Consider the following 72089-nt stretch of genomic DNA (forward strand, 5'->3'; position numbering starts at 1 on the left):
GCTGAGGTATATATCAGAAATAAACAGTTAAGTAAAAAGGTTGATGGATTCGCAGGTAAGCTTGCACCTCCACGCAAAGGTCCGTATTATGTACACAGTTTTTACTCTAACAGTTTAGTAAATGTTTGCGATAAAAATAATATATTAATCGGTACATTTACTATTAATGATCTTAAAATTCCACGTCGATCAAACCGAAATAAACCAGGGTCGGATAATGAGTCGTTAGTTCGACAAAATAATAAAATTAAATAAATTATTGTAAAGAGCAATTAAAATAGCTCTAACACTAGTACGTTGCATAGGTTAATCAGTCATATTTTTCTAGTATGAATTCGTTGGGGAGCCTGATCCAGACTTCATCAGTCTCACAACCAGAAGAAGAACAGAACCGAGAGCTGCTACGAAATCAAAGGTTTCACGGAAGGATCGGCGATAGATATTCATATTGGCTGAATCCAGCATTTGCCACGGCAGCCGGATATTTAAATTTTGATATCCCCGTATCTATGGATGTTACGTTACTGTCCGGATTTAATCGACGTAACAGCAACGTGTTAGTTTACGAAGAGAAGAACTCTGTACTGGTTATCCCAGAAAAACCAGTAGATGAACCAGTAAAATTACCAGAGATGCCAATTCCATCTATTGCTATACCATGTCAAATTGGTGTTGGTCAAGCATCTCAACTGCTTGAGATCAATTTGAGGCGAATTATTTCAAAACCAGAGTGGCAGGCAGCTGTAAATAAACTTGCCAAAGACGTAGTGCCAAAGTCAACGAGAACGGTAGCAACACAAACCATCGAGACCAGACTTACACCGGTTCTAGAACCAGGTTGTTTAAAGTGCAAGGAAAAAGGGCATTCATTTGACAAATGTCCAAATGAATTACGAGGGGAGTGCTACTGCACTAACTGCCGAAGATTGGGACACACGAACAACACGTGCCCATACCATCACTGGAACACCGAAGGGTATAGAGCAATGAAACGGTACTGCCATCGCTGTTCAACGCAGTATCCGTTTGCCAACGATTCATACCAATCCTGCCGGATACGGGTAGGAATGACCAAGGCATCACGGGGTGCGTACTTAACGTTATCTCCGTAATGAAACCAGACCACGACCAGAGTTTATGTGAATTCAAGAGAGTTCAAACAAGTGCTCAACAGAAAAAAGTGTGATATTAACAATAGTATATTTTACATACCGGTTTTTTGTTTAATTATTATTGTTATTTTTATTTTTGGTTTATATACAGTTATTATTTGGAACTTTCATTCACATAAATTTAATATCACCGATTTTGACAAACGTGAGTTAGTTTTGTTGACAACGTATTTAATTTACCGGATAGTGACATATCAGTATCTGTAAAGTTTTTATTTTTTTGTTTATTCGAATATATTTTTATTTTGTATTTTTGAGTCTACTAATCAGAGAAAAGGTACCTGAATGTAGAATAAGGGACATTGATGAGTCCGTACTGAACTGATACCAGAATTAATTGTGTATTGTTATAAATAATATTTATAATACTTATACGGATAATCATTATATGTAATAGTTATATTGATACTCATGAAAGAGTTTATAAAATAATTTTTCATTTTTGTGAGATACCTGCTAATAATTTGTAAAGCAGTATCTCAGTATTTTGGCCACAGAGTGAATGTGACATTATTGTAATGAATGAATGGATATGCTGTTGTCAGCGCTGAAACATCGGTTTAACTTCAACCCTGTTATCATCAAAGTCATTGATACTACCTGGGTTAAAGTTAAGGAGGGTGGTGTTACGAAGTTGCCTCGTGCGCCTCCGCCATCATGTAACCTCAGGTAATATCACGTAGGACAGTGCGTCGGCACGTCTATATAACGGAGCGCAATCAATCAAAATCAGGTTTTTGGTACCGGCTTTAGTTTAGAATCCTTGTAATATTCTAAGCAGTCGTTGCAATCAATCCAGTAGTGCTGCATTACAGTTAGTTAATCAGCAGTGAATTAACAGTTAGTTTAATTAAACTCAGATTGAGCTCAAATTACACTTAGTTAAATTGAGAAACGCTCCCGTTATTAATTGGGGTTATTAATTAATAATACCGATCAGTTTGTGGGAAGTGGCATTGATTAAGCATTTTCTCTTAATAAAATCTTAATTAATAATTGATACCAGTGTTCGAGTGAATTCACCTGTTATCCTGCCCACCTTTATCGTTAAGGTGTTCTAATCGCATACTCATCAGGTCCAGCCAGTCCAAGGTCATCAGGGACATCACCATCTCACCGAACTTCAGCCTGGAATAAGTACTAGTGTTAGTTTAGATTTGTAAGGCCAGTTCGGGTATTATCATGACAAGAATAATAGAATAAGAGTCTCATGGGTCTGAGTTACTAGGGTAACCCACGAAAAGGCTGTTAAAACATCTTGTACAGTTTTAAACGGCAACCCACCGTTTCAATACAAAAACAGAGACAGGAATCTCTAGTCTACTAAGTCTTCTTACGGTCAACACGGTATATTGATAAATGTCATCGTGTAAGCTCTACAAACATAACTGTATATCTATGCGATATTCGCATATCATTAATTAGTAACTAATATTTGATTACTTGAGCCAATTGAAATGGAATCACTCATATATAAATACAGAGCGAAAATCTCTAGTCTGCTATGTCTTCGCACGGTCCACGCGGTTGATTTATAAATGTCATCGTGTAAGCTCAGCAAACATTATTGTATATCCATGCGATGTCCGCATATTATTAATTATCAACTAATTTATGATTACTCGAGCCAATTGAAATGGAATCATTCATATATGAATACAGAGCGAAAACCTCTAGTCTACTAAGTCTTCGCAAGGTCCACACGGTTTAATTACGAATGTCATCGTGTAAGCTCTGCAAACATTACTGTATATCCATGCGATATCAGCATATCATTAATTAGTAACTAATTTTGAATTACTTGAGCCAATTAAAATGAAATCATTCATACAAAATACAAAACGGAGAATTCTATTATTAGAACTTTGAACGGTTCACGTGGTTTACTTATCAATGTCTGCAAACATTACTGTAGATCCATACGATATAAGCATATCATTAATTAGTAACTAATTTTAAATAGATTGAGCCAATTAAAATGAAATCATCCACATATATAAAAACGGAGACGGAAACCTCTAGTCTACTAATTCTTTGCACGGTCCACACGGTTTATTTATAAATGTCATCGTGTAAGCTCTGCAAACATTACTGTATATCCATGCGATATCAGCATATCATTAATAAGTAACAAATTTTTAATTACTTGAGCCAATTAAAATGAAATCATTCATATATAAATACAGAACGGGGAATTCTATCACTAGAACGTCACACGGTTCACACGGTTTACTTATCAATGTCTGCAAACATTACTGTATATCAATGCGATCTCCGCATATCAATCATAAGTAAATAATTTCACCGGCACACAAAAAAAAAATAAGTTCTCTGTACTTTTGACGGGACCGATTTATTCCCCTGTATTTTGACCCGCTGAATCCGAATCCGAGGTCCGTTTAACCCGTACACCCTTAGATTTTTTGAAAACTTTAAAAAACCTCAAAAATACACAAAAATCGACCGTTTTTTAAATTTATAAATTTTTTTAACCCTAACTAAGCATGATTTTTATGTATTTTGGTCCTCCACATACTAACCTGAAGTTTATTTAAAACATTAGCCATTGAAAGTCTGAGTAAATTCCAAAAACCCCCAAAAAATTGCAAAAAAGCAGAAAAATTCTTAGTATTGTGATGAAAAAAATTTTATAGGGCTATATAAATAATTATTTTCATGTATTTCTATCTGTCACATATAATTATCGAACACCCATGGCTTAGATATCTCTAAAATTTTAAATAAATGGCAAAAATTCCCAAAAAATCGAAAAAAATAAAATTTGGTATAACAAAAATCAATTTTTAAATCGAAATAAATAAAAGAAATCATATTGTTCGATCTGTGATATATATATAAAAAATATTTTGGCCTAAAACATAAAAAAATTTTGATATGCTTCAAAAAATTTTTTTCATCACAATACTAAGAATCTTTTTGCTTTTTTGCAATTTTTTGGGATTTTTTGGAATTTACTCAGACTTTAAATGGCTGATGTTTTAAACAAACTTCAGGTTAGTAGGTGAAGGACCGAAATACATAAAAATCATGCTTAGTTAGGGTTAAAAAAATTTATAAATTTAAAAAACGGTCGATTTTGTGTATTTTTGAGGTTTTTTAAAGTTTTCTAAAAATCTGAGGGTGTACGGGTTAAACGGACCTCGGATTCAGATTCAGCGGGTCAAAATACATGGGAATAAATCGGTCCCGTCAAAAGTACAGAGAACTTATTTTTTTTTGTGTGCCGGTGTTTTTAATTACTTGAGCCGATTAAAATAAAATCATTCGTATATGAATACATGGCGGAGAATTCTTCTACGAAAACATCACACGGTTCACACGGTATACTAATCAATATCTGCAAACGGTACTGTATATCCATGCAATATCCTAATATCATTAATAAGAAACTAATTTTTGAATACTCGAGCCAGTTGAAATAAAATCATTTATATATAAATACAGAGTGGAAGCCTCAAGTCTACTGAGTCTTCTTACAGTCGACACGGTTTATCGATAAATGTCATCGTGTAAGCTCTGCAAATATTACTGTATATCCATACGATATCTGCATATTATTAATTAGTTACTAATTTTTAATTACTTGAGCCAATTGAAATAAAATTATTCCTATATCAGTACAGAGCAGAAATCTCTAGTCAACTATGTCTTCGCCCGGTCCACACGGTTTATTGATAAATGTCATCGTGTAAACTCTGCAAACATTACTGTTTATCCATACGATATCCGCATATCATTAATGAGTTACTAATTTCAATTTAGTTGAGCCGATTAAAATGAAATCATTCATATATAAATACATGACGGGGAATTCTATTACTAGAACGTTACACGGTTCACACGCTTTACTTATTGATGTCTGCAAACATTACTGTATATCCATACGATATCCGCATAACATAAATTAGTAACTGATATTTGATTACTTGAGTCAATTAAAATGAAATCATTCATATATAAATAAATGACGGGGAATTCTATTACTAGAACGTTAAACGGTTCACTCGGTTCACTAATCATTGTCTGCAAATATTACTGTATATCCATGCGATATCCGCATATCATTAATTAGTAACTAATTTTAAATTACTTAAGCTAATCAAAATGAAGTCATTCACAAATATAAAAACAGAGACGGAAACCTCTAGTCTACTAAGTCTTCTTACGGTCCACACGGCTTATTGATAAATGTCATCGTGTAAACTCTGCAAACATTACTGTTTATCCATACGATATCCGCATATCATTAATGAGTTACTAATTTCAATTTACTTGAGCCGATTAAAATGAAATCATTCATATATAAATACATGACGGGGAATTCTATTACTAGAACGTTAAACGGTTCACTCGGTTCACTAATCATTGTCTGCAAATATTACTGTATATCCATGCAATATCCGCATATCATTAATTAGTAACTAATTTTAAATTACTTGAGCTAATCAAAATGAAGTCATTCACAAATATAAAAACAGAAACGGAAACCTCTAGTCTACTAAGTCTTCTTACGGTCCACACGGCTTATTGATAAATGTCATCGTGTAAGCTCTGCAAACATTACTGTATATCCATACGATATCCGCATATCATTAATGAGTAACTAATTTCAGATTACTTAAGCCAATTAAAATAAAAACATTCATGTATTAATACATGACGGAGAAATTCTATTATAAGAACTTCGAACGGTTCACATGGTTTACTTATCAATGTCTGCAAACAATACTGTATATCCACGCGATATAAGCATATCATTGATAAGTAACTAATTTTAAATTACTTGAGCCAATTAAAATGAAATCATTTATATATAAATACATAAAGGGAAATTCTATTATTATAACTTCACACGGTTTACACGGATTACTTATCGATGTCTGCAAACATTACTGTATATCCATGCGATATTCGCTTCTCAATAATAAGGAACGAATTTTCAAATACTTGAGCCAATTAAAATGAAATCATTCATATAAATAAAAACAGAGACGGAAATCTCTAGTCTACTGAGTCTTCTTACGGTCCACACGGCTTATTGATAAATGTCATCGTGTAAGCTCTGCAAACATTACTGTATATCCACGCAATATAAGCATATGATTTATAAGTAACTAATTTTCAATTACTTGAGCCAATTAAAATGGAATCATTCACATATATAAAAACAGAGACGGAAACCTCTAGTCTACTAAGTCTTCGCACGGTCCACACGGTTTATTCATAAATGTCATCGTGTAAGCTCTGCGAATATTACTGTATATCCATACGATATCTGCATATCATTAATTAGTAACTAATTTTTCATTACTTGAGCCAATTGAAATAAAATCATTCATATATAAATACAGAGCGGAAATCTCTAGTCTAATATGCCTTCGCACGGTTCACACGGTTTATTTACAAATGTCATCGTGTAGGCTCTGCAAACATTACTGTATATTCATGCAAAATCAGCATATCATTAATGAGTAACTAATTTTAAATTACTTGAGCCAATTAAAATAAAATCATTCATATATGAATACATGACGGGGAATTCTATTACTAGAACTTCACACGGTTTACACGGATTACTTATCAATGTCTGCAAACATTACTGTATATCCATGCGATATTCGCGTCTCATTAATAAGGAACTAATTTTTAAATACTTGAGCCAATTAAAATGAAATCATTCATATAAATAAAAACAGAGACGGAAATCTCTAGTCTACTGAGTCTTCTTACGGTCCACACGAATTATTGATAAATGTAATCGTGTAAGCTCTGCAAACATTACTGTATATCCATGCGATATCTGCATATCATAGATTAGTAACTAATATTTGATTACTTGTGCCAATTAAAATGAAATCATTCATATATGAATACAGAGCGGAAACCTCTAGTCTACTGACTCTTCTTACGGTCCACACGGTTTAGTGATGAATGTCATCGTGTAAGCTCTGCAATCATTACTGTATATCCATACGATATCCGCATATCATTAATGAGAAACTAATTTCAAATTACTTGAGCCAATTAAAATGAAATCATTCATATATAAATACATGACGAGGAATTCTGTTAATAGAACGTCAAACGGTTCACTCGGTTCACTAATCAATGTCTGCAAACATTACTGTATATCCATGCGATATCCGCATATTATCAATAAGTATCTAATTTCAAATTACTTAAGCCAATTGAAATCAAATTATTCACATATATAAAAACAGAGAGGGAAACCTCTAGTCTACTAAATCTTCGCACGGTTCACACGGTCTATTTATAAATGTCATCGTGTAAGCTCTGCGAACATTACTGTATATCCATGCGACATCAGCATATTATTAATGAGTAACTAATTTTGAATTACTTGAGCCAATTGAAATAAAATCATTTATATATAAATACAGAACAGGGATTTCTATTATTAGAACTTCGAACGGTTCACATGGTTTACTTATCAATGTCTGCAAACATTACGGTATTTCCACGTGATATAGGCATATCATTAATTAGTTACTAATTTTTAATTACTTGAGCCAATTAAAATGAAATCATTCACAAATAAAAAAACAGAGACGGAAACCTCTAGTCTACTGAGTCTTCTTACGGTCCACACGGTTTATTGATAAATCTCATCGTGAAAGCTCTGCAAACATTACTGTATATCCGCTATCCGCATATCATTAATGGGTAACTAATTTCAAATTACTTGAGCCAATTTAAATGGAATCATTCATTTATAAATACATGAAGGGGAATTCTATGACTAGAACTTCACACGGTTTACACGGATTACTTATCGATGTCTGCAAACATTACTGTATCTCCATGCGATATTTGCGTCTCATTAATAAGGAACTAATTTTTAAATACTTGGACCAATTAAAATGAAATCAATCATATATAAATACAGAGCGGAAAATTCTAATCTACTGAGTCTTCTTACGGTCCACACAGTTTATTTATGAATGTCATCGTGTAAGCTCTGCAAACATAACTGTATATCCATACGATATCCGCATATTATTGATGAGTTACTCATTTCATATTACTTGAGCCAATTGAAATGAAATCATTTATATATAAATACATGACGGGGAATTCTATTACAAGAACTTCACACGGTTCACACGGTTTACTTATCAATGTCTGCAAACATTACTGTATATGTATGCGATATCCACATATCATAAATTAGTAACTGATATTTGATAATGAGTATCTAATTCGAAATTACTAGTGCCAATCAAAATGAAATTATTCACATATACAAAAACAGAGACGGAAACCTCTAGTCTACTAAGTCTTCGCACGGTCCACACGGTCTATTTATAAATGTCATCGTGTCAGCTCTGCAAATATTACTGTATTTCCATGCGATATTCGCCTATCATGAATTAGTAACTAATATTTGATTACTTGTGCCAATTAACGTGAAATGATTCATATATGAATAGAGAGCGGAAACCTTCAGTCTACTAAGTCTTCTTACGGTCTACACGGTTTATTGATAAATGTCATCGTGTAAGCTCTGCAAACATTACTGTATATTCATACGATATTCGCATATCATTAATAAGTATCTAATTTGAAATCACTTGAGCCAATTAAAATGAAATTATTCACATATATAAAAACAGAGCGGAAACCTATTGTCTACTGAGTTTTCTTACGGTCCCCACTGTTTATTGATAAATGTCATCATGTAAGCTCTGCAAACATTACTGTATATCCTTGCGATATCCGCATATCATTAATGAGTAACTAATTCCAAATTACTGGAGCCAATTAACATAAAATCATCCATATTTAAATACATGACGGGGAATTCTATTACTAGAACGTCAAACGGTTCACTTGGTTCACTAATCAATGTCTGCAAACATTACTGTATATCCTTGCGATATCCGCATATCATTAATGAGTATCTAATTTCAAATTACTTGAGCCAAATAAAATCAAATTATTCACATATATGAAAAAAGAGCGGAAACCTCTAGTCTACTGGGTCTTTTTACGGTCCACACGGTTTAGTGATAAATGTCATCATGTAAGCTCTGAAAATATTACTGTTTATCCATACGATATCCGCATATCATTAATGAGTAACTAATGTCAAATTACTTGAGCCAATTAACATGAAATCATTCATATATAAATACATGACGGGGAATTTCATTACTAGAACGTCAAAGGTTCACTCGGTTCACTAATCAATGTCTGCAAACATTACTGTATATCCATGCGATATCCGCATATCATTAATGAGTATCTAATTTCAAATTACTTGAGCTAATTCAAATCAAATTATTCACGTATTCAAAAACAGAGAAGGAAACCTCTAGTCTACTAAATCTTCGCACGGTTCACACGGTCTATTTATAAATGTCATCGTGTAAGCTCTGCAAATATTACTGTATATCCATATGATATCCGCATATCAATTATGAGTAACTAATTTTTGAATACTTGAGCCAATTGGAATAAAATCATTCATATATAAATACAGAACGGGGAATTCTATCATTAGAACTTCGAACGGTTCACATGTCTTACTTTTTAATGTCTGCTAACTTACTGTATATCCACGCTATATAAGCATATCATTAATTAGTAACTCATTTTCAATCACTTGAGCCAATTAAAATGAAATCATTCATATCTAAATGCAGAGCGGAAATCTCTAGTCTACTATGCCTTCGTCCAGCCCACACGGTTTATTTATGACTGTCATCGTGTAAGCTCTGCAACCATTACTGTATATCTATGCGATCTCCGCATATTATGAATTAGTAACTCATTTGTGATTACTCCAAACAATTAAAATGAAATCATTCATATATAAATACAGAACGGGGAATTCTATTATTAGAACTTCGAACGGTTCACATGGTTTACTTATCAATGTCTGCAAACATTACTGTATTTTCACGATATATAAGCATATCATTAATTAGTAACTTATTTTTAATTACTTGAGCCAATTAAAATGAAATCATTCACAAATATATAAATAGGGACGGAAACCTCTAGTCTACTAAGTCTTCTGACGGTCCACACGGTTTATCGATAAATGTCATTGTGTAAGCTCTGCAAACATTACTGTATATTCGTACGATATCCGCATATCATTAATGAGTAACTTATTTCATATTACTTTAGCCACTTAAATTGAAAACATTCATATATCAATACATGCCGGGGAATTCTATTATTAGAACATCGAACGGTTCACATGGTTCACTTATCGATGTCTGCAAACATTACTGTATTTCCACGCGATATAAGCATATCATTCATTAGTAACTAATTTTCAATTACTTGAGCCAATTAAAAATGAATTCATTCACATATATAAAAACAGAGTCGGAAACCTCTAGTCTACTAAGTCTTCGCACGGTCCACACTGTTTATTTATGAATTTCATCGTGTAAGCCTTGCAAATATTACTGTCTATCCATTCGATATCTGCATATTATTAATTAGTAACTAATTTTTAATTACTTGAGCCAATTGAAATAAAATCATTCATATAGAAATACAGAGCGGAAATCTCTTGTCTGCTATGCCTTTGCACGGTCCACACGGTTTATTTATAAATGTCATCGTGTAAGCTCTGCAAACAATACTGTATATCCATGCGATATCCGCATATTATGAATTAGTAACTCATTTCTGATTACTCGAGCAAATTAAAATGAAATCATTCACAAATATAAAAACAGAGACGGAAACCTCTAGTCTACTAAGTCTTCTTACGATCCACACGGTTTATTTATAAATGTCATCTTGTAAGCTCTGCAAATATGACTGTATATCCATGCGATATCTGCATATCATTAATTAGTAACTAATTTTGAATTACTTGAGCCAATTGAAATAAAATCATTCATATATAAATACAGAACAGGGAATTCTATCATTAGAACTTCAAACAGTTCACACGGTTTACTTATCAATGTCTGCAAACATTACTGTATGTCCATGTGATATCAGCATATGATTATCTAGTAATAAATTTATAATGTGCTAGCAACTGGCTCGTGCCTTGGCACGGTTGAGACGCTAGCAAGCATAAAAACTATTTAGCAGTCTTTAGGATGTATAATTTCCCAGCATGGTTGACACTGTTACGTTCCCGTAATATTTTATTGATTAAATTAAATTAATTATTTTTCATAAATTAATTTAATTCGATGTAACGGAAATCAGTTACGATAAGAGAGTCGTCGTGGCTCGCGGGCAGTCAAAACAGATGACGATGCATGAGATCCGGGCCACGACAATTTTCTCACAGAGAACCTGAGATGCAGCGTCAACATTTTGTCAACTCTGTTGGCTTTATTATATTTTTATAATGACTAAATAGTCAGTCTTACGAACGAGCTCTTGGAGCTCGAACCTCTGCTTCATAAGTAATTAATAAACTACAATTAATCCTAAATTAATTCAACCTTATTTTGGGGTGCCAATTGGCACCCCAATATTTTCACCTACACTATGACCTATCCATTCACTATCCAAAATAAATAATTACAATAAAATAATCGACGACCAAGGCCCACCGGGGGTCTGTCGATACTCCAATGAGGCCAAACCTGAATTAAATTTAATAATTAAAAATTATTTTTATTTTTAATTAGTTTGGGGTAATTCTCAAAACGTAACAGTGGTGCTGTGACTAGGATCAGTGACCATTGTTTATAGACGATACAAATAATTATTAAATAATTAAAAATTAATATTGGGAATTATTTAAAACGTAACAGTGGTGCTGTGACCAGGATGGTCTTAGATTACTTGTAATTATTAAAAAGAAACTTTGTGACCAGGATGGTCTTAGATTACTTGTAATTATTAAAAAGAAACTTTGTGACCAGGATGGTCTTAGATTACTTGTAATCATTAAAAAGAAACTTTGTAACCAGCGATGATCGGTGGTGATAAGTGAAAATTAATTTTTCAATTACAATTTTCGCGAAGGTACAATAATAATTATTTGTGAATTTAATAATTTTAAATTGTGCTGAAGTGAGTTGAAACTGCTATTTAAATTCATTTATAATTAAATTATCTGTAAAGTGACTTTTATTAGCCAAAGTAAAGTAAAATTAAAGTTAATAAAAATAAATTCATCAATCAAAAATTGATAAATGCGTGGTAAATGTGAATCAAAAATGCCATTAGACGTCAGGTGTACTTTTGACTTTAAACTTATTAGTTTATTAATAAACCTCAACTAGGTATTTGATATTACGAGTGTATTAAAATTTTTAAGTAAATGCGAAGTAAAATAAGTGAGACAATTGCTAAATATTAATACTATTATTAAATATTTACTGGTGAATTTGAATTATTAGTTTATTCAAATCGAATATTATGCCATGCAGTGATGATTTGAATACTATACAGTGCAGTGATGATTTTAAAAATTCTTTTGGATCAAACAAACCATTGGAATCTCACCAAAAGTAAGATTATTCTTATTAACAATACGTGTTAATTCACACATTATCGACTGATTGCCGTCGGAAGATGTAAGTGCACGCAGAAGCCAATAATGTTATCCAATATGCTTAACGCTTCAATTTTGGAATACATTACTCAAGTAATTGCAAGTGAAAATATTTTAAAAGTGTTGTATTAAATTTTAAATTTTCTATGTGGAAAAAATTTGTTATTATTCTAGAATCAACTATTTAACCGCTGGACAAATCACTATATAAATATTATAATTGAAAATAATTCAAAATAATGATTTGAAAATTAAAAATGTTGCTACGGACTTTAAACAATTTTTCGCGAGTATTGTGCGGAAACATTTGTTTATTTTATTGAACTCATTAACTATTTTGTGACTGTTGGACGAATTACAAAGAACATTATAGTTTTAAATAATAATTCTAATTTTAGAATTTTATCATTTTGTTTAAATTAATATTAAAAAAATTCATTATTTTTATATTTGAAAATTAAAAGAGTTGCTACGGATATTTTTAATTTATATCGTGAATGCATTTTGTATTTATACGCGATACTATGGCATATAATACTTATTATTATAAAATATTTTTGTATTGTAAAATTGTTGCTACGGAAAATTGCAAAAGTGTTTCGTGATGAGTCATTTGAATATATTTATTTGATACGATAAAAATAATTAAAAAAATAAATACTGCGTGAATATTGTGGGTAAATATTTTAATTATGGTTTCTTTATCAATCATTTTACTTCTTTTGGGATCAGTCGAGATTCTCGTCGCTGATTTAACGAAGAGTATGTCCGGGTATACTGCAAAACCAAGACGTAGTCGTTATATCACGATCAGGTCTCAAAGCTGATTCCAAGTAATTGCTTAAACATAATTGAAATATTTGCTGACCACTGGTTATCAATGAAAAAAAAATTTCTCAGTAATGACTTATGATAACACTTTGTTATGATATTTATCGAATTTTAAAATTAAAAATTCTCGAGTCTTTTCTTAGGCTTACGTAAAACAAATATGTTTGAATCATTGCATTTTAAATATAATGAGTGCATAAATAATTATGCTCATAATAATGGACATTGGAATATATTGTAAATATTCGCAATGTATAATCAATTGAAAGTTCCGATATCGGAGACGGAACTCCTGATGAAAAGACAAAATCGTTTACGGGATCGATTACTTGCGTTTCGGGAGCAAGAATCGAACAGTTGTAGAAATTTACCGGTAGTAGAATCGGAATCTACAAAATTAAAAGCCCGTCTCTTAAACGAGACTGTGATGGGCGAAAAACAAAATTATTTACGGGCTCGATTGCTTGCATTTCAAAAGCAAGAATCAAGCGGATGCCAGATTCTACCTTTAGTAGAATCTGAATCCATAAAGATGAAGGCTCATCTTTTGAATGAAGCCGCAATACGTGAGTTCCGAAAAAAATCGGAAATCAATCTCGTCAATTTCAATAGATCAAAAGGATCTAATAGAGTCAAAACTGTCCATCAGAAGGCAGTATTAGATTCAAATAAATTTGTGCCTGAAAACGTACCACTTACAAATATGTTATATGGAAATTCTTATAATTTGAAGCCAATGATTGGTTTTAATTGTTTAAATAGTAATAATTCGAGTCACGCGCATGTCGGAAAAGAGCTGCCTGTACTTGTTATGTCAGGAGCTCGTACGGTTCGGTCTGCTCAAGGATTATTGAGAGCCGAAAATTTAAATAGCCGGGTTGACGAGCTTGTTGTTGCCGCAACCACGGAAAATAAAATTATGCCGATCCAAGCCAGTAGAGTCTTTGAGATCGGGCATACGTGTGAAAATGACCACGTTGACTTATTGAATTTAAAAACAATTAAAAATAAAGAACTACTTTACTGCTCAGAAGAGAGTAAAGTAGAAAATAATTACAGTCAATCATTGGGCTCAAAAATAGATTCGCCATCGTGGGTCGTTTCAAAAGGAAACAATCCACAAAATGATAGGCAACGAACGTTTTATAAACATTATTGTAATAATGTGAGCGATAAATTTAGTGGTTCTACGTTTTCAGGCTCAGACTTTATGAGAAATATATTTTACATTATGTTGTGTATAAATGGTATACTTGACCTATTAATTTCGATTGAAAACGGTTTACGGTTTTGTCTTATCATTAATATATATAAAAAGAATATCTGTAAGTTAAGAATGAAAAAACCTCCAGATAAATGTAAATTATCGGAGATCACATTTGACGATAAAAATATCGAATATTTGAAACTAGGCGCTAATCGGAACCGAAAAGGACTAGATATTACAGATTTATTTTATATTTTCTTAAATATTAAAAAGTCAAAAGATCATTTGAGATTTGGATTTTGTTTAATTTTTATTATTATTAGAATATTGTTAAAAATTAAATTAAAGTTTTACGATACTGGCTTGATCTGCTGGGTTGTCCGGATTGACTCAATGAAGTCTTCAGGAACGACGAAAGGTCATCGACTGGATCTGACTGCGATCAGTAAGAGTTTGGCAACTACATACGATGTCGGGTCAAATAACCTTTTCACGCGTATAGTCAGCAAGATTATACACGTTGAGGGGTTCATTTATACAAAAATTCAGGACGTCCACTGTTTGTCAAAAACAGTAGGAAGGTCAATTCTAACTGCTAACTCCAAGATATCGACGTCTGGACATCAATGGACCGATCAGAATAATTATTATTGTAGTAACCCAGATTCAGCCAGTGAAATGAACCATTCATTGTACGTAAAAGTTTAATTCAACTCTTCATATGTTGAAATAGAATTAGTAACCGACTTATGTCGGGAGGTATAGAGATTGTAACTTTAAAATTTCATAGATGACTTATGCTATGAATATTAGTACTATGTTAAATTACTTAAACATTATATAATTATGTACGAAATAGCTCATCTCAGGTTTAGGTTAAAATTCCAAAGACAAGAACTTGTTTTTACAGTATTCAAAATTGATTTTAAACTTTCGTTTATATAGAGTCGTTTCATCATCCAATTTTAGTTTATATAGACTCATTCATATATTCAATTTTAGTTTGTATAGAGTCAATCATACATTTCATATGGATTATATCGAGTCATTAAATTTTATTTTCAGTCGTAGCGTTATTCATTTAAAACGCTGCGACTTGCTTATGTCGGGAGGTGTTACGTTCCCGTAATATTTTATTGATTAAATTAAATTAATTATTTTTCATAAATTAATTTAATTCGATGTAACGGAAATCAGTTACGATAAGAGAGTCGTCGTGGCTCGCGGGCAGTCAAAACAGATGACGATGCATGAGATCCGGGCCACGACAATTTTCTCACAGAGAACCTGAGATGCAGCGTCAACATTTTGTCAACTCTGTTGGCTTTATTATATTTTTATAATGACTAAATAGTCAGTCTTACGAACGAGCTCTTGGAGCTCGAACCTCTGCTTCATAAGTAATTAATAAACTACAATTAATCCTAAATTAATTCAACCTTATTTTGGGGTGCCAATTGGCACCCCAATATTTTCACCTACACTATGACCTATCCATTCACTATCCAAAATAAATAATTACAATAAAATAATCGACGACCAAGGCCCACCGGGGGTCTGTCGATACTCCAATGAGGCCAAACCTGAATTAAATTTAATAATTAAAAATTATTTTTATTTTTAATTAGTTTGGGGTAATTCTCAAAACGTAACAGTGGTGCTGTGACTAGGATCAGTGACCATTGTTTATAGACGATACAAATAATTATTAAATAATTAAAAATTAATATTGGGAATTATTCAAAACGTAACAACACTTTCATTATTATGTTAATTTATTGTATAATATTAGTGTAATTTATTTTTATCGCTTTCAGAATTGTTGGTTGTATCAAATTTCAAAAAAATAGTGGGTGTTTTCTTTTCTATGTTGATGATCAATATTTTTCTTCCATTTTGTAAATATTTTCTTTTTATTGTTTTCAAAGTTTTAAAGTTTTTTTCGGAATTCAATTTTTCCATTATTAAAAATCTTTCTAGTTTCGTTACTTCTATATCTTTCTCTATTGTTTTGGTGTTATCAATATTTTCTATTTGATTTTTTAAAATCTTCTTTTCTGCTTCAATCAATTCTTGTATTTTTTGAAAACCATTGATTCTCTCGATCATCTGCTTGCCATCTAGTATGTTTTCTTCCTCAGCTTTTTCAACGGAATTCCAAAATTCTTGAATTCCAGTTTCATTTACTTTAGTCTTTTTTTTTGGTGGCATAGGTCTATAATTATTATTTATGATACTGGTTCGAGTTGATCACGCTTTAACAAATCTTTCTTTCAGGACAGCTAAAATTCAATTCAACATATGATTGAATTTATTACAGAAAAGAAAATTTTCTATGTCCCGAAAGAAATGGTTTAGATCTAAGTACTCTTCCCAAAAGTTTTAATAGAATCTACTTAAATGGACCAAAAACCTCATAGCATTCAATATATGTCTACTGGATTCTTTGCCGTTTTTTTCTCATTTGAGTGGATTCCAACGGAACTTTTCGATAGAGTCGATCTTATTAATTTTAAATTTCGATCTTTTTCGAAGATCTACGGAGATTTCCTGAAGTTTATGGAGATATCCGGAAATTCATGAAAATTTGTGTAGATCAATTTGTATCTACCCAAGATTCTAAATTGCAACAAATTATTTCTACGTTAATCTAAATCATTCCTTCTCATGTATATCCTGGAAGAAATGAACAAGGGCTGCCTCGTTTGCTGTTTACTGCAAGCATTAATTCTAGCACCACTCTTTATGCGCTAGCCAGTGCCTTGATTCGTACTTTCTAGGGTATTCTTAAAATAACTGTTATCTCCATGGATCTTTATGTTACATCTTACTTATAAATGCATTCGGAGTCGAATGTTTTTGTAATCGACCATTAAGATTAGTGTGAAAGGATTCCAGATGGTTATTCGTCCTATCACTTCGCATGCCGTACACGGAAAATCCAGCAGGTGTTATTTGCCTCAGCCAAAAACTTTCAGAGTAATCAAAAAATGTATTGAACATATCGCCGAAATCATTTATTGCTTCTTCCTTAATTGCTGAATAAGCTCGTTCAATTAGATTAGGTGGAAACAATGGTAGCCTATTTATTTGGTGAAGAACTATAAAAATGTCAGGGTCAGTATGCGAGTTCTTGCTTTAATTTATTAATTTAAGCTGCTGTGCCTTTCGAAAGATCGCCTGAAACAAACATTAATGTCATTTATTAAATATATTAAATTAGTACAAGTGATTATTGTTTGCTTAAATTTCAACATTTATTTTTGCAGAGCTGTGAGAAAATATTGTGCAAATGTTAACACGGTTCGCACAGATTTTAGTGTTGTCACGCTAATGGATTACAATTATTAATTATTGAGAAAGAGTTACTTCTATGGTTAGGATAAAATAGATTGTTTTATCAAAATTCAGTGTCAATAATTGTAAATAGAGCGATCATAAAGCACCCTCAGCGCTTTCGCGCTTGAGGTGTGCAATATAAGTGTATGAAAGTTCTATATTAAATAAGTTAATAACGGTTTGCACGGATTTTTATTCTGTGAAGCGAATTAATTATAGTAATTAACCATTCACAGTCGGTAATTGCAAAGACAATCATTCGATTATTTATTTTTAAATTCAGCACTTATTATTAAAAAAATAATTAAATTTACATTCGATAGTTTACAGGAGAGTTAACAGTGCGTACAGTAGTTATAAGGAGTTTGGCAAGGCAGGCACGATTGCTAATTCTGCTATTTTTTCTGATATTTTGGTCATGAATGTAGAGAATTATGAGTTAATTTATAGTTAATTATTCAAGCAATTTCTGATACTTACTTGCGAATAATGAAAGTAACAATGCCTTGCAATGATTTTCGGAAAAATTCGTTTCAGGGCATTGTGCAATCCAATTTCATAATCGCTCATGTATGAAGAAGGATCGAAAGTTGGAAATTTATGTTTAATAAATTCAAAAATCTTGACATAACAAACTTCCGCCTTGTTTGTCATTAAAACTGTCATGCATGGAATTGGCTGCAAATATGAAATATTACACCAGCGTTAATGATAAAAATATAATACAAGTTTATAAGATTACTTAATAGATAAAAGTATTAGGCAATTGCTATATGCACGGTTGAGACGCTAGCAAGAATAAAATCATTAACTATAATTAATTTATCAACTATGATACATTCAGAAAGCCTCAATGTACTAGCAACTGGCTCATGCATTGGCACGGTTGAGACGCTAGCAAGCATAAAAATCAAATTGCGACACATATCAACAATTCGAACTGTTGGTTTTATAATTAACTAAACATACGTTCGAATACCTTCTCTTCTTCAGACGATGGATTAGACACCTTTACTATTATTGTCAACAATTGGTGAATTGCGGTATCTTCAAATTGAGGACAAGCATCGAAAGTAGCATCAATATATAAATGTTGATGTTCTTTACATATAGACTCTATCAAATTCTCATCATAAATATATATATTCGACGCTATTACTTCGCCTTTAGATACATGAGCTTTGAACTCTTCGATTTCAATAGATAGCTTAGATTCGTTGTGGACTCCAGAAGTTAAATTTCCAGATTGTAGAGCTTGACGAAGAGATTTAACAAAGGATTTCATCGTGCTATTTTTCACACCCAGTCTCACTTTTTCCGGCTGCATCTCGAGAATGTAATTATTTATCGAAGACCTATACTTGCTATAGGGGTAGTTTGCTGCATCGACATGACACCTGTAGTCAAAAAGGATATAACTGACATAAATAATTTATGAATAAATGATTTATAATTTATTAATATTCATCAACTAAGTGGTATAAATGACTATAAGTTAAATAAAAAAAATAATTTATATGATGTATTTTAATTTGTAAATCAATAAAACTTCTGAACTCACTCTGCAAGCGCGCTCTTCCAAATATTTATTGGATCAGTGTGCCTGACAGCACAAAATTTTTTTAGTGTCTCGCGAAATTCGATTTTTTTCATAAAATCAGGATCGGGCTCATGGTCATGGTCGTTCTTTAGATGAAATATCCCGTCTATAACGTGGCCATACCCTTTACATCCGTTGCTGTCTTTGATACAAGCCACATATCTAAATCATAATAGAGAATAATATTAATATTTATAAAACAGTACACTACGGAAATTATAACTATAACTTAAACAAATTAGTAATCATTCTAAAGTTTTTTTATCCACTTTGAATAATATCCAAACTAAATATTATAAATTAATGTTAAGTAGAGAATTACATAATTTCCACACTCTGCTTGGTTTCATGTCGGTTCTTTACGTGGTAAGAGAACACATCAAAATAAAATTCAGTAGTATGGTAATGAATATTTTTTTTTTTGTTTCCATAATATAATAAATTAAAAACCGTAAAATTAATTAAAATATTTAAAACAAATAGCTCGATACAACATCAGAACGCGCGTAAAGTTCTTCTGCGACTGTCTATTGTTTTTCGAATGGTGACCATTTTGATTAATAGTAAATTAAATTTTGTCCAGCAAGGGGAAATTTTTAAATTCTAAAAAATAACTAATTCCAATCGAAGCAGTTAAATAAAAAAATCAGTAAAATTATATAACGCAAACTAGCATATTATTTAACATACAAAGATAAAAATTGCATACTAACTGTAAAAATTGAATATTTTATGATTAAAACAGAAAATATGCCAAGGCACGAGCCAGTTGCTTGGAGATTGAAGCCTTCTGCATTTATTATACTGAAATAATTAAATGTAATTATTTAATCCTTGCTCGAGTCTCAACCGTGCCAAGGCACGAGCTAGTTGCTTGGAGATTGAGGCCCATCAAATGGTTACTGAGTTATTCAAACCGTTTGAACCGTGTGAAGTCTAGTGCATCAAAAGTTTCTGTTCTGCACATATAAATTAATAATAGCTCCCTATTTGAAACTCATAAATTTATAATTTTATTCTTATTGGCATAAATAATTATAAATTATTTAAAACTAGATGATATGCTGCCATGCTATTGCCATCCAATCATAATTGCAGACTTCAGACGGCAATATTTATAAGTAAACCGTATGAACCGTATGAAGTCTAGTGCACCAGAGGTCCCTATTTGAAACTCATAAATTAATAATTTCATTCTTATTGGCATAAATAATTGAAAATTAATTAAATCTAGATGATATACTGCTATGCTATTGCCATCCTATAATAATTATTGCAGCGTAATTATTAATTTTAATGAATAAAAGTTAATCTCGTTTGACCTTATTGTAATTGATTTTTTATTTTCTTATTAGAAAAACAAAATAACTCAAGCTCGAAATTATTTGAGTTTTATTCTTTATGAAATATTTATGATGGTAATATTGGTACATTGTTTAATTACTATATATTTTTCAGTTACGTTAAATAACTAATTTTATACATGGAAAAAAAATAGGTCTGCAACAGGACAAAATCCTGCTGTAGCAGAAGGATTTTCCTGTTACAGCAACAGGACACATCCTGTTGTAGCAAAAGGATTTTCGTGTTATAGCAACAGGACGTATTCTGTCGCTGCAACAGGATTTCGTCCTATTTTTCTTTCCGTGTACTGATTAATATTAATTACATCACAAGAACATTTATCAATCTTTTAATTGTGACTGAATTATTAGTTACAAAAACTGGTATGCGTTGTCATTAAAAATATTGCTCTATTGATTTAAATCTTCTAGAGTTAAATAATTCTTTATATGGTCTCTGGTAGCATGTTGTAAGTCCAGTAAGGTTAGTTTCTTCTTTCCGAGTTCAATTTCTCCATCTTCAATATTAATATTCAGTACTTCAAATAGATATTTATTTCCTAATTCTTCTCTAGTCTTTAATTTAATATCTGTTCCTTAAAAAGTATTCTTATTTTTCCATTCTTCTTGATTTTCGTTGTTCGGCTTTGAGTATTCAAAATTTAATCTCTGCAATTTTCTTAATTTTATTTATCTCTGGTTTTCACTTGATTTTTGCATATCAGTTTCTAATTTTAGCAGAAGCTTTGAATATGCTGATGATTTTTTCATTTTTTTTTCTTTATTATTATCAGAGTCTTTTTTCATATTTTTAGCTTTTTCTAATAATATTAAGTTCTTTCCTCCTTTTCTCTTTTTCAACGTCTGTAAAACAAATAATTATCATTGAAATTGAAGCTACTGTGACGGGTGAGCTGACGCCCATCCGTCTAATACTAATTAACAAATAATAGATAGATATATTTTATTTCAGAAAGCAATACATTTTATAGTAGTTTTATTAGGCGCTACACAGCTGCACATATATATCGCATTACATTAGTTGTATTAAGTCTTACTTTTATAAAGACAATGCGATGAGCAGACGTTTCGCGTGGTCAGCAGTTTTGACTGTGGGAAGAAAAGAGTTCCGTTGGAGACTGCGAAGGGATATTTTCTCATGCAGCACGAAAAGAGTTTTCATGGGAAACGGCGGAGTGATATTTTGGAAGCAGAGGATGCGATTGCAGAAGAAGAGTTAGTTACCATAGTTAAGCTGATTCGAATAGTCGTCTGCTCGCGCATAAATATTTTATCTCTCATATTTTACCGCTTTTATTACAGATCACTATAAGAATACGTTTAATGCCGCTATTGTTAAATAAAAATATTTTATTAGTATCCGATTCATTTATGCTATCTTAGATTTGTAAAAGAGACTCTCGGGGCCTTTTCTGGGTACTTCCATATTTTGGGGACGCCCAATAAACAAATATCCATATAATTCACATATATTCCTTCACTGAGTGACCCACACCCTTTATAACATCCTATTGAATTTCTAGAGACGCTGAGCGCCACGTTGGGCGCCAAAATTTCTGTTACGTGTGAGCTGACACCTTAATGTTCTTACTGCGTAACCGATCTTACCGTGCCTAGCTCAGCGTCTCTAGAAATTTAATAGGATGTTATAAAGGGTGTAGGTCGCTCAGTGAAGGAATGACTATATGTGGATTATATGGATATTTGTTTATTGGGCGTCCCCAAAATATGGGAGTACCCAGAAAAGGCCCTGAGAGTCTCTATTACAAATCTAAGATAGCATAAATGAATCGGATACTAATACAATATTTTCATTCAACAATAGCGGCATTAAACGTATTCTTATAGTTGTTATGTCCAAATAATTTTTTTATTTTAATAATTATTTAAAATAATTATTTCTGAGCTCCTCTTTGAACAGCGCGCGAAAACGCAGCGTCAGCTTTTTCACCTTTTTATGCGGCAAAGAATGATGGGAAGACACCTGCAATAAGTTTAACGAATAAATAATAAACTGTCGTCACTTTCCACCAATGACAATGATTATAAATTCCCTATCAAATCACCAACCAAAGTTGATAAAAAGCCTGAGCGCCCATAGCTCAGGGCTAGTCGGTTCTTAAAACTTACGGTCCGCGAAGATTCGAACGTCGTAATTTCGTGCACTCTTATTGCAGGATTCCGCCCTAGGAGTTGAAAAGTCAATAAGAGGATTTTTAATATTTTCAACAGAAACCTTATTGCAGGAATCCGCTTCGGCGTTGAATAATCAGTAATTGAATTCAAATTATTATTAAACAATCCTCAAATATTGATCAAAAATTCGATATGACGCAACCGTAGTAATCGTACGTCCAGTACAATATTTGTCGGATTTTAAAAACCATCCGGTACGATCGAACCAGTGACGCAAATCACGTGAATTAGCGATTCCATCTCGTGCCGAGTTAATTTGCGCATAAAACCACTTTTCAGGTGTGTAAAAAGGAAGCATTAAATATAAATTAAAATCTTAATAAAATATTTGTCAAGGATAAATAATCCTATAATATAAAGTAAATATAAAATTGTGAAAACTAGAGTGAGTAAGTGACGTTTAGTTGAAAACGTTGTAATTTGAACCATCAAAATAAAGACGAAGTTCTTCACTCCAACCTTGCGGTTTTCATTCGAGAGTAGTACATAAGGTCTTATCCTATAACCCAGCCGTGCCCACTCAACCCAAATCCTAGCAGGAAGGTCAAGCGAGCTGCAACGTTCTGGAGGGGTAAAATCTACCGTACTAGAAGAAGTTACATCGAAAGGTAGGTGAAGAACTAATTTTTCTATCCATTATAAAATACTTTTGGCTTAAACGAGAGCACCAGCCTCTTCGAAGACGTTTGGGTTCTTGATTTTCGAAAAGGTCCACTATAAATAATAAATTATAGGAAGATAATTTCTTCCTTGTATTCTTTATTGTTGTCCGCACCCTCCAACCCGCTTATCCAAAATTACTATCGCTACCAAAGGAAGTAATCCCAGATAAATAAGTAAAATTTAAGCAGCGGATATAACATAAAGAACACTGGTGGCAGCGGTGGGATTTTCGAAATTAAAAATCCTTTTTTTTGAGCCACAGGTATCATTTTTCTACCAATTTTGAGATTAAAGGTAGATTTGTGGTAATTTTCCTATTTTCAAAATTCTAAAAATTTCAAAATTATATTTTCGTGGCATTTTTGAAAGTGCCACACCCTGTCTTTGTGGACTTGCCACACCTGAACGGTTAGCAACTCCACGTTTTGCGAACTCAGCGTTTTCTGCCCCTCAATCGCGTTGCGAAACACCTGAGTTCACAGTCCGCGACCTCGCGATCAAACCGCAGAGTCAGCGAAAAGTCAACCATCGACTTTATTGTCCCAGCTTTGAGCTGTTGAAAGAAACTCTTTCTCTCTTTCTGACTAAGTCAGCAATTTACATTCCGAGTTTAGCGACTCATAAAATTGTTGTTTCACCATTACCTTAGGGTGTGGTCACCACCATTACTCGTAGTAGACAACACCGGAGGCGAAGAAATCTAACGCCTCCCTTAGCTCACGGCTTACAAGCAGAAATGCCCGACAACGAGAGACCCCTCATCCGGCTGGATGCTACTTTGCACGATGCAAACACCCCATCAACCCAGTACGATATGGCCGAGGATCTCTATCGAGAGCTACCTAAATTTAACGGTGAAGGCCCAACTTGCGAGCAAGATTTCAGAGAATTTGACGCGATCGTATGAAGCTGGTTACCATGCATCCTCCCAGACCACCATAAAATGTTCGTTGCAAAAATCACAAAGAGAATTTCGGGTCGTGCTAAGAGTATCATGGAATATACTCCGATTCACGGCGTTGAAAAACTTCTCGAGGCTCTGGGCGAGAGGTTCAGCCACGGCGATCCTGCTCTTATCTGGCACAAACGTCTAGCTGCAGCGTCCCCGAAGGACGGGGAAACTATCGAAGACTATTATTTCAGGTTACACAGAATGATCAAAGGCCTGGAAGCTGCACTACCAGCAGAAAATCGAGATGCCATCATGTCGCAGCAAGAAAAGGTTGCATTCGACCTTTTTTATTCCGCTTTGCCTGACCTTCCAAAATGTCTTGCGCGTCTAAAAGATCCCAGAACGCTGGAAGAGCTTTACAAAGTGATTAAAGAAGAGTGAACTCGCGAATGTTTGCGACCTGTTCGGAAACGCGATTCTAACGAGTTTTCGCGTCATCCTCATAAAGACCGTCGAGACTATGACCAAGACTATAACAGACGCTACTCGAGAGACGATTATCAGAGACCTCGTCGAGATTATGACGATTACGACGACCGCGGAGAGACTAGAGGACGAACATTTACTTACTCTAAAAATAACCACAGACAGAGTAAATATGACACAGACGACGAAGACAGTGTAGACTCTGACGCCAGTGCAGAGCCCGCAGACTACTTAACTTACGCTTACACCTCAAGTAAAGGGGGACGTAGTCAGAACCGTGACGATGATTGAACTCCACGAACGTACAAGAAAAGCCCTTCACGTTCACGTACAGAGAACCATTTTTTGGCCAGACAAAAGACTGTGACGTTTGACTCTGCTGACATAGACACTGAAAAACTGGAACATCTGAAATTAAACGCTCCATGTTGCGACTATCCGTTCTGCCCTCACCGCGACTCGTCTAAATCCGCCCCTAGGAAAAACAACGACGATCATTTAAACTTGATTAGCGCTCGACAGGCCGAGGCGACTGCGAGTATGCCCCGCGAGCCTCGCTGATCCATGAGTGTCCAGCAGAGGCCTCAGACCGCGAAGGAATTCAAAATCCTTTAACGCCCGAAGCCCTCGCACTAGTAATCGGTAAAGGTCCGAGAGTCTGGATGAAATCTCCAGACCTCTTCCAGGGTGGTTGTGAAGTTTTATTGGATACAGGTTCTGACCTGAACCTCCTTTGTATCGACGCTCTGGGGGATGATACCATCTTTTACCCCGAAAACGGAGGTAAAGTGGGCGGCATAGCCACCAGCAGTATGCCAATCATCGGAACTGTGACGCTCAAGGTCTTTGAAGTAGATGTTTGTTTCCAGGTTGTACCTAGATCACCTGGAGGTTACCCGGGTATCCTTTGAAACGAATTTTTCATCAAAGAACGAGCTGGCATTTCCTTTTATTGGAATACGTTGGTCCTCAAAAATCGACCTAACCGTCCTATCCCTTTTACGATGGAAGACGACCTTGAAGGAGGGTATATCCTGTCCTTAGGGACAGGTCCAAAAATATTCGATTCAAGTAATTCTCTTCATGGAGAACTACAATGTTTCCTCGTGGATACAGGGGGGGATGTATGTCTGATAAATTCTTCTGCCCTTAAACCCGAAATAAGAGTAGATCGTGGTGACACGATGCTACTCCGAGGTTTGAATGGGCATCCCATGGAGACGATCGGTACTGTTGAATTGGAAGTTTTGGGATCCAAAATTCGATTTCAAGTTTGTGAGGGTAATTTACCCTTCAATGGCGTGGGCATTTTGGGGAACAACTTCCTGAGAAAGGAACAGGCGGGAATCTTGTACCATCATCAATCTCTGAATTTATTCTCTCGACCTTCTCGACCTCTATACTTCAGTCTAGGAGTAAAACCATCTCGTTCATATGTCATTCCACCCCGTATGCGAATGTCTGTCTCCGTACCTGTCCTGAATCCAAAAGTCAGACAAGGCCATCTCCGTAAGATTCCTCTTAAAGAAGGACTCTTAATGGGCGAAGCCGTTGTTTCTGTGGATGATGGCCAGGCGATGTGTATGGTGATCAACACAACATCTGACCCAGCGAAAATCGAGATCGAACCTCAAATGCTTGAAGAATTCGAATTCGATCACCTCGATTCATCCGACGAATATTCCGATACTGCTGAAGCTTCACCCGAAACGAACTCACTTTCTAAGCAAGAACGTGTCCACTTAATCTTTGAGAAAATTCCCACTGACCACCTCAGTCGTACGGAAAGGAAACAAATATTTAGACTTATACAGAAAAATCATGACATATTTCACCTTCCGGGTGATCGTTTGGAACGCTCCAAAAAGTTCACTTGTAAAATCGAAACCACAAGTGATACGCCAGTCCGAATCAAACAATACCGTTTTCCTCAAAAACATCGCGAGGAAATCAAGAAACAAGTCGACAATTTACTCAAACAAGGAATTATACGTAAATCAAAATCTCCGTATAATTCGCCCTTGTGGATTGTCCCTCAGAAATCCGACGCACAAGGTCATAAAAAATGGAGAATGGTTATCGATTTTCGAAATTTGAATAAGATAACCATCGGGGATGCTTACCCCCTACCACTCATAATTGACATTCTAGATCAACTCGGTGGAGCGAAATATTTCAGCGTGTTTGATCTTGCAGGCGGTTTCCATCAAGTACCAATGGATCCCGGGGACGCTGAGAAAATCGCGTTTCCACCCCTGATGGTCATTGAGAATACTGCTGTATGCCTTTTGGGCTTGAGTGCGCTCCAGCAATTTTCCAACGTATAACGGACTCCACTTTGAGTGGTTTGAAGGGAACTGAATTATTCATTTACCTGGATGATTTTGTAAGTTACGCATCTTCACTTGAAGAGCACAAAGTACGAGTGCAAAGACTTTTTAACCATCTCCGAGAGGCTGGGCTAACTCTTCAGCCCGAGAAATGTAAATTTCTCTGCCCCGAGGTGGAATATTTGGGTCACATTATCACTAAAGATGGCGTGAAACCCGACCCGAAGAAAATTTCGTCTTTTAAAAATGCATCCCACCCCCGTAATCATACGGAGGCGCGCAAATTTATAGGATTAGCGAACTATTACCGACGTTTCATCGAAAACTTCGCCAAAAGAGCGAAACTGATCACTGACGCTACCAGAAAAACTAAACCGTTCGTCTGGTCAGCTGATTCTCAAAAGGCTTTCGATGACATAAAGAATGCACTGTGCGAAGATTCATTCCTCGCTTATCCAGATTTTAATCAACCATTTATACTAGCAACTAGTTCATCCGATGTAGGCATCTCGGGTATCTTGAGCCAAGAACTCGATAACGAAGATCAAACTCCCGAAAACCCAGATGCAAATGTCAAGAAAATTGTCTCATGTACATCTAGAGTTTTGCAAGAAACTGAAACCAGATATACACACAACGAAAAAGAATGTTTGGCGGTTTTGTATGCGGTGCAACAATTTCGGCCTTACCTCTATGGTAAGCCCTTTCACCTTGTATACAAGTAGTCCTTGTATGTCCTGGTTATAGGATAGCCAAACCGTTACAGAACGCCAAATCAAATGGAGATCTAAATTAAGTGAATATAAATTCTCTGTTGATGTTCGTCATAAAATCTCCGAGCAATATGCCGAAGGATTATCTTATAATCCCGAAGGAAGATCTCCGGCAGAGAGTAATTCAGAAGAAACACCCATCAAAGAAGCTGTAATGTTACCGCTCAAGAAAAATTCTTGTCCTGACGACGAAGCAGTAACAGCAGTAAAACGAGGTCGAAAACCGGGAGGTAAAAATAAACCCCGTGTCATCAGCGCTCCACAACCTCGTGATACAATTGCATCTCGTCTACGAATGAGACGAGCTACAGAACTGAACTTAAATCGGAAAAAGATAAATTATTGTGAAATAAGTACTCCTGAACCTGACGTTTCAGGGTCTATCGAAGACGACGTATTTGAAGAAAATCAACCAGGTCCATCATCAAAACCCCAAGCTCCAGTCGACCCGGAACCAGAGCCTGAAACCAATTCTGAAGAATTAGATGAGGAGGAAGAAGAAGCAGTCCGACTCATGAACGAAGAGTATCTGATGAACGAACAGGATAAAAGTTCCAGCGATCAAGGGGATGAAAATTCGCCCGTGGCGATCAATCGACAACATATGCGGGAAGATTTGAGGAAATCATTCGAACGTTTCAACAGAGCTCTTGAACAACGAACCGTTAACATCCCAGATAAAGAAGCGGATAGCTCTGTCCATCCAGACGACTACTACAATCCACTGCCAGTAGTCAGCCCTCAGGTGGCCAAAGAAGTCAGAGAATATCTTGAACAGAGTTACCTACCGCACGAACATGACGAGAATAACGACAGTGATGAGTCTGCAGAAATTGACGAAGAAGAAGAAGACGAATTTCTTCGTGAAAACGAAAGTACAGTCGAAGACGAAGATTCGAGTGAAGCCAGCTGCTCTGAACCAGAAGCCCAAGTGGAGACAAATCCAGCAACTCCACCGTTGTCGCGAGCTACCAAATTTCGCGAAAAATATTTGAGTGGTGGTTCAAGTCCATCTACTCCCATGTGGAAACACACTGTGTTGAGAGCCGCACAGAAAGAGCATAAAGGGCTGGAATACGATGACCATTCCAAAACTTTCTATTGGAATGACGAGGTAGAAGCAGACAATCGAAATTCTACCATCATAGCAAGACCTTCTACTTGTCAAACCTTAAACACTGAAGATTTTCCAGCTGCATCTTCCAGTATAGCACACCCGGAAACTCCCAAGCGAATGGGGGAAGTTTCTCCAAAAACTAATGATGATGAAATAACGTTGCTGAACGAAAACCAGCAACCCAAATCACCAAATAAGAATTCTACAAATGATCGGACGAGAAGGGTAGAGAGCTCTTCTCAATCAGACCAATCAGAGATCACACAATATGACGAAGCCACGGTGATTCAAGTAGAGGTACACCAAGAATAAGACGACGAAAATGAACAGGCAAACGAATCTGACCCTCGCCATGTGACACATCCGGAAGTTGTTGACGAACAACTGGGGGATGAGCCGGCTGTGAATGACGATTTGCCACCTAAATTTCCGAATCAAGCTCCATGGTGCGTCTTCGACCTTCCATCTTCGGACATAGCCGAAGATTTAAGTGGTCAAAACTACTCACCACCTGAAGTTTCCTCTTCATCTGGTTCTGAATCTGACAGACCTCAGAAACTGCCTAAAAATCAAATTAAATTCAAAGACAGTCGAGATGGAATCACGTATGTAAGAGATCACATAGTGCATTTCCTGTCTTTGGATTGTGAAATGATGAAACCAGTTTCAAGGCTGTTGAGAGATCTCACTTTCATCAATCGAGAAGACCTGAAAGCGGCTAGACCAAAATTGGGTGACGTACTTGTCACAAGATTGGGTCAATGCTCCATCTTTACCGTTTTCGTCAAGAACAATCATTTTGAAAAAATCGACTTAACAAATCTAATCGAAGGACTACAAAACTTGAGAGCGTCCATGTTCAAACATGAGATTTATACGTTCCGCATAGCGAAACAGGGGGATGACTTCGACGATTTGAACATAAAGCCTTATCTCATACAAGAATTGGGCGATTGTCCAATCGAGGTAACTCTTTGCGAAGGAAATATAGAAGTTCCTGCCGAAGAATTACGCGATAAAATCATCGAAGAAAACCACTGTAGCCCTATAGCAGGCCACAAAGGTGTCGTGAAAACTTATTGGCGAATCCGCGAGAGATTCTACTGGCCCGGCATGAAGGAAAAGATCTACAGATTTATCCAGAAATGCGAAATTTGCCAGAAGAACAAACTCACGCGAATAAAAACTAAACAACCAATGATGATAACCGACACTCCCTTCGAGCCCTTCAAGAAAATTTCCATCGATACCGTTGGACCACTTTCTATGACCAGAAGTGGAAATGTCCATTTCCTGACGATTCAGGATAATTTTTCGAAAGCCGTAACCGCGATCCCAATACCCGATATCCGATCGACAACAGTGACTGAAGCCCTTGTCGATCGATACATGTGTTATTACGGGTGTCCGAGAGTTATCCTCTCAGACAAAGGTACGTCATTCACTTCGAAAATAATTCAACAGCTTGCAAAAGCTTTAAAAATACGAAGACTAACGACTTTGGGTTACTACTCCCAGTCGAATGGGTCCTTAGAACGGAGCCATCAACCATTAATAGACTTTTTGCGAGTAATTTCAGATAAGTATCCGAACTGGGATCGATATGTGGGTCTTGCTGCGTTGAGTTACAATACCAATTTGCATACTTCTACCAAATTCATTCCATTTGAGTTGATGTTTGGTCGAAGAGCTCGGTTGCCAACCCAATTCCCTGATTATTCCAGGATCGAAACTTATTCTGATTATCTCGCTGACCTTATGGGAAGACTGTCAGAAGTTAGAGAAATCGCGGCTGATTGTCTTAATAAGGCGAAACAGGATTCCAAAATTCGTTATGATCGGCACATACATGCCAGAACTTTTAAAGTTGGTGATTTCATTTATGTTTTAAAAGAGCCAAGGAAGAATAAACTCGATGTTTATTACACCGGGCCTTATGAAATTGTCGAGATTAACGAATTTGGGAGTCTTATTTACCTGAATGACAAAGGGAACCGAAAATTGGTCAACCCTAATAAGGCTAAACCTGCTTTCGATCAAATGGCTAAACCTTTATAAAGTTCTCTGTTTCAGATAGAAGAGAATAATTTACCACCATGAAGCCTTTGTTGATATTCCTGGTCATCATCATAGAAAGCAGCCAATCCAAGGACGTCATGACCATCCAACCATTGGCAAACAACCCAGGGTTATTGTATGACCCATTTAAGAAGATCCACTTGGTTGAAGAAAATTGGTGCATCATTTCTTCCATTAACGTCAAGGGGTTGGTAGACCTGTACCCCTTCGAGTTGGAACATATACATTCAACTATGCTTGCTTGTGCCAAGATCATCGACGTCGGGTCCTGCATGCACTATCTGAAAATCGACATGATAAATGAGGTACAGGTCGGAATATATCAGGCCAGACATCGCTTAGACCAACTCCTCAACGAAACAAATTTCCAAACGCCGCCACTTGACCGTAACCAGAGAGCTCCATGGTTCGGTTTCATAGGCACGATTTCTCGAGAATTGTTTGGGACCATGGATTATGAAGACAAAGAACACATTAATAAGAAAATTAACAAGTTATACCAAGATAATGCCGAAATGGTGCACCCGGTACAGAACGCCACTCACATCGTCAAGAGTGAGATTAATACCATCCTTCAGAGTGAGGCTCAGATGCAGTACAATCTGAACAAACTTGCGGACGTCACTCACGCATTCATAAACGCAACGCTAAACTCCTTAGAAAAAGTCGTTTATGTCACGAAAGTCCTCATGCTGGGAGATGAGCGCTTGGAGATCGCCAATTACCACCTACGAGTCCTGAGAGAAGCCGAAACCATCATCGAAGAGGCAAAAGCCGGCAGACTCTCTCCTCAAGCGATATCACCAAAACAACTTTACCAAGCAACGGTCGACATCATGCGGAAACATCCTGATTTAAATCCACCTCAACCGATTGACAGGATGGACATCTCAACCTTGTCAGCAGTATCGACAGTAAAAGTAGCGAGGGCAAAAGGTTATTTACTCATTATAGTAACTTTGCCTCTGTTCCACAAGATTCCGCTACTATCGTATGAAATGAGACCGTTGCCAAATCCAGAAAACGTGAAGGGAAAAATTCAAACTTTGACCATTTTACCATCCAAAAGGTTCTTGGTTACAGATCCAGGCCTGCGAAGATTTTTCCTGGCAGACTCTGAATACATAAATAAATGCAGAACCATCGGAGAAGATCTATCGTGTCGTCCCGATATCCCATTCCAATCTACAGAAGATCCTGAAGAAGTCGACTGCGAAATGAAGCTGCTCTTGAAATCGACAGAAGACATTTCGAGAACTTGCAACATCCGCATTATCGCCGATTGCAAAACTACGTGGACAAAGCTCAATCAACCAAACTCTTGGGCCTATTCGACCTGCAAAGAGGAAATATTAAGTCTCAAATGCCTGGACCCAGTCGAAAAAGACTACTACATCAATGGAACAGGAATGATCCATATCCGGGGCAGATGCGAAACGAAAAACGGAAAATACTTAATCAAAAGTATAGATGAAGAAATCACCCAGCTGAATATCACGCTGCCGAAGTTAAATTTAACCTTGGAAACACTGTCAACAAATTTAACAGCTGAGCCCAACGTCTCAGGGTTTCTCTTCAAAAAGAACATCGACCCGTTAAACACAATCGATAAATTCCAACCCTGGGGAGCAGGATTGGAAAAAACAGAAAACCGGATGTCTGAAATAGCGCTGCATCACCAGGAGGACGAGATACAACGAACGATGACGGCGGAAAATATGTCCATCCTCGTCATCTTGTGTGTCATTCTCATCGTTCCAGTTTTCCTCAAATGTTGTATCTGCTCAGGCAAGAGGCGCTGCTTCATCTATAAGAAAAACAAGCAGCCAGGTGAGGTACTACATAAGACAATAATAGAAACCAAGCGTACCTCTGATCTCAAACCAAAGGCAGTCCAAACTAAGGACCAACCAGAGGTCATCGAACTCCAGGAGCATCCGTCGACATCAACTCGTGTCTCCTTCTCCGCAAATCGGCGAACAACTCCAACTCGTACATCCAGGGGTCTCCGTCTCTCAGACTTCAACGCAACCAATATAATCAACCTAATCAAGATAAGAACAATGTATAATCAAACAAAAAATTTGCGTGGTAAAAATAGCAATCCTCTTCTAATTATTTAGAAACTAACCCCGAAGTATTTTTTGGGCCATTTTGGAAAACATCTACAAATTTTTGTATTCATTTAACCATATCTATGGTTATCTTTGAAGAGGATTCCTATTTTACCACCACTTTATTTTTAAAAGATAAACAGAAAGAAACGAAATAACTAATAAACATATTACTAGACTTAAGTTATACGATAAATTTTGGAAAAAGAAAGGAAATTTAATAATAGATTTTTACATTTAAACCATTAAAGAAATTTAAAATCACCTGAACATTCGAGAAAACAGGATAGTTGGTAAGTCCCTGTTAACGACCGCGAAATTACTTTTCAAACTAAAGAAAAATTATTTAAACGTTTACCTTTCTCAGCGCATGCGCGAATCCGAACGCAGACGACAGCCGCTTACAAATTTTATCACGGCCTTGACAATTTTCTTACAGGACGTCATTTCTCTGCCAAATTCTCCTTTTAAAAATTTACACCCCATGGAAACTCCTTAAAAAACTCCTTTTTACCACCTATAACAAAAAAATGGAAGCAGTAAATAGATAGAAATTTTTCTTTCAAAAACCAACTTCAGAATGTTACTCACCTCAAACTAGTCATATGTTCCATAATAAACTAAAAACACTTACCTGGCGAATTTAGATAATTGCGCCGTAATAAAAAAAAAAAAAAAAAAAAACTTTAAACTCAAAAAAAAAAAATGAAAACCAAGTTTTCTTTACGTATACACTTGCATATTTAACCATATCCAAGTTGTAAACGGTTATTTGAAGGAATGGGCGAATTTTTGGGTTAAAAGAAGGAACACACGATCTTTAAGCTCATTTTCTCTTTATTAAAAAGAGAAAACCGACAGCTGAACTTGACTTGCAAGTGGTAACATCACTTCGGTTACCCAGCGAACGCTGGTGATGGCCGAATTGCCCCATTTTCTTCCTCCATCTCGAATTCCTCTTCTTCCGGGTCATCTTCTCCATCCTCCCTAAAGAGCCAGGAAATAAATTTCCAATCCTCCATCCAATCATCCAAATCCTCGTCCTTTTTCCTCCAAAGATGCTTACTCCATGCCAGGAAAAGCTCACGCTTTAGACGGGATGGGCAGTCCGGCAGAGAACCCCGACTCAAATAATACTAGACGAACAAACCGACATTTTAAATAACACTAAAATCACGACCAACTAGACTTTTCACTTCAACACTTACGTGTAGCAAATTATTACGCACACCACAAGTATTATAACACTCACAAGTATGAATGTTGGGGGCCCAAATTGCAAAAATCCTCCGAATATGAATAAATTCGGAATAGGATCTTATAAAATAATAAATGGGATCCCCAAGGTTATACTTCTGACCAAAAGACTTGCACATTGTACCAGTTTCAAATTAGATGACCGAATGCCCGACTTAACGCATAAACGCACCGTCAGCGGTAACAAGACGCGCTAGCTGTGAGAACGGTTGTTGACGACACACAAACTAAACTTAAGAATAAAATAATGAGAATGATTCTTAAAGATTAAAGAAATAAAACGCTATACATTTTTAAAATTCATTCGCAATTTATTCTGTCAAAGTTCAAAACATTAACGCCTTTTGAAAAGCCAGGCGATAGTAGAATCTTTCAGAGTAGAATTTAACAAACGCAAATTATTTCTGCATCCTCGAATGTGACGGATATATCGCAAAACTTTCATTAAATAGCTGTTACCAATGAGAGCATCGTCCGTAAAAAACCAATGTAAATTGGTCACGACATACTAAAATGATCGAAAATAACATTTTTAAAGAAGTCCTCTTTATATAATATATATGAGTATATAAAAATACCTCTAGTAAGGTAAGAGCGCGACCATCCGCTCCTATCGGGGGCAAGGGTAGTGCTATCGAACGGATCCAATCAATCTCATACTGATGAGAAACGAACAAAAAGATTGGATCCGAATCTAGATACCAACGAGCTCGCACCTCAATCAAAATTTCATCCAGTAAAACCGGTAAAAGATCCATTTCTGGATCAGCAATCTCAGCAGGTTGGCGAGTAAAACACATTTTCAATGTTAAATCCTGAAATTATGGATTTCAGTGTATAAATAAAAATTTTTCAAACAAGGAGTTACCAAATTCCTTATTTTTAAATTGAAAATGAGTTTTAATACCGACTTACCCCTCAACTGTAACGAACGTCCACTAGCTTTAAGAATAACACGTTGTAAAACACTATGTTTAAAAATCATCTTTTCTTACTCTATAAAAGAAAAAAAAAAACAAACATAATAATAACCGTGGCCTTGCTAAATCAGCAAATTAAAAACTGACCGCGAATAAAACAAAGCGATATACGAAAAGGTAACGAAAAAAATTCTCAAAACTCCCATAAAAACTGAAACATCAATGGGTATATTGAGAATAATCTCTAAAAAATCATTCCACATGCATGCTACTAATATAAGTGACCTTCATTCTTAAATTTTCAGGATGAATTCTTTAACATTATCCTTAAAAGCCATCAATTATTCAATTTATTTATGATATAAATCATACCACTGATTTATACACGAAATAAGCTGGTTTAGAGAATAGTCCTTTCAGTGACTGTGAGATGGAGACACTTGCCGGTAAATCTAAGATCAATTCAGCGGTCGATATTTAGCATCACATTGATGTCACACCGTCGCGAGAGTTGCGAACGCGGGCAAAGAAGAGACTGATTAGCGACAGCTGTCGTTCACGGTCGCGCAACGCTCCCTCTCTCCCTCTCACGTTCCAATTAAACCTATCGCACGCTCTCTCCATCCCACGCGGCCAGAATGGAAAAAAAAAATAATAATTTAAAATTACGTCTAAAGCTAAAAAGGATTTTCAAACTAAATTCACTTACCTCTTATTAAGTAGAAACTTAAAATCTAGAGTAATTAAACAACAAACTAACTTATACAATAACTTACCATTTTATATAGTGGAAACCTAAAACATGCAAACCTCTCAATAAGACAATTTATAGATAAATTGAGAAAAATATAGATAGCCCGAACTGGGAATCGAACCCAGACCAATTCGGTAACGCGCCGAGTGCTCTACCAGTTGAGCTATCCGGCCCTATACTATATTCCGTTCAATTTGATCTATAACTTATTGAGCCACACCGTCCTTCTTACGGTAATACACCATTTTATATAGTGGAAACCTAAAACATGCAAACCTCTCAATAAGACAATTTATAGATAAATTGAGAAAAATATAGATAGCCCGAACTGGGAATCGAACCCAGGCCAATTCGGTAACGCGCCGAGTGCTCTACCAGTTGAGCTATCCGGCCCTATACTATATTCCGTTCAATTTGATCTATAACTTATTGAGCCACACCGTCCTTCTTACGGTAATACACCATTTTATATAGTGGAAACCTAAAACATGCAAACCTCTCAATAAGACAATTTATAGATAAATTGAGAAAAATATAGATAGCCCGAACTGGGAATCGAACCCAGGCCAATTCGGTAACGCGCCGAGTGCTCTACCAGTTGAGCTATCCGGCCCTATACTATATTCCGTTCAATTTATAAATTAATAATAACTTACTTAGTCAAAATAGAAAAAAAAAAGGGGGTGGAAATAAATTATTCTGAAACAAATTTTTGCAAAAGTCCTTTTTTTTTTTTCTTTATTCTGTGGCGTTACATTGCCGAAGGGATGGAGTTGAAGGTTGGAGTATGTGTGAGTCTGTGTGTTAGTGAGAGAAAAAGTGACTGTGTGTGTTGAGTTGGGTGTAGTAGAGAATGAGTTGAGGATATGGAGTATAAATGTGTATGACCAGTTAAGTGTGTGATAGAGTACGTGTACGGTACGGAGTATGTTTTTAGAGTGTCTGTGTGATGGAGCGTTGATTTAACGGGGGATGTCTAGCTGTGTCGCGGATAGTGGCCGATATAACGTGCCTCCCGACCAGTGATGACGATTAGGCCTAGGCTTAGCCCTCGGGGTTGACGTGGTGATCACGGAGGTGCGACTGAGATGTCGCCGCCCCTTCGTGGTGATACCCGAAGTTAGCTGGGGTACGTGTACGGTTATTGGGGGGATGGCAGGCCTCATTTGCGATGCTCGAGGAAGCCAACAATTCGCTAACTTCGGATATCACGGGGAGTGACATTACGGGAAGGCCCGTGAGTCCACGGCTTGTATGTTTGTGAAGGTAAGAATGGATGGAGAAGCGAGAATGTAGGATTGAAAGAGATGGAGTAGAGTAAGCGAGTTAGAGTGGGAGATTATCGTGAAACAGTAGTGCAAGTACCGTTGAGGAAGAAAGTTGAGACCTGGCGTCGCTCGTGTACGAGTCGACCCAGTAGTCGAGTTTGGAGTCTTAGAATAAGCGGTAGTGAGTCGGAGAGTCGCCATGGTGGACCTCGACAGCCACCCTAGGCCTTTCGTCGTTTTGGAGCTTGTGGCTCTGTGTATGGTGCTCTTAGAGCCGTTCTGTCGTAGTAATTAATTATCGTAAATTACCGCATTATTCTATATTTTATTTTATATTGTAGTTTACCTAGTAGTGTATTAAGTTTGTGATTCGTCGTCGTCGAGAGGTTTCCGATGTCTTGCCCAGGTATTTATTTGCGTGATGGACCGAGAGTATTGGACCGCGGGTCTTTTGGGCCCTCCGCGTCGCTCTCGCGTCATCTTTATGGTATTTTATTTAATTTAGTTTTGTTATTTTACGTCTTTTTTTTTATTATTAGTTAATTAATCGGCTTCTTTCGCATTGAAAAAACCGCGACCCTCTCTCCACAACCTAGCATACTGAGCGCACCAGGACATGCCGCTACCACCGGTCATGTCTCTCATCTCCAAAGGGTATAGCTTATAGGTTTTAATTTACGTGTACGTTTAGACCGGTTGCCGATACCGGGGAAATAAAAGTCGGCTGGCGCCCGTCAGGATCTGGAGGAGATGAGAGGGGTGATTGGTGGGCGAAGTGTAATGTAGCCCGATTTTGAATAATTTGAGTTTTGAAGTGAATTTGTTGAGTAAAAAGTTTTGAGGAAATATTGGGTTTAATTGAGTCTTAAGAACATATTTACGTTACAATTGATACCAGTTTTATTAAAAATGTATTATTTTTCTTTTTGAAAAAAAAAAACTTGGGTAAACATTTTTTTTTGTTTTATAATAATTTGTGGGAGGGCCCAGGGACGAATCACTCCAGCTCCCTCAAGGCTCGCGTCCAATCTCTGAAAAAAAAAAAAAAGAAGAAAAACTTGAACGTTTTCCGTAATCAAAAAAAAAAAAAAAAGGAAATCTTACCTCAAGAGGCCTTCTGTCGTCTCCATAAGGCAGACCGAGAGAATCTCGATCTGCCCGTGATTTGGGGCCAACACCACCTCCAAGGGCCCAGACGTCTGCAGGGCGCCCTCGTAAAACCACCGGGCTTCTACGAGCTCCGGTGAAAGATGTCCTGCAGCCAGCAACCAAACGTAGTCAATGACTTCGAGGGCGTTGGTCAGGTTTATGTACCCGACCAAACTCCCTACCATCACCCCCAAGGTCAAGGTCATCTACAACAAAGGTTGAAATTATTATTACGTTACATATATATATATATATATATATATACATATAAATTACTAATGAACGAATTACGCTCACCCTCGAACCACCACGGTGGATGACCCACTGTAACCACGTTGAAAACCCATTATATTGTTCCTCGGTGGTGTACATTTTTTTTTTTTTTTTTTTTAATTTGGTTTTTGTTTTTATTTGTATCAAGTGATCGTTCTCTTCTAACTGCTCGTTTCGCACTGAACACACCGAGAGGCGATTGGAATACGTACCGAGATAAGGCGGTAGCCGGAGATCAAATTTGCTCGTGCAGACGCGGCAAAACGAACACGCAATTAAACATCGCTAGATGTCGGCTCAATGCAGATTTGCAGTTAATCGCGAACTATTCTCTCCAGCTTATTTTAGCATTCATACAAACTTCATATTTCTCAAGGTCACCTATATATATATATATATATATATATATATATATATATATATATATATATATATATATATATATATTGAGACAAATCGCTTTTCGTCTTCGCGATTTTTACCAGCAGCCACCAGAATTTGCGGGTTGAACCCTGGCTTAGGCTGGCCTCTAACAAATTTTATTTTATGCTGGACAGAGCAGTGGGCTGGGGTTCTTGCAAAGCAAAGACCCGCACTTATTCAAACTCGGCAACGCATGTTAAAACTTATCAACTTACCTCACGGCTTATAAAATTTATAGGATATTCTTGTTGATGGTCAAATTACTATTTGTAACTTAATTAATATTTATTTTATCAGACTATTCGATAAGCTCACCAGAAAAATAGGAAATAAATAGGATGAACAGGTAATCGATACAGTGAATGATTAACAAGTGCACTGATTGTTTATTGCCAATTATAATAATAAAAATTACTTACAAGAAAGTGCAAGCGCTGGATGTAATGTAGACAGATAGGTGGCACAGTATAATTTTATATCGCGAATATATCGCCGGTAACGTACAGTAATATTTAATTGAACTAACTTTGTTTATAATAATCAGTAAACTTGGACAGTAAAGTATATCGCAAGAGAATTGCCAGTAATACAACTATAACGCAAGTTAATTTCCCGATTTACAAAGTAGTTATTCGTATTAACAAAGTCGCAAATAAATTGCTATTATATGACAGTAAAACTAAATTATACGTCTCATCGCTAATTGATCCAGGATCGAAGTGAAGTTCAATCACCGTAGGGTCTTAGGGCTGAGTTTTTGGGCTTGCTCCCCACTTCCCCTCACGGTCATGCGTTGAGGTGATAAATAGTCATGTGACCATAGCACTATGACTCTAGCTTTAGGTGGTTTCGGACGGTAACGAGACAGGGAAAAATGGGAACCGCAAGGCTGAGAGAGAAGGTGACAATTCACATTGTCTCAATATATGTATATGGGTATGCATCATTTGCATGGGGAAAAGATTAAATAAATAAATGTAACCCTAATTTTAATTGATCATAGTCTAGTATTTAATCCTTATATTTATGAATAATTATTATTTTTGGTGATGGAAATCGTAGATTTTAGGGGAAAAACTTTATAAATTTGTACTAACTAACATCTATATACGTGTATTACAACGTATACACCATAAATATTGGGAAACTCAGATGTAATCTTCTATATTTTAAATATTTTTGTATATTTAGCTATAGGATTCTTTTTTTACTAAATTTGTAAGTGTTATCACGAGCTTCTTAAAAGAGGGGACATATGTTAAGGAAAGCAACAGAGTTGTGCAACCCTCTTACTTTCAGGAGGATTTTCTCGATTGTTATGTCCAAATAATTTTTTTTTTTATTTTAATAATTATTTGAAATAATTATTTCTGAGCTCCTCTTTAAAAAGCGCGCGAAAACGCAGCGTCAACTGTTTCGCCTTTTTATGCGGCAAAGAATAGTGGAAAGACACCTGCAATAAGTTTAACGAATAAATAATAAACTGTCATCACTTTCCACCAATGACAATGATTATAAATTCCCCATCAAATCACCAACCAAAGTAGATAAAAAGCCTGTCACCGATCTTACCGTGCCTAGCTCAGCGTCTCTAGAAATTTAATAGGATGTTATAAAGGGTGTAGGTCGCTCAGTGAAGGAATGACTATATGTGGATTATATGGATATTTGTTTATTGGGCGTCCCCAAAATATGGGAGTACCCAGAAAAGGCCCTGAGAGTCTCTTTTACAAATCTAAGATAGCATAAATGAATCGGATACTAATACAATATTTTCATTCAACAATAGCGGCATTAAACGTATTCTTATAGTTGTTATGTCCAAATAATTTTTTTATTTTAATAATTATTTAAAATAATTATTTCTGAGCTCCTCTTTGAACAGCGCGCAAAAACGCAGCGTCAGCTTTTTCACCTTTTTATGCGGCAAAGAATGATGGGAAGACACCTGCAATAAGTTTAACGGATAAATAATAAACTGTCGTCACTTTTCACCAATGACAATGATTATAAATTCCCCATCAAATCACCAACCAAAGTTGATAAAAAGCCTGAGCGCCCATAGCTCAGGGCTAGTCGGTTCTTAAAACTTACGGTCCGCGAAGATTCGAACGTCGTAATTTCGTGCACTCTTATTGCAGGGTTCCGCCCTAGGAGTTGAATAGTCAATAAGAGGATTTTTAATATTTTCAAAAGAAAACTTATCGCAGGAATCCGCTTCGGCGTTGAATAATCAATGAGGCATTCCTTAATTTATTTAGACTAATTCTTATTGCAGTAATCCGCTACGGCGTCGAATAATCAATGAAAAATAGTCAAAGATCGTGAATTTATCACTAACCTTACTGCAGGAATCCGCCCTAGGCGTAGAATAATCAGTAAGGCATTTAAAACTAAAATCTTTTGTATCCAATTACTGCAGGAATCCGTTTCGGCGTTGAATAATCAGTAATTGAATTCAAATTATTATTAAACAATCCTCAAATATTGATCAAAAATTCGATATGACGCAACCGTAGTAATCGTACGTCCAGTACAATATTTGTCGGATTTTAAAAACCATCCGGTACGATCGAACAAGTGACGCAAATTACGTGAATTTGCGATTCCATCTCGTGCCGAGTTAATTTGCGCATAAAACCACTTTTCACGTGTGTAAAAAGGAAGCATTAAATATAAATTAAAATCTTGATAAAATATTTGTCAAGGATGAATAATCCTATAATATAAAGTAAACATAAAATTGTGAAAACTAAAGTGAGTAAGTGACGTTTAGTTGAAAACGTTGTAATTTGAACCATCAAAATAAAGACGAAGTTCATCACTCCAACCTTGTGGTTTTCATTCGAGAGTAGTACATAAGGTCTTATCCTATAACCCAGCCGCGCCCACTCAACCCAAAACCTAGCAGGAAGGTCAAGCGAGCTGCAACGTTCTGGAGGGGTAAAATCTGCCGTACTAGAAGAAGTTACATCGAAAGGTAGGTGAAGAACTAATTTTTCTATCCATTATAAAATACTTTTGGCTTAAACAAGAGCACCAGCCTCTTCGAAGACGTTTGGGTTCTTAATTTTCGAAAAGATCCACTATAAATAATAAATTATAGAAAGATAATTTCTTCCTTGTATTCTTTATTGTTGTCCGCACCCGCCAACCCGCTTGTCCAAAATTACTATCACTACCAAAGGGAGAAATCCCGGATAAATAATTATAAATTAAGCGGCGAACATTACACAGTGATCTGTAATAAAAGCGGTAAAATATGAGAGATAAAATATTTATGCGCGAGCAGACGACTATTCGAATCAGCTTAACTATGGTAACTAACTCTTCTTCTGCAATCGCATCCTCTGCTTCCAAAATATCACTCCGCCGTTTCCCATGAGAACTCTTTTCGTGCTGCATGAGAAAATATCCCTTCGCAGTCTCCAACGGAACTCTTTTCTTCCCACAGTCAAAACTGCTGACCACGCGAAACGTCTGCTCATCGCATTGTTTTTATAAAAGTAAGACTTAATACAACTAATGTAATGCGATATATATGTGCAGCTGTGTAGCGCTTAATAAAACTACTTTAAAATGTATTGCTTTCTGAAATTAAATATATCTATCTATTATTTGTTAATTAGTATTAGACGGATGGGCGTCAGCTCGACCGTCACAGCTACACTAATGCAAAAAATTAAAGGAACAGAAAATTTTATAAATTTTTTAGTGATTTTTGGAAGGTTGTAACTTGGTGAAAAATAATCGTATCTAGATTTTAAAAAAAGCATTTTATAGCTTGAAAACTCTAGTTTTAGTGCTTTTTTCAAAATTTTTTAAAATCTTCGGTTATTGCGTAAACATAAGAAATACCGCGAGACAAAAAATTTAAAAAATTTTTTTTTTTTTTCCGAAGAGCCCACGGACCGCGAAAAAATTATTTCAACTAAACGAATGTATAGTATGTTTAGCAAATTTATTCAGCTTTAATTTGGCTTTTTTTTTTAACCTCGTAGGACGATTTGTCGCAGAGATATCAGCCTTCAAACAAAAATTGTTCCTTTTGGCTTTGATCTTCGATATTTCAGGTACCAATGGTTGCACAGAAAATTGAAGGACAGCGTTAAAAACTTGAATAATTTCCCTACAAGACCCTGTCATCATTTTTTGAAAAAAAAAATTTTTTTTATTTTTAACATCCATTAGAACTAAGTACACAAAAATGACTTTTTTTGGTTTTTTAGTAAATTATCTGCTACTCTGCAAATATCGATAAAAAAAAAGCCTGTTGCCAGGGACTTTTTTAGCTTAATGTACCCTTAAAACCTCTGTAAATTTTTAAATTGATCTATCGTACCGTTTTTTGGGAATGATCGATCAAAGTTTAGGTAAACAATAAAAGAAACAAGTTTTAATCCTTTAATTGTGTAATCACAATCAAAATGAAAAAATATTTTTTTTTGATTTTTCTCAAATTTTTGCGTTAGTTACTTAGCAAATGCAAGGAAATGATAAAAAAAAAATTTCCAAAAAACGTCAAAAAAATCAAAGAAAAAAAAAATTTAAACTTGTTTTTTTGTGTTCGAAAAATTTTTTTTTTTTTGACTTTTTTGTCTCGCGGTATTTCTTATGTTTGCGCAATAACCGAAGATTTTAAAAAATTTTGAAAAAATGCACCAAAACTAGAGATTTCGAGTTATAAAATGCTTTTTTTCAAATCTCGATACGATTATTTTTCACCAAGTTACAACGTTCCAAAAATCACTATAAAATTCATAAAATTTTTCTGTTCCTTCAATTTTTTGCATTAGTGTATTATGTAAACAATAAAATGAAATCAATTCATTTACCGCAGGCGGATCGTGATTATGGTGACCAGAATAATTTACTTTAAAATTTTGTTTATGAGGCGATAAAGATACCTTTAACTCGGCCAAGCATCCTCTAGGAATAGAAACGTTTATTGTTAGAACATTTCAAAAGATGCTAGAACAAGATTAATAATTTCACAATTAACACTGACATACTTACGGTTCATCTTCTTTCATCTCATTATTCACACTACATTCAAAATTAATCTCATTATAAATAAGATTAGGATTGAAATCGATAACTTTCGCATGCTTAAACACATTGACTAAAGATTTGCTATGAGAAACGATGAATTGATACTTAGTACTTTCTTCGTGCTCGTCTAATTTCTTGCTGAGGTTCTCGTAGCTGAAAATTATTTGTCCAGCATAAAATAAAGGTTTACTCATTGTTATTAAAAGATTTAACTCAAATTGAATAAATTTAATTTAAAAAATACTTTATTATGGCGAAAGATTTGGTATTATTTATTAATTTATGAAAAAGCCTTATGAAAAATTTTACAGGAAAATCATTCGTATTTGTAGCAAAATAAATTAACACCAAGTTTCTTGCGCTCTACCCCGTTAACAATAACACAAGAAAACGTTCTCGAACGGTTTGCTGATTTCAAGAAAACAAAACACTCGCGATTGTTTAGATATGGGCACCGTGCTGACTCCATAAGCATCCATTGTTATGACACGAGAGATTTATATGAGTAAAAATATTTACTTGTCTTACGTACAGATCGGGAAACTCTAGTCTATTAAGACTTCACACGGTTCACACGGTTCATTTATAAAAATCATCGTTAAAGCTCTGCAATTATTATTGTATAATTCATTTATGAGTACAGAACCGTAAGCACTAGTCCACTAGGACTTCGCATTAGTATTGACGAAAATTAATATATTTAGCAGAATAAAAAAGCATTTAAGCAAGTTACTGTTACAAGGATTCAGTACAAGCTTGCACGGCTGACACGGTCGTCACTTGAAATAATTTTTTCAATGTGTCCATCAATTTTGTTAATCATATCATTATAAATGATTTACTGATATTGTATAGTCACTTAATAACAATTGCACAGTTTAAACGATGATATTTATAAATAAACCGTGTGAACCTTGCGAACTCTTACTAGACTAGATATTCCCGCTCTGTATTTATAAATGAATGATTTTATTTTAATTTGCTGAAGTAATTAAAAATTAGTTACTAATTAATGATATGCGGATATCGCATGGATATACAGTAATATTTGCAGACATTGATAAGTAAACCGTGTGAACCGTGCGAAGTCTTAGTAGACTAGAGGTTCCCGCTCTGTATTGATATATGAATGATTTTATTTTAATTGGCTTAAGTAATTAAAAATTTATTACTAATTAATCATATGCTGATATCGTATGGATATACAGTAATGTTTGCAGACATTGATAAGTAAACCGTGTGAACCATGTGAAGTTCTAGTAATAGAAGTCCCCGTTCTGTATTTATATATGAATGATTTTATTTTAATTGGCTCAAGTAATTAAAAATTAGTTAGTAATTAATGAATTGCGGATATCGTATGGATATACAGTAATATTTGCAGAGCTTACACGATGACATTTATAAATAAACCGTGTGAACCGTGCGAAGTCTTAGTAGACTAGAGGTTTCCGCTCTGTATTTATATATGAATGATTTCATTTTAATTGGCTCAAGTAATTAGAAATTAGTTACTAATTAATCATATGCTGATATCGTATGGATATACAGTAATGTCTGCAGACATTGATAAGTAAACCGTGTAAACCGTGCGAAGTCTTAGTAGACTAGAGGTTTCCGCTCTGTATTTATATATGAATGATTTCATTTTAATTGGCTCTAGTAATTAAAAATTAGTTACTTATTAACGATATGCGGATATCGTATGGATATACAGTAATATTTGCAGAGCTTACACGATGACATTTATAAATAAACCGTGTGGACCGTGCGAAGACTTAGTAGACTAGAGGTTTACGTCTCTATATTTATATATGAATGATTTCATTTTAATTGGCTCAAGTAATTAAAAATTCGTTATTTATTAATAATATGCGGATATCGTATGGATATACAGTAATATCTGCAGAGTTTAAACGATAATATTTATAAGTAAACCGTGTGGACCGTGCGAAGTCCTAGCTGCCTACAACACTAAATTTATGCTTTATCTAAAATTAGTGGTGCATTCTTTCTATTTCAGTTCGATTTAAAATTCTCAATGTCTTTCTCACCGATATTCTGTTACAGAGTACTCAGTTATCATCTGCTCTCAATAATTTTAGTTCCCCCTATCGTAGCGCCAGCTTTATTGCTATTTTCCTATTTCTAGTTTTTCAGCAAAACTGTACCGACCCTCAAATGTACCCGGATTTTCCTCTAAAAGTAGTACCGACCCTCTATATAGCATCGACAAATTCAAGCCCTGGGGAGCAGGGCTAGAAGAAACAGAAAATCGAATGAGTGAGATTTCTCTTAACCACCAGGAAGACGAAATACACTGGAAAATGACGGCAGGAAATATGTCCGCCGTAGCTGTGTTAGGGATCATCATCGTTATCCTAATATTCGTCAAATGCTGCTACTGCTGTAGAAGGAAATATTCGTTTACCTGCAAGAAAAACAGAAAGCGAAGAATTCCCAAAATCTTAATAAAGAAACCAAATTTACTTGCGGAAAGCAACAAGAAGAGGCGTCATCTGGCCAAAACAAAATCGAAGTAATAGAACTCTAAGCCACGTCACAGCAGCCACTTCCAAGTAAGTCACGTTCAACAAGCACCTCTTTCATCACCAAATCAGCAGCGACTCCAAGAAGAGAAAAAGTCTTCAGACTCAACGATTACGCGCCTCCAATTTAAATAACAGCCAACCTAATTAGTTCAAAATCAGATGTGAAACTTGTTATAGTAAAATCGCTAAGTAAGAATCCTTTTCAAGAAAAAAAAAGGGAGAGAAAGAAAAAAAAAAGGAAGTTGCAGGAAATAAATTCCATCTTTATGTTTATCTCATTAAAATCAAATCTTTACTTCCCCAAAAAGGTTTATTTTTTTTTTGCAAAGAAATCCTACTTGACCGGCAAAATTAAAGAATACACCTCCGGTCGGAAACAGTAAGCTAAGATAAAAAAAAAAAAAAAAAAAGAGAGACTCAAACATGAAAACTAACAATAAGATAAAACAGAGAGCGTTGACTGGAATTTCCTAAGTTGGAACGAATTATTAAATTGAAGGTCTTTCTCTGCATAATTGAATCTGACATTCTTATCTTAGAATTATTCGTCAGAAAAACTTTAGTTGATGTTCCCAGTGGATTTTATTAAAAATTCCTCCAAATTCAAACCGGATACATCCGCTTTCAAACAATTCCTTTTACTCCCTATTTCTCCTATTAACCGCCAACTCCTTCATTTCATCAACCTGAATCAAAAGAAATTTTTTTTTTCTTAGAATCCAGCTGGATAAATAACAAAAATTAATAACTCACCTCAAATAAAATAAACAACCTCACTTACCAGGTGACCAGCAAAAATCGGTAATAAATGAAAGTACAAAAAAAAGAGAAATTCGTTTTTTTTTTTTTGGATAAAAAAAAAATCAAAATAAAAAAAAGGCACAACCTCGCCGCTTCGCGTTTGAGGCGTGCATATCCGCGACAAAATATCGGTATACATTTTATCCGATAGAAAAAATATCCCCGACAAAATATCTTATAATGTAAAGACTTTTCATATAAATAGTACGGTACCTTTTTATCAGAAATGTTTAATATATTTGCACATAAAATTTGAGTGTGTGATATTAAAAATAGATCAAGACATCCGTCTTGTACTATCATTCGTCCTGCTACGAAAGTAATGAAAAGGCCATTCGGCAGCCGAAATGAAAGGTAGATTTTCCAATTAATCTATATAAAAAGTTTCATACATACATATCTTGTGAGTTATCTTAGTGTATAGTCATGACATGAAATTAGGCTCGTTCTCTAAGAGTGAGAGTGAAAAAAGGCAATGACTATTTTTGATGGAGAACTTCAGATAGTTGATTTGACAAAACAGTATATAGGTAATGTACCAAAACTAACCTTCTCGTAAGCAAAGTATGGGAAATTTGATAAGTATGATCATAATTGTAATTGCTATTGCGATGGCAAGACCAGTTATAATTATAGGAAGTACAGGTACGTTTGAAACATTATAAGTGATAAAAGAAATCCATTTAAAATATAAAACAGCAGTGAAATTTACAGGTTATTTTCTTCACAATAAAATACAACTGACGAAATTGGATTATAATGGGAAAGGCTTAAGTTATGTGGAATAAAAAACCATATTCCCAACATTTTTTAATTCATTAAAAATTTCAAGGCTATCAAATTATTGAAGAAAATAGTCAAAACAAGAAGCTTGAGGTCATAAATTAAAGCTTACTTAACAAACTTTGAAAAACTTTTTACGGAAATCGTCTGTGAATGTTAGTTTTGAAGTTATGTAATATTGAGCAGTGATTAAAAACTGATTTTTACAAAAAATTATGAAAATTTCAAACAGCCATAATTTTAAAACTATCCAAACGATTTAGCCCATCTTCGAACTTGATTAGGGTAATCGCCTATAGAATAAGTCTGAAAAATTTCATTGAGATCCGATAAGAACTGTGGGTGCTACCGTAATGACAAAACCAGTGATAATCATAGGGATGAGAGGTACATTTGATACATCATAAATAATGAAAGAAATACTTTTGAAATATAAAATAGCAGTGAAATTAACAAGTTATTTTGTGCGAAATAAAATACACCTGACGAAACTGGATTATTATGGGGCAAGCATAAGTTATGTGGAATAAAAACCATATTTTTAACATTTTTTGATTCCATTAAAATTTTCAAGGCTATCAAATTATTGGAAGAAATGGTCTAAATATAAAGTTTAAGGTCATGAATTCAAGCTTATTAGTCAAGCTTTGAAATACTTTTTACAAAAATTCTCTATGAATTTCAGTTTTCAAGTTATATGGACTTTAAAAGTGATTAAAAACTGATTTTTTCGGAAAATCGTTAAAATTTCAAACAGCCACAACTTCTAAACTAATCGACCGATTCAGCCCATCTTCGAACTTAACCGTGGTAATTACACATGAAATAAGTGTAGAAAATTTCATTAGGATCGGATGAGAACTGTAGACGCAATTGTATCCTCAAAAGTCCGTTATATTACATAAATAAATATATATATATGTAGCGTTGCTACTAGGTGACGCGATCGATAAAATTCGACAGTTTCCGTCGAACATCGATTATTTCATTTTATCCATCTCTACCACATTGGTGGGGACAATTAGTAATAGACCGTGGGATTGTACACACGCATCCAGGCTTCTTACTTTACTGTATACTTACAATCACTGTGTTATTTTCCGTTTATTAAAATAAAACATTTGTTTAAATTAATTAGTTGGTTTTAATAATTTATATCATCACCTCAACCACTAAATATATACATATATATATATATATATATATATATATATATATTGAGACAATGTGAATTGTCATCTTCTCCCTCAGCCTTGCGGTTCCCATTTTTCCCCGTCTCGTTGCCGTCTAAAATCACCTAAAGCTAGAGTCATAGTGCCATGGTCACATGACTAATTATCACCTCAACGCATGACCGTGAGGGGAAGTGGGGAGCGAGCCCAAAAACTCAGCCCTAAGACCCTACGGTGCTTGAACGTCACTTCGATCCTGGATCAATTAGCGATAAGACGTATAATTTAGTTTTACTGTCATATACCAGCAATTTATTTGCGACTTTGTTACTACGGCTAACTACTTTGTAAATCGGGAAATTAACTTGCGTTATAGTTGTATTACTAGCAATTCTCTTGCGATATACTTTACTGTCCAAGTTTACTGATTATTATAAACAAAGTTCGTTCAAATAAATATTACTGTACGTTACCGGCGATACACACTGAGAAAAAAAAATACTTTTATCAAGAACATTTACTTGAGACAAAAACATATATTCTTGATAATTTTCAAGAATATATAATTTTATCTCAAGAATTCGTAGAATTAAAGGAAATAATTTTTATTTAATTCAAGTAAAACTATTCTTTTGTTTACTCAGAATATAATATCAAATTCAAATAATAACAAAAATAAATTCGATGCTCTTTTCTAAAGAAATTGATAATTAATAATAACAAAATGAATATTTTGAACGGATTTCTTGAACCAAGAAATTCTTGTTTGGAAAATAGTATTTTTTTTTCTCAGTGTACTCGTGATATAAAATTTATACTGTGCCACGAATCTGTCTACATTATATCCAGCGCTTGCATTTTCTTGTAAGTAATTTTGATTATTATAATTGGCAATAAACTTGCAAAGTATTCTGATTAATTCCTTTTATTCCATCTATCACTGTTCATCCTACTTATTTCCTATTTTACTGGTAAGATTATTAAATAGTCTGATAAAATAAATATTAATTAAGTTACAAATAGTAATTTGACCATCAATAAGAATATTCTATAATTTTATAAGCCGTGAGGTAAGTTGATAAGTTTTCTCATACGTTGCCGAGTTTGAATAAGTGCGGGTCTTTGCTTTGCAAGAACCCCAGCCCACTGCTCTGTCCAAGTAAAATAAAATTTGTTAGAGGCCAGCCTAAGCGAGGGTTCAACCCGCGAATTCTGGTGGCTGCTGGTAAAAATCGCGAAGACGAAAAGCGATTTGTCTCAATGTATATATATATATTAGAGTGGTCGTTAAAAATTAATTTTCTTGAGGCGTCCCCTAAAAAGTTTCCTTTTGATGAAAAAACACTAGGAAAATTTTTTATAAATTTTTTACGTCAAAATAACACGTGCCTCAAGACGATTTAAGTTGATTTTTGAGTATAATCATGTTTTTTGAGGATTTCTTATAATAAATACAATTTTATACAAAATATAAAGAATTCCAGAACCCGAATTCATGAGAATACGATAGTTACTAAAAATACCAGGAAATATTCCAAATAGTAAGGTATGTTAATTAAAAAAAAATTCATGATACTTTAATTAATAATTTCATTTTATTACAAAATTTATACAAATTTCATTTTAAAATTTAGTTTTCATCATTCCAATCCTTGAGTAAACTTTTTTTCGTTATCTTGATGCCTTTACTTCTGTAATCATCTAAAATTTGAATGAGGAATTGCTTTTGTTCTTCATCTTTTGTGAATAAATCGTTGTACTCTTGCATTAGTTTAACACCTCGTTCTGCAACATCGTTAACTACTGATAAATTTGTTACAGCCGTCAAACAATCTTGATAATTAGAGTCTTCCAACCAATTCTCACAATTTTCAGTCAACCAACTCGTATTTAGCCCAAGCTTATGGAAAAAATTGATAGAAGTTGCATTAATAAACTGTTCTAATCCTTCGTCAAATAACTTTGGAATATCCGCACGAGATACTACAGCCTTCCTAAGAACTTGTTCATCATTACTGTTTGATAAATCTGGTATATCTGCATTTTGCGATAATTCGATCACTTTTTTTACCATTTTCTGTTTCGTTTCCATATCTACATCATCATCGAATAAAGCCAATAAATAATTTTCAGGATTCAGATACCACAGATGATTTAAAATTTTACCTAAAGCACTCTCGTAGATTTTTTTGTCAATAGGCTGAAACTTATGAATGGATTTTATCAACTGAAAATCACAGTTTGGCGCCTTGATCGATGATGTGGCGACAAACCATATTCGTAAATAAATTTTCACAATAAACACACAAATCATAGCCAGGCTTTTTTCCTCCGTAGACTTTAGTTTAAAAGTAGATCGTAACAGAAAAATTTTCAACGAATATATTGCCTTAGCCATCCACCTGGCCTGATGCATAGCTCCAGGAGTATGAAACGTAATATTATCAGGTATTATTCCAATAAATAGCAAGCTTAATTCTAGCAGTTCTAAATAATCTTTTCTATCATGGTTCAAAGTAAGTTGTTGCTTAATGAATTCATGAATGTCTTGAATATCATTTTCTAATAATTGACCAATCAAGGGATCCGCTATTCCACTCTGAAGTTGAGTTAGGTCTAATCCATCCCACTCTTTCTTGAATCGAGCAAATATAGGCACATTTGGTCCAGAAATATTGGTTAACTTACTGTCAAATACAGCTCTCAATACAACCTCATATATATGATGTCTGCATGGCAAAAGAAGAAGATCTTTTTCTAATAAATGCTCAATTAAAACTGCTGCACCATTTTATTCTCCAGTATTCGATGCAGTAGTATCACAACATAAACCGACTACTAATTCCCAGACTCCATACTCTTGAAGAGCATCAGAAACTGCATTTGCCATTGCTCGGCCTGTAGCGTTTTCTAATGGTGGTATTGACAGAATTTTAGTTTCATTCTCAAATGAAACTATTATCGGAAGACGTTCTACGAAATTCCTGCCAGTAATATCAGGTAAGTGTTTTCCGTCCCAATGAACAATTAGTCTACAAAGATCTTTATTTGCAAATCTTGTTTGGATTTCAGCCGCTCTTTTTTTTCTGAAATTTTCACGTTTTTGTTTTATCGATGTTCGATTAACGATGTAGTGGGTAGCATCAAGTTCCACAGCTTCAAGAAATGCAATTAATAAGCCTGTTGCATCGCGATCACTAATTTTACACTTATCTAACATGTTACATAATTTTGGAGTCAGAATGTCTATTTTTCCACGAGACCTTTTCGATGGTGGCGATTCGTCATCTAAGTCAATAACGAAACTAGGATCTCTGTGAAGACTTTCTTGACTGAATGATGGCGAGGATGATTCATATTGCGAAGTAGGCTCAGATTTTCCTATATTGATAGAAAAAAAAAATTTTAATTAACGAATAAATTTTAAAAATGTCTAACTTATATTAACACTTACCAGATATATTTTCAACGTCGTCAATAAATCCAACACGATTAGGTTCGCGTTGATTTAATAAAAATCTTTTTGTACTGTCATCAACCATTGTTAAAACATCACTGTGTGCTATATCAAACAAATTATTTAAGTGTGACAAAAATACTTTTTCATTGTTTTCTTGAATATTATTTCGTCTTGATGAGTTTCTTTGTAAACTTCTCCAATCGTTATATAAATCATCAATTTTTTTCATACAGCGAGATTTTTGTTGTGTTGGAATTTTCTTTTTTTCCCAAAAAGTAATCAATTCATTATACACTAAACTTTCACCGACTTTTATACTATGTTTCAATATTCGCGTATTGTAAAACAAAAATTTCAATACTTGTAAATTAGATGGAAGTTGATTTCCTGCAATTTCATGATGTGTCTCTCCGATTAAAAATATGTTTTCTATTTTATTTTCCATTATGAAGGAAAAATGACACTTCACGAAAAGAGTATCGTTTATAATGTTCAATGTTTAACCTTAAATTCGCACCTCATGTAAGACTTTACAGATGATAATGACTTACACAATAACTTTTAACAAAACATAACATTCAATTCCCGAGTAAACTCAATAAGTAATAAACAATATTACTTGTTAAAAATAAGATGTTTGAATTATAACAATATCGTTTTAATGATTTATATAAAGCAGCTGATACAAATTTTGCAATATAGACTATACCAAAATTACAGACGTATATACTACTGTTAGTAACTTATCGACAGAGAATGATTTAACGGCCTTTATACAAGTTATCTAATGCATGTGCATCCGCAATTTTCTATAGCATTTTCATCAAAATAACTCATATATGAATGCTTACAGACGTATAAAAAACTAAAAATATAATAAAAATTGAAAAATAAGCTTAAACCACGAAGAAGTTTAAACTTTTTATAAAACTATAATTTGAAATTCATCACTGAGAATGATATTACTGAAGGTATTTCATTGTTGAAACATTTCCAATCTTAAAATAATTTTTACTATATATTTGACCAGAAATTCTCTGAAAAAACATGATTATACTCAAAAATCAACTTAAATCGTCTTGAGGCACGTGTTATTTTGACGTAAAAAAATTATAAAAAATTTTCCTAGTGTTTTTTCATCAAAAGGAAACTTTTTAGGGGGCGCCTCAAGAAAATTAATTTTTAACGACCACTCTAATATATATACATATATATAAATATATATATATATTGTAACGGGTTTTTCACCACCGGGGATCTACCGGAGTGAAGTCCGAATACACTTACGATTTTTTTTTTGGCAACCTTGTTCAAAATTGATTAAGTTGGGCGCCAGGTGATGTAACAATCACCAAATAAACAATTATCGAAATCGGCTCAGGGTGGCGGATCGGGGAAAGGTCAGGCACTTAAGATTACGATAAATAATTGATCAGAATTAACACAAAATAATTAGTCGTATATTAATCACAAAATAATTGATCGGTATCACAAAAATATTCGGTTACAACAAACTAATAAATTGCCGTGGTCGGCTTGACTCGATATAAACAAAACAAAATTTCTCGTACTTGATCGGAAAACAAATCAGTTCATTGCTCAAAAAAAACACACTCGGTTGACGAAATTAAAATAGAATATTTTTATTGTCCGGAGACACACATACAGCGGAAGTATTAATGAAATACTTGACGAGTGACGTCAGAGTATTTTTACACGGCGAGGTGACAAGACTGCTGTTGCGAATGAGACACAGATAATCGGTGATTCTCAGAATTGCTCGATTGAAATAAAATAAAATATAAAATAAAATTTTATTTCGGTAACGCGTTAACTTGCACGATCATATAATTTTTACGCATAATTAATTATTTAAACAATTATTATTACGTACGCACTGCACTTATTTATTAATTATTGCACTCGTACACTTTGTTCAAATTCGGGCCGAGCTTCGGCTTGTTCACCTGTTCACGAACTCGGTTATTGTCGGTCGAAATTATTGGTCGCGATTAATTGTCTGTTGATCAAACTCGGATTGATCTTAAATGTCGTAATTCAAATCGTTCATACGTCGAAATCGAGAATTGTTCAGAGTCGAATTGTTCAAAAAAAATAAACGTGGCCGTTCAGTTCGGCGTCTATCCCGGATCTCTCGTGACAATCAATGCGTCGAGTCGATTGCTTGGTCATAGTCGAAATTTTTCACCATAGGTGTCACCAGAATTGGCTCACCGGGTAACGATTCATTATCTTCAAATAATTTAAAACCTCGGGTCGATGTCGAATTTTCCTCATGTTACAATATATATATATATATATATATATATATATATATATATATATATATAAAATAAAAAAAAAATTTTTCTCCAAAAAATGATGACAGGGTCTTGTAGGGAATTTATTCAAGTTTCTAACGCCGCTCTTTAACATTCTGTGCAATCATTGGTACCTGAAATATCGATGATCAACGCCAAAAGAATCATTTTCGGTTTGAAGGCTGATATCTCTGCGACAAAACGTCCTACGAGGTTAAAAAAAAAGCAAATTGAAGCTGAATAAATTTGCTAAACGAGCTATGCATTCGTTTATTTGAAAGAATTCTTCCGCTGTCCGTGGGCTTTTTGGAAAAAAAAAAAATTTAGAAATTTTTTGTCTCGCGGTATTTCTCATGTTTGCGCAATGACCGAAGCTTTAAAAAAATTTTGGAAAAAATGCACCAAAACTAGAGATTTTAAGTTACAAAATGCTTTTTCTAAAATCTCGATACGATCATTTTTCACCAAGTTACAGCCTTCCAAAAATCACTAAAAAATTTATAAAATTTTTCTGCTCCTTTAATTTTTTGCATAAGTGTATATAAATATATATATATATACATATATATATATATATATATATATTGAGACAATGTGAATTGTCATCTTCTCCCTCAGCCTTGCGGTTCTCATTTTTCCCCGTCTCGTTGCCGTCTGAAACCACCTAAAGCTAGTCATAGTGCCATGGTCACATGACTAGTTATCACCTCAACGCATGACCGTAAGGGGAAGTGGGGAGCGAGCCCAAAAACAGCCCTAAGACCCTACGGTGATTGAACTTCACTTCGATCCTGGATCAATTAGTAATAAGACGTATAATTTAGTTTTACTGTCATATACGAGCAATTTATTTGTGACCTTGTTAATACGGATAACTACTTTGTAAATCGGGAAATTAACTTGCGTTATAGTTGTATTACTAGTAATTCTCTTGCGATATACTTTACTGTCCAAGTTTACTGATTATTATAAACAAAGTTAGTTCAAATAAATATTACTGTACGTTACCGGCGATATACTCGCGATATAAAATTTATACTGTGCCACGAATCTGTCTACATTATATCCAGTGCTTGCATTTTCTTGTAAGTAATTTTGATTATTATAATTGGCAATAAACTTGCAAAGTATTCTGATTAATTCCTTTTATTCCATCTATCACTGTTCATCCTACTTATTTCCTATTTTACTGGTAAGATTATTAAATAGTCTGATAAAATAAATATTAATTAAGTTACAAATAGTAATTTGACCATCAATAAGAATATTCTATAATTTTATAAGCCGTGAGGTAAGTTGATAAGTTTTCTCATACGTTGCCGAGTTTGAATAAGTGCGGGTCTTTGCTTTGCAAGAACCCCAGCCCACTGCTCTGTCCAAGTAAAATAAAATTTGTTAGAGGCCAGCCTAAGCCAGGGTTCAACCCGCGAATTCTGGTGGCTGCTGGTAAAAATCGCGAAGACGAAAAGCGATTTGTCTCAATATATATATATATATATATATATATATATATATATATATATATATATATATTCTGGCTTTATTTAAAGATTACAAAGTGGTTATTTATTAAAAATAAAGACGTCACGTCACGCAATTTTTATTATTTTTATTTATCTTTGATATGTATTATTGTTATTATAATTTATATTATTTTTATGGTCAACATTCAAAGTGATTTACCGTAGTTTATAAAATGTAAATTAATAATTATCATTTTTAAATCATTTTGGCATACTTATTATTGAATACAGTTATAAAGTATTTCAAATAACTTCTTTTCTAAAATAACATAGAATTCAAATTAAGTATTATTATTTATTTGATAAAAAAATATTTAAATTTACTTACCTCCGTTATTTAAAGTATTTTAGGCACACAATTATTATATTTAGGTTATAAAATACTAAAATAATGCATAATTATCATTAAATTTATAAATAATGTATTAACATTAGATCAAGTATGTATATATATATATATATATATATATATATATATATATATATACTTGATCTAATATACATATATATATATATACATATATATTTATGTAATGTAACGGACTTTTGAGGACACGATTGTGTCAACAATTTTTATCCGATCTTAATGAAATTTTCTACACTTATTCTATAGACGATTATCTCGATCAAATTCGAAAATGAGCTAAATCGGTCCATTAGTTTTGAAATTATGGCTGTTTGAAATTTCGAAGATTTTTCGTAAAAATCAGTTTTTAATCACTGTTGAAGTTCGTATATCAGGTAAACTAAAACTGATAGACAATTTCAGTAAAAGGTATCATGAAGCTCGTTTAGTAAGCTTTAATACTTAACCTTAAACTTAATGTTTTGACCATTTCTTCCAATAATTTGATGGCCTTGGAAATTCTAATGGAATCAACAAATATTGCAAATATCGTGTTCATTCTACATAACTTATGCGTTTCCCATTATAATACAATTTTGTCAGTTGAATTTCATTGTGAACAAAATAACCTGTGATTTTCACAGCTATTTTATATTTTAGAAGTAATTCTTTCATTAATTATGATGTATCAAATGTACCTCTAATCTCTATGATTATCACTGGTCTGGCCATCGTGATAGCGATTACAATTATGCTCTCATACTAATTAAATTTTCTATACTTTGTTTACGTGAAGGTTAGTTTAATACATTACCTATATAAAATTTTATCAAATCAACTATCCGAAGTTCTCTATCGAAAATAGTCGTTGCCTTTTTTTACCCACACTCTACGAAAATGAGCCTAATTCCATATCATGACTATACACTAATATGTTTCACGAGATATGTATGTATGTAACTTTTTAGATAGATTAATTGGAAAATCTACCTTCCATTTCAGCTGCCGAATGGCCTTTTTTTCTCTAGTGACTTTTTAGCAGTCACCAGAGCCCGCAACCTGTTGAGGGAACCTTCTTTGATGTTAAGAAGTTTCTCCTTATTCAGTGTATGATGCTGGTATCGTAGTCAAGCCGCAATACGGCGGACTTTGGGCGTAAACGCTTTACGAGCATTTACGTATTCAATCACACACTGACTGCGGGAGACATGTTTCCGGAGATCATCAATCTTCAGTGAAAGCTGCCCGATGCGGCCTCTTATCATAACCTCAGGAGAAGAAGTATTATTTCTTGCCGGAAGTAAGAGTGAGGAAGCAGCATCATAGACAGCTTGATTGATGGTGACTAACGTAGAATCTTCCTGAATCCGAGTCGATAGCTCGTGGTTTTTCGTGTCAAGTTGGTCTTTGGGGTAGTGAGTCTTTTTAGAGACACATACTTGCCGTGTGTCAAATTCATTGTCGGCGTCTTCAGAAAAACGACGTCCATCCTGATGTAGCTGTGCTGAAAAAGACAGACGGTGAGATACTCGTCTGTAAGTTAACAATGATCTTTGTGTCCGCCGGAGATAAGAGGCATCATCACGTAGAAGTTGTTGTAAAAAAAGGCTTTGGTCAGAGATGGGCTCGTAATTCCTCCGTCCACCTAAATGCAGTCCGTTGTTCGCCAAGGTCGTCATCATTCGGAATCTCGGTGCTCAGCCTAGCTAGTGGGTAGCCCTCATCCGAGAGGGGCCGGTTGTGGAGAGCACTTCTGTGTTCAGGATTATCTTGAACTCAGTATACTTCACATTGGGGAGTTAACCCAATGCAAAGGTTGTTGTGCGATTAATAGGCCAACAGATGGAAGGCCGGCTTACTTTGCCCACGATGCGCCACGGGATAAATAAAACCCCCGCCAGCCGCACAACATGCACCGTGGGCATGTTATTATTATTATTATAATTATTATTATTATTATTTCTTTTTTAATTAATTGCTCAGGGGGTTATCCCCGGCAGTCCGACTCTACCGAGGGCCTCAGCTGAGCGCCAAATCGTTACTGCTGCGATGCTTCATCAACAAGATGATCAGCATGCGCAGCAGGCCAAGTTTCGTTGTCTTGGGAGACGGAAGGACCCGAGAATAACAGCCTTTTGCATCCGCGATGCCAGAAACTCAACTTGCGCTGAATAAGTTGGTATTCTAGCTAATGCAGACACAAACGACTGTTTCATCCCTCCTAGGACGCCAACAATGAGGACGACAAGTTTGACACGGTATCCTGAGTGAAGTTTGCCAATTTCAAACAGGAGATCCTAGTATATCTCGTGTTTGTGCTCTTCTTTAACTGTGATGTTATACTCAGCAGGTGCTGAGAACTCGATGACATAAATGTCACGAGTGGTTTTATCGAAAAGCACGATATCAGGTTTGTTGTGATCTATTTTCCGAGTTGTTGCGAATGGCACGTTCCAGTAAATACGGCAACGGTCATTCTCAACAACTTGCGGAATATCTCCTGGCAGATAAGGCAGCACTGGTGTTTTGTCGATACCGTGCGTATGTCTAAAGTGGTAGTAAAGTACTCGCAGAGCAGCATTATGACGCTGGATGTATGCACTCCTTGCCAGCACAGGACATGCTGACAAGAGATGCATAAGCGTCTCAGGATGTTGCTTACACACCCTACACAAAGTGTCGGGTAGCTGCATCTGGAGTACTTTCGCACGGTATTCGAGGGTATTGATTACACCATCTTGGCAGGCAAAAATGTATCCTTCAGTCTCGGACATCAGGCCAGCTGACTTAAGAAAGGAAAACGTCAGCTGGGTGGACAAGCCATGGTTACACACGTGTTTAAAGAACACGCTGTGCATGGACTTGTCCATGTGTGTACTGAGCAGTTTTTGCTGCTCAGCATTCCTGACGACAGTCTTAAATTCCTCCTTAGGGAGTTCAATAAAAGGGTTTACTCTTCCGAGACCGAAGGATTTTGCCGCGTACCTTGCTGCCTTATATAAGAACGCTCCCTTCTGCAGATTCTCATGACTATGAACAATCTGCCTAAGGAAGTCGTTCTCTTCGCTGTGAAATTGACAACTTCGTATGTTAGACCCAAAACCAAACGATCATGTACAAACTCCAAGCTCTGTAAACCTCTCCCTCCGATGTGCCGGGAAAGGTATAATCTGATGACTGAGGACATAGGGTGCATGCTCCGATTGATGTTCATGACTTTGCGTGTCTTGATATCGAGATCAGAGTTGCAAAAATTCTAATGTAAAAATCAATGGAATTCTCATTACTTTTTTTAATGGTAATGGGAATTTTTTTCATTAGTCATTAAAAAAAAAATGGTTAATGAATATTATTTAATTACTCAATAAAATATTAATGAGTATTGTAGGGCACTACATTATTCATTATAAAAAAAAAAATGATTATTGTAAGACAATACATTACTCATTAATAAAAAAATGAGTATTGTAGATCAATACATTGTTAATTAAAAAAAAAGAAATGAGCAATGAGTTATGAATTCATTACTTAGTAAAAACAAATTTGATAGGAAGTCGACTAATATTAATACTTATTTTTTTTTTCTATAAGTATCTGGATGTGTAAAGTTACTCTATCAATTTATCACGTATATTTAAATAAAATAGATAATTAATGGAAAGTTAATATATTATTTATTGACAAAACAGGCTTTAAAGCTTTTGATTTTAGAATTATAACTTCAGTGGTATCTATTTTATAGAAAACTCAGGTTCATGTTATGTATCTTCAATCCGGTAAATTAATTCATTACATTGAATACCTGAGAAAGAAAATGTATACACGTAGAGAAATTTTTAGTAAAAATTACCCTAAAAGTTTGATACTGTGAAGACATGTAATAAATATCTAAATTTTTCCCATGCAAATTGTATAATATACTGCTCGATAGCATGTCAATAAAGTGCAATTTCTGCTAACAACATCGTAAAAATTTAGTTACTGGCTAGATGTCCTTACAGTACCCAACTTTATGGGTAATTTTGACTCAAAAATTCTTTGTGTGTATAATCATTTATAATTTTTATACGATCTAGTAAGTCCGTGGTTTGGTGGAGTGATAAAAAGTTCAACTGATTTGAAGAAAGATTCAGGTTCGAGTCCCAGTATAATGCTGAATTCTTTCCCATCAATAAAAAAAAATTATTATTTTCAAATATTAATTAAGAGGCCAAATATGTTTCAATGAGAGTTAACGAAAAATAATATTTAGATATTATTTTTTTATTTTGAATAATTTTTTCAAACCTATATGCATATTATATCTGATCGTACAAGAGAAATATAAGATATATGATAACATATGATAATATAAGATTCTATATGATCCTTTTTATTGTGCGATCTGATATGATCATATTATGAACACTTGACAAATGAATATATATATATATATATATATATATATATTTATATTTTCCGGGTAGTTATAATTAAAATAATGTGAAATATAATTTAAAAATACTTTCGAATTAAAACTATTTTAACATGTTTTACATTATTCTAATGATGCCAATTCTTTTATCGTATCTGTAATACGTATTGCGAAAATGAGCCTTTACGATTTGATCGGCACTCGAGCCTATGCCTCCACTATCAATTGAAAAGGGAGCTTTAAGTGTAGTCCTATGAGAGTGCATATATCAGCGTGAAGAAAAAGGACAAACATAACCTCACATTTTTTTGCATACAATCAATTGTGTTTATAAGCCTTCTTATTAAAAAAAGTAAGTACATCTATGATCTCAATTATTTGTGGATGTAATAATAATTAAAACATTTTTTTTAAAACTCAAAAAAATTTATAAACAATAAACAAACAAACTGACTTTACCTTATCTATGAAATATCAAGAAGGAAGAAATATTTTTCGATGTTACAAATGTTTTAGAAGTCCAAAGAACAAAATTCTTTCGAAAAGTATTTTGTTATTGCAAAAGTAAATTGTTTAAACAAATAATGTAAACAATTTGTAAAAAACAAAATTATTTTTGATGGAGTAAAATATGTTTTCGGTTAAATTTTTCTTGTAGATTCTATAGAATCTAGAAAAAAATAGAGTCCTTATTGTCTTATTTATTTGTTTAATTAATTTAAATTCGTGATGACCGAATTTTGTTTATGATAGATTTTTTTTTGACTTCTTTAATATTCCTAAAATCAAATAATTTTTATTCTTAATAGACCGCTCATTAAAAATTCTAGATAGAGATCCAACTATGAATTCATATAGATTCTTATCGATTTTTACAGAATTTCATACTTTTATCTAGGGACTTCCACAGAAATCCATACGAATTCCCCGTTGAATTTTTTAACTTCCCGCTAAGAAAATTGTAAATTCTAAAAAACTATGGAAGTTACTATTTAGGTAGTAATGAGCATTAATGAGTTAATGAAATTTATTCAACAATTTCCATTACTATTTTTAGCATATAATGGAATGTGATAAATCGCCAACATCAAAACGACGTCGACTTGATAAGACATCGTTATCAGATGTTACAATTACAACTCCTGCATATAAAGACGATCTGATACCCTTAGATATGGAAAAAGACGTTGAACGTTTTATAGTCTAGTCAACATGTGCCTTTTGGGTCAAAGTTTTTTATTCGCCTCGGAAAATTATGATCGAGGTGTCATTCGATTCGTCATCGCATCTAGAAACTTTTTGAAAAATTTGGAGTGGGGCGCGAAAAAATTACAAAAGTTATAAACAAATTAGTAAAAAAAAAAAAGGGGGTTTAGTTTTTTGCGAATATCTCAAAAAGTATTCAAAATTTTTGAAATGTGAAAAAAGATCCAAAAAGAGGAAGAAATTTCCTAAAAAAAAGTCCTACCTCCCCGAATTATTTATAAAAATTTAAGAAAAAAATACATAATGAAAAAGACATAAGTAACTTTTATCGTATCTGTTATAATTAATGAGATATTTTGATTTTAAAAACCAAAAAAAAATTTTTTTCTTAAATTTTTATAAATAATTGCAAAAAAATTATATAACTAATTAAGTTAGAGCTTTACTCTAGTTATTAATTTGTTAAGTAGCTAATTTAGAAAAAAAAAAGTCTTGATGAATTTGTTGTATCTGCAATAGTTTATAAGTAATATTAATAATAAACAAAGAAAAGCAGGCGCGAAAGGTAAGTTTGAATATACAACAGAACTAGAAACTAAATAAAAAATTGAAAAATCTATTTTTTTACAAAAGTTGATATTGGGCTGTTATTGTTTTATTTTTTAGAGTAAAAAAAAAAATATAAATTAAAAATTCAATTGTTTATAACAAATTGTTTATTGTATAAACAATGTAAATTTGAATAAAAAAAAAATTTTTTTTTCAGACATCAAAGAGCAAGAAGAATTATGATTTTTTAAAAAAAATGGTTCCTTAATTTTCATAACAAGTGTTAGAAAAAATTAGTTAATTAACAAATGCGTTTTTAAGTAATAAAAAAAATTTTTTAAGAAACGGTTTTTTTTTTTAAAATCGTAATTTCCATCAAAGATTATGTTAAGAAAAAAAATTTTTTTATTATGTTATAAACAACGCATTTGTTTATAACAATTTTTTAAACAATACGGGATAAAAATGATTCAAAAAAATTTTTAAGTGGCTTATGATCATAAGAAAACGGACCAATAGCAATATTATAAAAAAAATATTTTTTTCAATGTTTAATCGAGGTTGATAATTTTTTACTTCAGTAAAGTGTTAATAACAAAGTGAAAATTAACAATTTTTAAAATTTTCCAACGGGAATCTATTCTATAGCCTTTAGAAAATAGCTCCATGAATGGAAAAAAATTCCAGATTTATAGTTTAACAATTATTGCACTTTTAATGTTGATATTCATACTACAAAAAATTGTTAATTAATTAATGGATAACTAATTGAAAAATCACGATAAAAATTTTTGATCGCCGGACGATTGTTCATTCATCGATTCTGTAGGTGCCTGAATTTTTTTCATTTCTTAATTTTCATATTTAATTGGTCTAAATAATATTTATTTATTAAAGGTCCGAAGTGGGCGGAGCTTACGCAAGCGAGAGTTCCCGTTTTCGGCCGTATTTTCAACCCTCTATAAAAATTATAAATATTGGTCCTAGAGTTCGGGGAGGTAAGACTTTTTTTTAGGAAATTTCTTCCTCTTTTTGGATCTTTTTTCACATTTCAAAAATTTTGAATACTTTTTGAGATATTCGCAAAAAACTAAACCCCCCTTTTTTTTTTTACTAATTTGTTTATAACTTTTGTAATTTTTTCGCGCCCCACTCCAAATTTTTCAAAAAGTTTCTAGATGCGATGACGAATCGAATGACACCTCGATCATAATTTTCCGAGGCGAATAAAAAACTTTGACCCAAAAGGCACATGTTGACTAGACTATTAGTCAGATATTTATTTCACAATCAAGCAAAAGTGATGATGAAGATGATGATGTTGATGTTGATTCGGAAATTAACAGATCCATTGATATTCACAATCAAACTGAAAATCTTACTAATAACGATTCTAACGATGAAAATGAAGAAATGGACGATCACAAAAAAATTGTCAACCGCTGTCAAAAAGTTAGCTTGCCTTGACGGTAAGTATTTTAAGGTTATCATGGAACAATCAAGTATAATTGGGACTGTTGTTGCGAATTGTCAGCTTTGTGATCCTCCAAAGCCATTCAGAGGATCTTTGCGATCAATATCTAATTTTACATCACATCTGAAGGTAAATTATTTACATATATATATACATTGTCACGAGATATTCCCGACTGGGAATCTAACCAGCGAGAATTCTCTGTGCAATTAAATTTTGGCTTACCTGCAGTACCCGTTGGACGCCAGGTAATTTTTTGGAGAGAATTACCAAACTCGCGACGCGGAATTTTACTAGTGCGAAAGGTTCAGGGAAAACGAGCTTCCTGGACGGCGGGAGGAGTTAGGTTGGGGTGTCTTACCGGCTATTACTGTCAAAGCAATTAAGTAAATAACAAGAGAAATTTCAAGATAACAAAACAACTTGTAAACACTTTAATCAGCAAATTGCCCAGTTTTCAACCATACAATGGTTACATAGTTTCGCGTATTCACCTTACAGCTACATACAAAATCAGACCACGCGGCACACTGATCATACAACACGCATCCCAGTCCGATTCCGGCTCGCAACTTCGTTCAAACTTATGTCCTACTGCTTGAATTAATTTGTCAAGACGCGAAATTATTTTTGCGCGCACGCAACCACAACAAACCAAACAAAATTATAAATTTTTATCTGCCAATACGCACTACCAGTAATTTTTGTTCTTTTTCTAGTAACGATCGTTTTTGTTTTTTTTTTTTCTTCTTTTTACTTACATCTAACAAACGCACCAGTATTCCATGGTTTGAGCAAAAAAAATAATAATAATAACAACCAAAAAAAATAATAATAAAAAATTAATTATTAAAAGAAAAGAATATTAAACCAATTAATAATAAGATAAACGAGGAATCGCGACTTATTTTTATCCTCAGAACAAAAAAATAACTAAATTTCCCACTGATTTATTCTAACAGGAATAAGTAATCTCATGCTCGCGTCACTCACCCGCAGCGACGGCGAACACACCAAAAAAAAAAAATGTCTTTGTCTCGCGAACTCAATTTCACCACGAAAAAAAAACAAAATTTTAAAATCACGGTGCTCGAGGACTCTGGCTTCAACTCACCAAAATGCACAGTCAACAACAAAAAGAAAAAAAAAATTACAATAATAATTATAATAATCGATAACAAAAAAAAATCAAACACCACAAATTCGGGGTATTACAATGACCGATAAGCGCAGTACAAACTTCCACTCACCCTTTTCGGCGGTCGACGAGGGGATGTTGAACGTTGTCCAGCTCTCGGTGTTTCTCGGCAGGGCCTTCTAACTCCTTCCCCGGCTGCGGCAAGTGAGCAATCCCAAGGTCAGCTCCGAGACACACGCGGTTCAACGGCGACTCTTTGTCTCACTTTAATTTATTTGATTCTGTTTTAACAAACAACTTGCCTTCGCGGCACTTGACTATTTTTTGCTGAGGCTATACAACAATATACTGCCTTCGCGGCACTCAAATTAGTTTATTTGCAACTAATTAATAACGCAATAACCGTATTTTAACAGATGATATAATCCACAGAAAAGGAAGACTTTCAACAACACGTGTTATAAGCAACAGGCATCCAGCAAAGATGGCTGCAACAACTCAGACAACGTGGATCTCACACGCGACTCCCCACTCCATTGCCCAGTTCAGCCGCTGCCTCAGAGATGGCGCCAGCGGTACCGTAAATTGTTCTATACTGAACCTTCGAGTCCATGGCTCGGATTGATGGCGCGCGTGCTCTCGCGTTTTAAACTTGAACTGCTCGTGGCTTACAGGCTGACGGTTGTTGGTTTTGCTGCGAGTTTTCCCTTGCCTTATCCGCGGGTCTTCTTGGACTGATTGCGGCTCGCCTCCCTCGATGATCGTGGTCCCCTTACGGTGAGCGAGATGGAAGTTTGTCTGGCTCCTTAATGACTAAATCTTAATGACTAACTTAACTTAACAATAATTAATCTCCACCTACCAGAGTCTTCGGGGATCGTTGCTGGAAGCCTGTTAATAGCCGCGTTACGTTACCTGAGACTGCCCATCACTCCCGTGTGTCTCGCAGGTCCTCATTATTAGTATTATCATTTACTCAAACAAGAAAGAAAATTGAATTAATCACTACAGTTAATCTAACGCGTGGGATCCGCCGAGGACCGGACAATCTCAAATGTCACAACATATATGTATTTTTCATATGAGGAAAAATCATTTTGTATTTAGACTCGATCAGTGAATATAGGTTTACTTCAGAACTCTGTAGTTCTGGTTCTGTGGGTGGAATCAGTGGTCTGGAAATGGGGAATCGGAAGGGAGATGTATGAGCTTTTCTAACTATTTTCGCCGATTGCTATCAAAATTTTCTGTTCGTCTTACAATAATTTTTTGAAATTTTATTTACTATATGATATGTCAACTGACGCATTCAATGGTTCTCAGGGTAATAAAGACTGTTATCGTGACACACTACTTTTTTTTAACCCAAGTATGATTTTTTAAGTTTTGTAAAGTCATATTTTGTTAAAAACTCGAGTTTACAAATGAAACTAAATGATAAATTTTAATTTATTGAAAAATTTGGGATTGTTATAGCAATAAGTTAACAAAATAATATAAAACTATCTGATATTTACTATAAATCACAGTATATTTTTTAGCTCAGTTTTATTGTTTAATTATAAATGTAACAATAAAAATGATAATGAATCGTTTATTTTAAACAATTAACTAAAAATTAAATAAATATATGATATAAATATAATGGAATCTTATACAATAATACCACCATCACAATTACTCATTTTTTTCAATACTTCACTTATTTATTTAGAGATGCCATAAAGATACTTATGAAGAATATGCAAAATATTCAGAGCAAAAACGAAAAGACTTGAACAATAATGAAACCTTTGATCGTAAACGCTGGTCATGCGTTGTTAATCAAGACCAATTTGAAGAAAATGTTGCCAATTTCATATTAAAGTATATGATTCCATTTAAAGCGGTTGAAGACCCATTTTTCAAAAAAATTTTTGACGGTAAATGAACATTCAAATTTTTTTTAGGCTATAAGAAAATTTTTATAATAATAAGTTTTAAACCGAAGTATTTTCGCCTGTTTTTTTATGTAATATAGTTTTTTATAAAATTTTTTAATAATTTTTTACAGCAAATACTATCAAGTCAGACTTTATTATTCGAAAAAAATTAAAACCATGCCGCAATTAACGGAATTCTGATAAAAAAATAAAAATTTTATTTTCAAGAATAATGCTTAAAAACTAAATATCCAATTAGATTATAAATATAAAACTATTTTATTGCATTTTTTCACTATCAAATTTAAGATAATATTGTTTGTTCTTTTCTTGACTAATTCATTTTTTTTAAATAGCTAATTTGTTATTGAGTACAATGTTTTTATTCAATGGTTTTTAAGTTTTGTATTTGTATAATAGAAATATGCAATATGAATTAAAAATATAAAAATAGAACGAAAAATCGTACCGAAGCCAATAACTTCCCGAATTTTCAAAAATTTTCAATTTTTTTAGCTGAAAGTTAAAAATTGCAATAGATTCCAACAATTGATTATATTTCGTTAAAGGTTCCGTAGTAATTATTGAGTATATTAATTGATTCAAATTTTTATTGTTTGAATTATTAGTTGAACCGAAACCGGATAAATGAACTTATGAAAGAGAAATATTTTTTTAAGCAGCTGAGTTTAATAAATGTTTCTTTCGCTCATAGATTTACAAATCAAAAAAAGTGGTTGTCAACTGGAGCATTCAACTCGGTACTCTTTAATAAAACGAGTTGACAAAATTTTTAAAAAGTCGTCTGATGCCATTCGTCAAGAAATTGTGTCGCTTATAAAAGACGGAGGATATGTATGTACTACTGCGGATGTTTGGACTGGAGGATCACGTAGATTTTTAGGGGTAACAGTTAGTTGGGTAAATAATCAAATTTTTATGATAAATTATTAAGTACAGTACTGTTTAAGGGGATTCTCAGACAGTGTTCCCCACTTCTTAAAACTATGCAATGACTTTCAACTGTCATAACCGTATTCAAATTTTATTAATTAATTAAAAAAAAAATTAAAACCTTAATTGAAAGAAGGACAACGTAGTCGTAATTTTGTTTAGATATAGAATTAAAAAAAAATTTCTTACAATTGATATCAATTGGGAGTTAAACAAAATTTGTTGAATAAATTTTAGCCAACAAAATTTAAAAATTCAAATTATAAAATTGACATGACGATTTTACTGAAATTTATTTAACGAATTTTGTTTAACTCCTAATTGATATCAAGTGTAAATAATTGTTTTTTAAATCTGTATATCGGCGAAATCACTCCTACGTTGTCCTTTTTTCAATCAATGCTTTAATTTTTTCTTAATTAATTGATAAAAATTTGATACGCTTATGACAGTTGAAAGTCATTAAAAATTCTTCAAAAGTGGGAGGCACTGTCTGAGAATGGCCTTAAAAATAATCGTTGAACCTTTAAAAAATTAGTCAACAGAAAATGTCAATTTATTGATGTCTAGAGTGACTTGTATTGCTTTTCTTTTATCCATTAGGTTTTATTATCTACAAACACTTTTAAAATGATAAATAATAAGAAATCCTTGGCGGATCCAATTTACGGGAATTGACGGTAGTCACACAATTGATTCATATTATTTTACGAGTGAATTTACTGTATTTTACGGTATAAAACGCAGCATTTTACGGTTAAAAGTATAGTCTTTAATACTAGATTTACCTATTTTCCGGTAGATTTCACTGCGGCGAATTCACTTAAAAATACAGTAAATCTACCGCAAAGTATATTGTTTTACCGTAAATTACTGACATTTCATGGTTAACTCACTCTCAATCCGGTATAAAACTGTAATTTACGATGGCCCGTCAGTGATTTCGAAAATTTTCATTTTTAATTTTACTTTTATATTTTTGAAATTCTATTCTACTTGTTATTTTGATATATTTTCTATATTATATTCATACGGCAAAAATATTTAGAAATAAATATTATTTTTTTTCATAATCTGTCATTGTGTCCATTCTTTGTATATATTCACAAAATTCGCAGGAAAGTGGACAATAGGATGTCAATCAAAATACTAATTGTTAATTAATTGCGACGTTTCGGTCATATATTTGACCTTCATCAGGCATCTAAATTTTTATTTATAAACACATGTTAAAAATTAAAACAGCCAATAAGATATTTACTTGTAAAAACATATTTACCTCAACACGTAGTACATAATAAACATCATATATGATAGACATTTGATCTTATTAATAACTAAATTATATTACAAATTAATATATTTGGTAAAATAATTAATTTTGGAATATAAAAGTAACAAATGAAACATGTGACTTCGAATAATACCCATTGCACACTAACTATGAACTTAATGTTCAAACAATTTATAACTTTCAAAAAACGGATGTCGCTACATACAAATTTAAATATTGTCTAATATAGGTGTCGCTACAAACAATTACAAAATAAATACATTCAAATCGTAATAAATTAAATAAATAAATTACTTAATTACCGAATTATAGTCATTTAAAATGTCATTATATAAAATACTCAAGTTATTCGTATCCGTTCTTTTGTTTACTGTGTCATTTACTTTAATATGAATCATTTCACTTATATTTCTTTTAAGCCAATTACCTTCTTTGTCTAAAATTATTACTTTATCAAAACTAAAAGTATGTTGATTGTCAAAGTGATGCGACGCTAAAGCCGTTTTATTATCTTTCAAATAGTTATGCTCTTTACAATCGTTTACATGTTGTTTAATCCTAGATTCTAAGTATTGTTTGGTTTGTCCTATATAACAAAAATCACATGAGCACGGAATTTTATAAACTATGCAGGATTGTTGTTCTTTTTTTATCGGATCTTTTAACTTTGTGTAAACGCTGCTAATTTTTAGCAGGTTATAAAACGCCAATCTAACAGTTGTACCAATAAAACATCTATTGATGTCATGTGACAAACCCACTATATAAGGGAAACGACAATATTTGATGGTGTTCCTGGTTCTAATAGGATTTTTTAAACGATTTTCAACTTCTTGTTTGAACTTCTCTAGAATCGCATCAATAAAGGACTTAGAATAACCATTTTTTAACAACAATGACCGAATGATGTCATAATTCTTCTCATGATGTTCTTCATTACTTAACCTTACCATTCTATCCAATAATCCTGTAATCATACCAATCTTTTGCGATCGAGGATGGATCGAGTCATAATTCAACAGTCTACCCGAACTTATGGGTTTGATGAACCAATCAGTAACAAGACACCCATCTCTCCTTTCTATCAAAATATCAAGGAAGGATATACGATTATCTTTCTCTATTTCTAAAGTAAACTGTATGTCATCATCAAAACTGTTGAACAACCTCAAAACATTCTCAACTTCCTTTTTCGGTACTGCTGCTATTGTATCATCAACATATAATTTAATGAATGGAATCTCAAATGGTGACAACCTTAGAATCTGACCTATCACATAATTCATGACTACATTAGCAATAGCAGGACTAGCTGGATTGCCCATGCTACTACCCTCTATTTGTGCATAAAATTGACCTATAAAATTATTTATTTTTAATGTTAATTAAAT

At 34.0% G+C, this 72089-nt stretch overlaps 2 protein-coding genes and 2 non-coding genes across 4 annotated transcripts in view; 1 reads left to right on the forward strand and 3 right to left on the reverse strand.

The window, feature by feature from the left end:
- Window positions 1–255, forward strand: part of LOC130665895 (uncharacterized) — an 816-nt gene extending 561 nt beyond the window's left edge. Inside the window, exon 1 of the mRNA XM_057466523.1 lies at window positions 1–255. This exon is cut by the window's left edge and continues 561 nt beyond it. Coding sequence (XP_057322506.1) covers window positions 1–255 — 255 coding nt within the window.
- A 36689-nt stretch (window positions 256–36944) lies between these two features.
- Trnat-cgu (transfer RNA threonine (anticodon CGU)) lies at window positions 36945–37017 on the reverse strand. The gene has a single exon. It is a non-coding gene; the product is annotated as a tRNA-Thr (tRNA).
- Window positions 37018–37164: 147 nt separating this feature from the next.
- Trnat-cgu (transfer RNA threonine (anticodon CGU)) lies at window positions 37165–37237 on the reverse strand. The gene has a single exon. It is a non-coding gene; the product is annotated as a tRNA-Thr (tRNA).
- Window positions 37238–70988: 33751 nt separating this feature from the next.
- On the reverse strand, window positions 70989–72023 carry LOC130665896 (uncharacterized). The gene has a single exon (XM_057466524.1). The coding sequence runs from the start codon at window positions 72021–72023 to the stop codon at window positions 70989–70991; it is 1035 nt and encodes a 344-aa protein (XP_057322507.1).
- Window positions 72024–72089: the final 66 nt, after the last annotated feature.

This window comes from Microplitis mediator, chromosome 3 (genome assembly GCF_029852145.1).
Source record: "Microplitis mediator isolate UGA2020A chromosome 3, iyMicMedi2.1, whole genome shotgun sequence".
Taxonomy (NCBI): Eukaryota; Metazoa; Arthropoda; class Insecta; order Hymenoptera; family Braconidae; genus Microplitis; species Microplitis mediator.

What these genes read in the sequence shown, in the direction of transcription:
- LOC130665896 (XM_057466524.1), bottom strand. Translation starts at nt 72,023, where the DNA reads ATGGGCAATCCAGCTAGTCCTGCTATTGCTAATGTAGTCATGAATTAT.